A 59,343-nucleotide genomic window follows, 5' to 3' on the forward strand; every position below is an offset into this window, starting at 1 on the left:
CACTGTATTTGGCAAGAGGACTACCAAGTCCAGGTAGACTCTAGAGCAGCCTTTCTCAACTTGTGGATCCCCAGATGTTGTTGAACTACAACTCCCATCACCCCTAGCTAGCAAGGCCAGAGCTCAGCTCAGGGATGATGGGAGTTGTAGTCCAACAACATTTGGGTTGAGATGGTTGAGAACCACTGCTCTAGAGGGTCACACCCTTGAGCAAGTACCCAGATTTAAATATCTAGGATTACCGTACTTATCGATGGGAAGTCACCATGGAAACTCCATCTGGAAGCAATTAAGCTAATATCTGGCCATTCTACTGGGCACCTATATAGGTTCTTCCATTCAAAGGGCAGGCAGTTCATCAACCCAGCTATTAAGATCTTTGTCTCTAAAATCATCGCCAAAACGCTCTACAGAGCTGACATATGAGGAATTGGTGTTAAATCTGAAATAGACACCCCCAAGAATAAATTTATGAGGCAGTTTTTGGGCTTCCTTGCGGTACACCGGCAGCCCACCTTAGAGCTGAGTTGGGCCTCCCCTTGCTAGCAGCCAGAATTGATCTAGCCTATCTGAGATACTGACACAGGCTAAATGCCTTCAAGGATCGTACTCTTATTAAGCTCTGCTGGTTAGAGCAACTAAGGACACGGGGCCGGGCACAAAAGTGCCAAGATTAGTTTAGAGCTTATAATCTTCAAATGGAGAACTACTTAGCCCTTAGCCCACGTGACCTTAGAAATTGGATTTTTGGTCAGGGTGCCAACCAAGACAGCATGCATCCATTGCCACCAGTTACTCTACTTGGTACCCCCAAATTAAGACCAATCACTCAAGGCCCTGTTACCTTGAGACTCTGACCTTCCCACAACTACGCAAGGCCTTTGCAGAATTAAGATTTCAACAGATGCCCTCAGCATATTTAGAGGGGAGATATCAGGAAATTTCTCATGTGGAGAGCAAATGTATATATGCATGCAATCAAGTAGAAGACACCCCACACTATTTACTGATTTGCCCTCTGTATACAACACCCAGAAGAAAATTTATATCACCAATTCTTAATTGGCTTTCAGGTCATCCGCACAGGAAGTGACAGTTCAACGTCTAGCAGATAAACATCTATATATTATACACCAGGTAGCCAAATTTGTGCTGGCAACCAAGAAGCTCCGTTCCAGCTATGTGAATGCACTCCAATCTTCAGTTTTAATGTTGTAAATTTCTTTTTATCTTGTAAACTGCTACAGGTTACATTGTATGATTTTAGATGAAAGTGTCCTTTTATTATCTGTCGTCCATTGTAAAAACCTTTTGCTATACAGTAAGATTGATTGATTGACTAGGGCATGAAAGTTTTTGATGCAGCTTTTGTTCTTCAGCTTTGAAGCGAGTTATCAAACAAATGTTGCCAAAACTCTTTTATGTACTTATTGGTGGAGATTTCAAAAGTTTGAAAAGCAGGCCTATAAATGGCGAATAAGAGATTTTAGTTGACAACAGCAATCCCTCTAAAGATTCCTTATCGATTTAAATAGCAACATGTTATAAAAGAGAAAGGTTGCCTCATTTATTCCTGCTGGAATCAAGCCACCAACACCCTGGTTCCACGCATAGCTACTTTGAAGTACAGTGGTACCTCGCAAGATGAATGCCTCGCAAGACGAAAAACTCGCAAGACGAAAGAGTTTTTCGTTTTTTGAGTCGCTTCGCAAGACGAATTTCCCTATGGGCTTGCTTCGCAAGACGAAAACGTCTTGCAAGTTTGTTTCCTTTTGGATTTTCAATGCATTCCTATGGGAAACCGTGCTTTGCAAGACGAAAAAACTCGCAGAACGAATTAATTTCGTCTTGCGAGGCACCACTGTAACTCATACCAGACTTGCTGGTATGCAGCACAAACCTAAGCAGTGGTGGCTGGTACCCATTGACAATGATACACCAGAAGGTGGGGACACCAACAGTAGGTGGGACCAGAGACAATTGATTCCTCCCTGCTGAGTTCCGCAGGGACGAAGGAGGGGGAAGATGACCCAGTGCAATCTTCTGGACTGGATGTAAAGAAGGCAAGGCAGGTGGGAGCTGGCGGTGGGCCAACTGAGGATGGTGGGGAAGTGCCCCATTTGCCCTAATGGACCAGCCTCGATGAATCCTAAGCATGTTTACTGAGGAACAAGTCCCAATGAATTCAGTGGGATGCCCTGTGAAGTAATCAAGGGTCACACATGTGCTTTGGTTTTACTGGTTCCAAACACAGAACATTCAAATGGAGCTGTACCTTTTCTCTGCAAAGTGAGCAACCTGAAAACAGGTTAATCATACTTGCTACGGTTCAAAGGAAGGTTGTGTACTATGGAAAAGAACATTAATCTACAGTAGGAAGATTATACTAGGACTAACCCAAATCCTGCTATTAATGGGACTGCTCAAAAGAGTTTTTAGAACAAACTAGTGATCTGGTGATCTGTTTTAGAGTATTCACTTTCCTGCTACACATTTTTGCATCCTACTAATAATATAAGGGACATGGGTGGCGCTGTGGGTTAAACCACAGAGCCTAGGACTTGCCGATCAGAAGGTCGGCGGTTCGAATCCCCGCGACGGGGTGAGCTCCCGTTGCTTGGTCCCTGCTCCTGCCAACCTAGCAATTCGAAAGCACGTCAAAGTGCAAAGTAGATAAATAGGAACCGCTCTGGCGGGAAGGTAAACGGCGTTTCCGTGCGCTGCTCTGGTTCGCCAGAAGCGGCTTAGTCATGCTGGCCACATGCCCCGAAGCTCCCTCGGCCAATAAAGCGAGATGAGTGCCGCAACCCCAGTTGGCCACGATTGGATCTAATGGTCAGGGGTCCCTTTACCTTTACTAATAATATATACATAAATGGGAACTATGCATATTTACTTAGAAGCAGATCTCTGTGAGTTCAAATGGATTTACTCCCAAGTGAGCGTGCACTTCTAGGTTGCTTTGTTTGGAGACTGCCTGTTATGCAGATGCTGTGCAACTTCAAAGTTATTTAGAAATGTTGGTCATCTAGTCCAACCCCCTGAAAAGCAGTAATCTCAAATGCTTAAAAACTAAAGCATCCATGACAGACCCAACCTCTATTAAAAAACCTCCAAAGAGAGTCTACCATTTACTGAGATAATTTGTTCCACCATTGAGCAGCTCTTACTCTCAGAGATTTCTTCCTGAAGACATCCTTAGGCTCAAAGCAGACTTGTGGGGGGCAGATGGGTACGCTTGCCGCAGGCCTTGGATGGCTAAGCTGGTCAGGGTCCTCCTTCAAGGACCAGCTGCTTTTTTGTTTGAATTGATAAGTTTATTCTAACAAGACTCCCACCCTGGGCCTCAGATAAGCTCTGCCCTGACCTGGCTCAAAGTCTTCCATACTCCCTTATGCATGGGATGTGAAATAAACAGAGCTTTCTCTCTCAGCCTTAGAATCACTGTTAGTATGAACTTCTGCTATTATCATTGTGCACTGTATTTTCTTACAAAACCAACTATATAGAAATGTAACACATTACATAGAAATATACCCGTAATACAGTAGTTATTAGAATTAAATTCCCATACAAATGGTAGTGCAAACATTGAAGTACTCGGAAAAAGCAGCTCCTAATCTTATATCTAGAGGTAGCCCTGTTATTCTGTTAGCAGTCTCCTGGCACCCGAAAAATCAACAAAGTGGATTGTAACCCATGAAAGCTTATGCATTATAACTTTATTATAACTGATTAGCCACTCAACCTAATTTCCGTTTTCTATAAAACTGTTCTCTGTGTTTTTCCATAAAGACCTGGACACACTCTCTCACACAAGCGTAACTTATTACAGTATTGCTTTTCTCACACTAATCCCATTGGCTGTTTTGCCCTCTGCTTCTTTAACTAGAGACTTCATAATTTGAAAACCGTATGTTAGAATTTTGGTAAGGTTGCATTGGAGAATAAAGGTCTCCCTGAATAAGCAGCTTACTTCTCCAGGAGCAGTTTCTACGCTACTGCCTATTTTTTAAAAAAAATTATTCGAACATCTGACCCGCTGGTATCCATTACTACGGCTGCTGCAATCTGACGCATTCCGGCAGCTTTCAGCCTGACGTTTTCTTTTACATCTGAGGAGGCTCCTCCCCTCCCGCCCTCGGTCACGTGACGGGGAAGCCTCCCCCGCTCCCTCTCCGTCGTCCGCGCTGCCATCTTGGAGCTCCGACGGCCTCTGGGCGCCGCCATCTTGTCTTTCTCTCGGCGTGGAGGGCGCCATCTTGTGCCCGCCAGATGAATGAACCTTGCCGCGAGGGAGGGGAGTCTATCCGGTTCGCTCGGCTGCTCAGTCTCTCGGCGTGGCCAGCCATGGAGAGCCGCGCCGCTCGTCTCTCCCTCCTCCTCCTCTGCTTGGGGGGCGCCCTGGCTGCCCCGGAGCTGGTCAACGAAGAAGTGAAGAGGACTGTGGACCTCGGCACTCACCTGGCCAAAGTGACGACCGAGTTGAGCCTGGCCAACCCCGCGGGGGGCTCCGGGTCGGCCGCCTCCTTCCTGCTGGCTCTGGACCCTGGCCTGGAGAGCCACCTGGCCTACCTGGGGGTGCAGGTGAGCGAGCTACTGGCGGGACGCGCAGCCTCCGCGGCCTTCCGCTTCCGGAGCCCTTCCCGCTGCCGCCGCGCCTCATGTCTCGGAGCCCCGTGAGCCTCGCTCGCCCTCTCCCTCCGGCCTCTCGCAGAGACGGCGCCCTCGGCCAGCCCTGGCGCCTCCCCGCTCGCGCTTCTCCTTTTCCTTCTGCGCGCGGGGCAAGTGTTTCTAGGAGTTGTGCTTCTGCCTTTCTTTCGCCTTCCCTCGCCGCGCCCAGGCTTCGAAAATCATCTTCCCCCCTCCAACCCACTTTGCCTTCGCCTCTTGGTTTTTCCTGGGCATCTGCCTCCATTCCCTGCAGCTTTTCATTCCCTAATAAGTTCGCTTATTGGCATTTGAGCGGATATCATTTCCAAAGCATCCCCTCCCCTCGCCTCAACAACGCTATGGCATTGCATTTCAGGGGTTTGTCTTTCTTAACTGTACTGACTGTGGTGTGTTTGGCTCCTTTCCCCGTATAGTTAGCAGGGATGGAGGCTAAACTGCAAATTTGGGGTGGCTATCTCCTTCTTCCCGTAGAGGAGGCCGTGCTGCAGAGATATATGGGCCACGAAGAAAACCCTACCAATTTTTTGTCCACCCGAAATAAAAGTCTGGGATCTTCTGGGCAGCACACATAGTGGATTGTGATCTGGGAATTCAGTGTTAGTAGAATATGTGATCCACATTGGCGTGGGGGTGGAAAGAGAGGTCTTTTCTAAAGTTACACGTAAGCTGCCCTTTGGGGGTTTGCCAGCTTTTTGACCCAGATAATGTCATGGAAAGGGTTGTCACTTTGCAGCAGTGCTCACCACGTATTTGTTTTATTTCTCCTCTTCCTGACTGCTGACTCCCTTCAGAGCTGCCGCTGTAGTAAATGGCCTGGCATATACTGACACGTAAGCGCAAGTGCTGCAATTGGAGAGCAACCAGTGGCAACCTAGAGGGAAGGAGGCGTGGATCTCAAGGCATGTCTATAAAACCGCATAACGCATGCGTTTGCAGGGCCTGTGGCTAGCTGAACAGCAGAGTGCTGGCATCAGAACATTTTAAGTGGCTTATTATTATTCATTGCTGCCTGTGTTTCCTGCCTGCCTGCAATAATTGGAGGTGTTCGTAAATGTGAGCTTAGGAGAAAGCCTTTCTAGAAGGTGTGTTTTAGCTGCTTCTATCTGTGTGGCAATGTGTTAATGAAAACGGTTAGTTGAAGCTCTGTCCTGAACCATGAATGGCTGCAGATATCATAGTGGAGTGCGCTCTGTTACTAGAAAGTGAGCAGTCACAGCTATTTGGGAAGGACTGTAGCTTGGTGGTAGAGCATCTGATTTGAATATAGAAAGTCCTATGTTCAATCCCTAGTATTCCTAGAGAGGACCAGGAGAAAGCCCAGTCTGAAATCCCGGATAGTGGCTTCCAGTCAGTGAGCTGGATGGACCAGTGGCCTGACTTGATAAAAGGTAGCTTCCTATGTTCCCATTTGCTGCAGAGTATTCATTCCGCAAGGCAACTTGATTTTAAGGAATGTAATAGCAGCTAGAAAGCTGAGCTAAGCTTATTTTGTCTTTGGAAGAAAGGGTTGTAAGTAAGTACAATAAAGTGAAGGCAGTAAGGGTAGTGGACTGAGTCTTTGGCACTGTATCTGATGGCCAAAAGTGAGCTCATTGGAACTTAGACCCTGCTCCCTATGCAATCACAGTTTCTATAGGGGTCTTCCCCAACCTGGTGCCCTTCAGCTGGTTCCCAGTCAACCTGGGTGGTGGTGTCAAAAACAATGGGAGGACACCAGGTTAGGCAAAGCTACCCCCAAGTATGATTTCTCATGTTATTTACAGTCCCATTCTAAATAATGGAACTTGCTTCCTTGTAACTATATGCATAGGATAACTGCCGTTGTCTTCTATTTCATCATTTTGCAAAATGGGAATACTTGCTGGCCTATTGGATAGTGGATAATGCTGAATATGGATAGGCATTGCTCTCTCATACATGAATTTCTTTATAGTCCTTGGACAATCAGATACTGGTTGCTGTATCTGGTAGTTTTGATCCATCTTAGAGTTACCGTGAGAGGCCTGTGAAGCCCTTTGTGGATTAAAAATGGAACTAAATTATTTTTGACCTGGGGGTAGGTGTACATATATATTTGGGTCTGAAAATATGAATTATCAGTAAAATAATTCTACATCCTAGCCATGCCTTTACTTTCTAGTGAACCCCTTCCCAAGGACCTGAAAGAATCACATGTATCTTTTTTAATTTTGGCCAGTTTACTCTCAAATTAAGAAGAAAAGTGCTGTCAGGTGCATTGTCTGTCCTTGTAACATTGGGGAGGCTGTTGGAGAAAGTAAAATCAGGACTGTTTTCAACAAATCATGTCATCCAACACTTGTCTGTCTAGTTGTGGCTATTCAGTGAGTTCTCACAAAAGACTTCTGGTAGAAGAACAGTAAGTCTTTGATCAGAACTTGCATCCCATAAATCACTATTGTATGTCTCTTGTTCTGAAGCTAACACAGTAACAGGGTTCCAGAACTTGCCTACCTGCTTGCCAGCAGTGTGTGTACTCCCTGTCCAGTAAGCAGAAGAAAAATGTGCGTTATCTTTGTAGTGTTGGCTTCTGCAGAAAGCACCAGTAGTGCCTCACTGTTGCTTTAGAATTACAGAAGCCAAATTCAGAGGGAAAGGATTTGCCTCTTCAAAATCACCACAGAGAAAAGGGAGGAATGCTTTCTCATAGTTTGAAATTTGCAGGAGACAGCAGCACATTGTTGCTTGCTCCTTCTGCAGGATCCCTTCAGAAAGGCAAACACCCCTCCATTCTCCAGGTTCTTCAAAATGCCGCAGGACTCCAGGAAGGAAGGGGTGAATGACAGCTGCAGACAATGGGCTTGGCTAGTAATCCAAGCCAGCATTTACGTGTTCTTGTATAAGAGTCTCAAGGGTTTAACAGACCTCTGTGTATGTTGCTTTTAGATAATGCTGCAGGGTTTGTGGAGTTAGCCAACAACTTGTTCATGATTGGATGGCTAATTATTGGTGTGTGTGTGTCAAATTGAAGTGTGTCTTTGCTGACTTGCAGACCCCTGGGAGTAGGAATTAGCACTTGTGATGAATTCAGCTGTCTCAGATGGAAACTGTAAATGGTAACAATGACCAAACTTGAATTTAATCTTTTGTTATAGGTGAAAGGCGAGGAAGAAGAAGAGAGTACTCTTGAGTTGAAGGAGACAAAGGTAAAAGGTAAAAGGTGAGTTTTGCCAAGGGAAACTATATCATATCCAGGTTTGCCACAAAATATACACTGAAGAATTTGCGCCCAGTCTGTATGACGCATATACTTAGCACATTCAGACTTTATATTTTTGTAATTTCCAAAGTGTTTCTTAAAAAATAAATATTGTACTAGGTCAGAGACGTTTGCTTGTAGCCCTGCAGAATCATAGAAAATCTAAGACTTCAGATACTATTTTAATAGTGGCTTTCTTTTTGATTATTGGATTAAAAAATTAAGAAAAACAAATCTAATCTGACAATTCTGATGACATGCAGTTATCACTTGAAATTGGGAGGCATAGTAATTCACAGAGTTGCATTATAATCTGCTTGCTTCTTAGAAGCCTAAACCTGTCTATTGGAAACAAAAATTATCATTATCATTATTTACCTGCCCGCAGAATGGGTTACAACATTACAACACCATACTAGTAAAACAACTTACAATTACAGAAATAAGGTGGGTTCTATCAATGTACACCTCAAGTGTCAAAAGCCAGGGCAAAGAGGTGTGTCTTCAGCGTTCACCATAATGAAAGTGCCAGATGCACCTCTGTGGGGAGGGAGTTCAGAACTTAGGGGCGGCCACAGAAAATACCCTCTCCTAGGCCACCACCACGTAAGCTTTTGAATGCAGAGGAACAACCAAGTGTGCCCGCTCTGGCAATCTTAGCACCGAAGAGAGTGGGGTGGGAAATATAGTCTCCATGTATTGAAGAGCTGTTACAGAGTTGTGAAAAGAATGCTGTTGAAAGAAAGAAAGGATGTCTTTGAATATGTTGCAAAGGAATGTGCTGGCCTTGATAGATGAGCTTTTTAGCCTTGTACTGTCTCTCCTGATAAGACTTCAGTTGCTTAGTTACCTGATAAGACCCATGCTATGTACGGTACTTGGGTATTGTGCATGTGTTAGGAGCTTAGAAACCTTATAAAAAACTCAGGTATTCCTAGGGATGCTGGAATTCACCCTGGTGACTTCCCCCAAATGTTACATTTGACCAAATAAAGCTGCCTTAAACTTTCCTTGATGTACTGCTTGAAGAAATCCACAACAAGGGTCTGTAAGGAAGGAGGTGGCCTTTTAGGTATTTGGGGCCTGAGTCGTTTAGGGCTTTGAACATTAATGTGAGTGGCTTGAACTGGGCCCAGAAATGAACTGGCAACCAGTGCAGCTGTTTTAGCACAGGAGGTTATGTGAGATCTGAACTAAACTGCAACCAGTAATCTAGCTGCTGCATTTTGGACCAATCAAAGTTTCCAAGTCATCTTCAAGGGCAGCCCTGTATAGAGTGCATTGCTGTAATCCAGTCTGGAAGTTACCAGATCAAGGAGTGGCCAAGTGATCTGTATCCAAAATGGGCTGTAGCTGGCGAACCGGCTGGAACTGAAAAAAGGCATTCCTAGCCACCTGATCCTCCAGTGATGCTTTAAATCCAGGAAAACACCTTCCCCAGCTACAAACCTGCTCCTTTCATGGGAGTGCAAGGCAGACTGCCTCCCCACCTCCCAGGTGTGACAATGGGGCACACAACACCTCTGTCTTTTCAGGATTCAGCTTCAGTTTTATTAGCTCGCATCCAACCTATCTGTTGTCAGTCGTTACTGACCAGTCTTTAAAAGCTATTGCAATATATCTTTTGACATTTAAATCAAACTGTTAGCTGTTATAACATTAGTCAATTGAGATCAGGGTTCTCTGAAATAACAAACGTTCCCAAGAGTCCATGTTCTGATTGCTGACAGCAGTGGGCCACATTACTGCCATTTTGATTAAACCCAGGCTAGTATAACTGAGCTAGGAATACAAAGATGGTTTTGGTATCCACAGCATTACATTTATTATTACATTTATATTTCATCTTTTATCCTCACAACAACCTTGTGAAATAGATTAGGTTGAGAAACTCTCACTAGTCCAAGATCATCCAGTGAGTGGGGATTTGAACTTTAGTCTACACTCAAACCACTACGTGGCCCAAAACTGCAGCAGACAAATGAAGGTGGAGATGATATATTCTTCAGTGAGAATCTTTGTTGAGCTTCTTTCCATGCTTATGGGTGTCTGTAAAGCCAGCAGAGCCAGATTGATTTTTCTATCTTTTTTTCTCCTTTACAGTGGCAGATTCTTCACTGTAAAACTGCCATCTCCTTTGGCTCCAGGTGGAAAGATTCGCTTATCTGTTGAAACGGTTTTTACACATGTCCTGCAGCCGTACCCAACTCATATCACCCAAGCAGAGAAACAGTTTGTGGTTTTTGAGGGCAATCATTATTTTTACTCTCCGTATCCAACCAAGACCCAAACTACTCGGATTAAGCTGGCCTCAAGGAACGTGGAAAGCTACACCAAACTAGGCAATCCTAGTCGGTCAGAGGACATGATTGAATATGGACCCTTCAGGGATGTTCCACCATACAGTGAGGTAAACTCTTAATCCCAGTTAACATTCCTAGGGGAGAAGCTGTTTAAAAGGAATTTGTCACTCATGTAGAATTAAAATACATGCATGCCATTCTGCTGTGTCAAATGATTAATATAAATCCAAAAACCAGGAATGTAAGGGGCTTAAAAGGAACTAAAGTAAACTAAATCTGCCTTGTATGTAACAACTCCACCTGTTCATCATGGGTGGACAAAAAATACCACACAGGTGAGTACATGAGGTTATATGCAGGCCAGTGAGTGGACTAGCGAAGAAGAGAGAGATTGCTGTGTTCCTTTGCCTGCCAGCCTTTGGCACAAGACAGTTTTTTTGCAGGCCTGCCAAGAGGCATCTTCTCCTCCCTGGCCAGCACAGAAACATGCTAGTATTTACAAGATTCAGCCAAAGGGCACCAAGCCTTTAATTTTTGAAAACAGACAAGGCACTTTTTGTGTGTGCGCTATTACAGATTTCTAATGGGCTCAGAAAAAGTAATGCAGCCACTGTCTATGGACATTGCTCACATTATTCCACATGTGGTTTCTCAGCATAGACACCTTCCGACTGGGATAGCTCAGTCAGTAGAGCATGAGACTCTTAATCTCAGGGTCATGGGTTCAAGCCCCATGATGGGCAAAATATTCTGGCATTGCAGAGGGTTGGATGAGATGACCCTCATGGTCCCTTTCATCACTCCAGTTCCATGATTCTAAGTGGATATTGGGGGTAGGCAAGGAAATACTGTTTCCTTAATGCACTGTTTATGAGCTTCTCAGAAGCTTACTTGTGTCGGAGGCTGAATGCTGGCCAAGATGGATCCTTGCTAGATCTAGCCAACATTTCTTAATGAGTATTGTGCAATATTTCAATCAATACATAGATTGTGTAATACATCAACAAAATTATTGAGAGTCTGATTTGCAAGTAGGTCTTCTTAATAGGCGTTGCTGTAAATGACGTGGCTTTTTCTACAACACACTCGAGCACAGAAAGTCTTCAGTTTCTACTTTTTCTCCTTAGGATAACCTTAAAGTGCACTATGAAAACAACAGTCCATTCCTGACGATCACTACCATGACACGTGTCATTGAAGTTTCTCACTGGGGCAATATTGCTGTAGAAGAGACGGTTGACTTGAAGCACACAGGAGCTGTGCTCAAAGGGCCTTTCTCCAGATATGACTACCAAAGACAGCCGGACAGTGGAATATCCTCTGTGAAGTCTTTCAAGGTCTGCCCTTGCATATTTCTCTTTGTCTTAAAAGGAGCCTCGGAGGGGGTGTATAAGTAAACAGTTCCTCTTCCCCTTGCCAGAAGGACCAGGCTTTGGGGGTAGGGAAGGGGACAGCAAGGAAGCATTGCTACTGATCTGCTTTTGAGGAGATGGTGCCTTACTGGAAACTTTCTTTCTGTCCCTTTTTTATGTTGCTTCTTGTTTCTGATATGGAAGTACAGGCTTAGGGCGCAATCCTAGCCCTACTTGTCTGAGAACAAGCCCCACTGAAATCAGTAAGACTTAGGTCTGTTTAAATATGGTTAGGATTGCAGCCTTAGGTCGCTTGCCTTCCCCACCATTCTTCTGTTTTGGAACAAAGCTAAAGGAGGCAGTGGGTGAGAAGATTCCCATACTAACTTTTGGAAGAATTGCTCAGACGGCAATTTAAAACTAAAAGGTGTTAAATATTAAAATAATTACAGTGATTGCCTTAGGAAACGCAGTAATAAAAAAAAGGTACATATAGTGGTATCTCGGGTTACAAACTTAATCCGTTCTGGAGGTCTGTTCTTTGACCAAAGCATTCTTAACCCGAGCTGCGTGCTTCCCCTAATGAGGCCTCCCACCCCCAGTGTTCGTCTTCCATTCATCTTCCGGGGCAAAGTGTGCTAACTGGAATACCTATGTCCGGTTTTGCAGAGTCCGTTGTTCAAAGTGTTCGTTAACAGGACTGTTCGTTGACCAAGGTAGCATTGTATTGTACTCTTTAGAAATGTAGGCACTACATTTAGAACCTGAGGACTTTGAAGGAAAGATCAGGCAAGCATTGGTTGGCAATACTTTAGGGCAGAGGGTTGGACTGTATGACCAGAATCTCTTCCAATGTGATTTTTAAAATTCAGTCTGCTGTATATGATTTGCTTATACTGTGGTTGCAACTGCTGTGAGCATGGAGATAACTGTTTGCTTTTAGTGAAAATGCACTCTTAAAAACAGTGACTAACAAGTGCCCCAGTTATCGGTACTGGTGAATTTGACATTAAGTGCTTATCTTGCTTTTGCAGACTATCCTTCCTGCTGCTGCTCAAGATGTGTATTACCGAGATGAAATTGGCAACATATCCACCAGTCATCTCCTCATCCTGGATGACTCTGTGGAAATGGAGATCCGCCCTCGCTTCCCCCTATTTGGTGGTTGGAAGACACATTACATCATTGGTTATAACCTGCCTAGCTATGAATACCTCTTTAATCTTGGTAGGTTTCCTTGTTACGGTAGTGGCATCTGGAATATAATTTGAGCAACTGGAATACAAAGCTATTCACTGTCTGCAGTTCTATGCAGAATGGCATATTTGGAATTCCAAAGATTCTTAGTTTTATTATTTGTGCATGTGTGCTCAGAAACCAGGTGCTGTACTGTTAAAGTGCATCTCAGTACTTGATTATATGAATTTAAATGATCCAGGCATCTCCTGAAAAATGCCATGCATGGTTAGAAGAAGAAGAAGAAGAAGAGTTTGGATTTGATATCCCGCCTTTCACTCCCTTTAAGGAGTCTCAAAGCGGCTAACATTCTCCTTTCCCTTCCTCCCCCACAACAAACACTCTGTGAGGTGAGCGGGGCTGAGAGACTTCAGAGAAGTGTGACTGGCCCAAGGTCACCCAGCAGCTGCATGTGGAGGAGCGGAGACGCGAACCCGGTTCCCCAGATTACGTGACTACCGCTCTTAACCACTACACCATACTGGCTCCTTCAGGTTTGCTCTCAGGCACACCTCCCCCCACTTCCTACTCTCCTGACACCATTCTGTTCCTTTCCCAAAACATACAAAATGATATACAGTGTGGTCAATGGGGGATATCCAGCTAAGCTGTACTAAGCTTTGTGCTCTGCACAGCTTATGCTGGGTGCACAATTCAGTGTGTTATCACAGTAATAGTGTGGATATTGCCTAACCTTACTGCAAGTAAGCAACCTGCAGCTAAAACAAGTTGTTGTGGAGCTTAATTGGGGGGGGGGGGTTAAGCTCACCTTTAAACTTGTGACTGTTTTACCCAACAGGGCTTTCATAGCTGGTATCCTGATGCATAGAAAAAATCATAGTATCCTCTTGGCTTTTGTTTCCCAGGTGATCAGTATGCCCTGAAGATGAGATTTGTTGACCACGTGTTTGATGAGCAAGTTACAGACTCACTAACTGTAAAGATAATCCTTCCAGAAGGTGCCAAGTAAGTAATAATATGGTTGAGATCAAGGCACTTAGGTGTCAGCCATAAAACATAAGGCCTGCTTTGTGTATTATTCCCCTTATGGTGAAGCAAGAATGGGCAGCATTTATGTCCCTGTCGCAATTCCACATACCCCTGCCCTGTATTATGACAGTGTGTGGAGCATGGTTGTCTGCAAAGGAACTCTTATGTTTGAGCAGCTGCTTGTGCACGGGGACACCACTCAATCAGGATACCAACACCGCCAGGCATCCCAATTACATGCAGCCTCTGTGTGTGAGCGGCAGCTCATGTGTACACCTTTACTTGCAAAGGACCATGCCCAAGCCATGGACATCTGAGGGCGGGGACTAATCCAGGGCTAATTTCTCTCCCCCCCCAACCCCCCAACAACAACCAGGTTAGGTTTTTCCTGGGACAGCTAACAGTATTGCATACACCTGTTTGCAGGAATATCCATGTGGATAGTCCATATGACATCAGCCGGGCACCTGATGAACTTCACTACACCTATTTGGACACCTTTGGCCGTCCAGTCATAGTTGCGCACAAGAACAACCTAGTTGAGCAGCACATCCAGGATATTGTGGTAAGCATAAGCCCTTTGCTTAGATAGCTTAAATAATGAGAAGTACCACACTCATCTTTGCAGCCCAGATTGCTCTACAGCAAGTGACATGGCTGCATAAGCAACAGACCACGTTCATAGATCAGTGAAAAGGTGGAGCTTCACTCTTGAGTTCTGATCTGCATCTTAAATGTGCAAGTATCTCATTGTTCTTACGTATAGGAATGTAAGGTGGGTAGCATGTCATCTTGACTAATGGAAGTTTATGCTCTTCTCACTGCTTGCCCTGCTCTTCCTAGGTGCACTATAATTTTAACAAGATCCTGATGCTGCAAGAACCTCTCCTGGTAGTTGGAGCCTTCTACATCCTGTTCTTTACAGTGATCCTCTACGTGAGGCTGGACTTCTCTATCACTAAGGTACTGCAATAGAGGCACGATGAAACAGGGAGGATGTGGCAGGAATACATTACTTGAAATACATTAATTCTTTGAGTCAATAAATGAGCATGTTGTGTTAGGGCTTACCTTTTTCAAAGCACTGCTAAGATCCAAACTGGCCAAAATTCTTCATCTATTAATTTTCACGGAATGAAGTAGATTTTTAAAATGGCGTTTTGGTCCATGTTTTAATTAATTTTGATTCAGTCACGATGGCTTGCACAGTGGATAACATTGTTTTCTTATCGCATACAAGTCTATGCTATGAAGCAAATGGAACTCCTCAGTGTTTCTTGTTTTTGCACTTTGCTGCAAACAATTATTTTGGTAAAGTCTGTCTGATGAATTTAGCCAGTGTAGTGAATAAGCGACAGAATTGTGAACTAGGAACGCCTTTGGTTTAGATCTTGTCTTCTCCCTTTCAACTCTCTAGATAGACTTTAGGTATGCCAGTCTCTCTGCCTCAGTCTTTTATTTCCAAGGTGGAGGTTATGCTGACAGATCTTATAGGGTTGTTGTAAGGACTACTGAGAGAGCACACAAAACACTTTCTGGACACTTAGAATGCACCGTATACTGTAACAAGTATTTAAGCCATTGTGCTTTTGCAGGACCCAGCAGCAGAAGCTAGGATGAAAGTTGCCTGCATCACAGAGCAAGTTCTCACCCTGGTGAATAAGAGACTACGTCTGTACCGCCATTTTGATGAAGCTGTGAATAAATATAAGCAGTCACGGGATATTTCAAACCTAAACAGTGGCAAAAAATCACTGGAGACTGAACATAAGGCCTTAACCAACGAAATAGCTTCATTGCAGTCCAAGCTGAAGACAGAAGGCTCTGACTTGTGTGACAAAGTAAGAATCCGTTGTCCTCCTTAGTGTGTATTGTTACTGTACTGCCTTTATTCTAAACTGCCTTTTCTCTTGTCATTCCCAAGGCAGATATTTTCCGCACACTAAATAAATTCTTTTTTGTTGCCTTCGTTCTGTGTTTACAGTGTATCATGATGATTCCAGAATAATACTGCTAAAGTTGAGATTTCTAGGTTCCTTGATAGTTTTATTTCCAAGCATTCCTCCATAAGGCTGGAGAGCCTTGGGGGAATTTCCCCGTTTTCATTCTGCCATGGCTTTAAATATTGCGCTACCTGTATAAAATATCTAAACCAGGACTGTCGACTATCCCCGCTTGATGAGATGCATTGGCCAGGGTCCTCCACCACATTCAGCCAAGCCCTTCTCTCAGTGAGTAGGCCCTGAAGGTAGCAAGTTTGCTCCAAATGTTTTAACGTTGTGTGGGGAATACATCAAGCCCCTCTGGGTGCATTAAGCCTTCTGGCTACCACTTACCTAACATGCCTACTGCTTTGAAATGGAATGTTTTTTGAAAGCTGCTGCTCAACATTGGTGAGCGAAGCCTAAGGCATCCTGACCTCCCGATTTTAAGTTGTATTAATCCTTAGGCACAAATGTGGTCCACGTGTCATTCTCTTAGCAGACTGCTTCTACTCTGCTTTGAGTGAAACTTTCACCCACAATAGGAGATGCATTCAGTGGATCTCCCTGGAACTGTTGGTGAATATATCTGTCTTGAAGATGGTCACTTTTGCCAGGATGTCAATGCATAATTTGCAACGGAAGGGCTGTTAATGCATTCTGTTCATTAATACTCAGCTGCAGTTAGCTGAAAGCTCCCTTGGTAACTGGGAGGAGGGCTGAGTGGAGGGACTGTGCACACACACTGTAGCTGTTATCTCTACATATTCCACTGCTGATGTTTTGCTATAAAATGGAAGGAAGGTTAGAAGGCATTTCATTTCTCAAAAACAAAGTATGAATGAAATGTAGCATAATCAAGTGCTCTTACTATCATGGAACCAGCACTGACATGTTTGTTGCAGTAAGTGTCCATATTCAGAACCATTAAATGTAAAGTTTAAATGGGTGTAGCTTCTAACATATCATTGTATAGTTTGCCATATACAGTCGTACCTTCGTTTTCGAACAGCTTAGTTCTCGAGCCCTGCAAAAACCTGGAAGTGACCATTCCTGTTTGCAAACTATTTTTGGAAGCCAAACATCTGACGGGGTTTCTGCGGCTTCCACGCATTGGTTTTCAAATGTTTTGAAAGTCAAATGGACTTCCAGAATGGATTCTGTTCAACTTCAAAAGTACGACTGTAATTGTTTGCTTAGACCCTGTAAATCTACTACTTCTAGGGTGACCGTAAAAATAAAATGAAAGCACCCTATTACTGTTGCTTTGTATGGCTATGGTGTTGTCCAGTCACCTAACGTTTTGTCCCAAATTTCTTCCAAGGTTAGCGAAATTCAGAAACTGGACAGCCAAGTAAAGGAGCTGGTCCTGAAATCTTCTGTGGAGGCTGAGCGGCTGGTTGTCGGCAAGCTTAAGAAGGATACATACATCGAGAATGAGAAGATGCATTCTAACAAGCGTCAGGAGCTGATCACCAAAATCGACAACATCCTTGATGCGCTATAAGTTAGAAGTAAAAAGTTTGGGAAAGAGCTAAAAGGGGTGGAAGAAGGTTCAATGAGCATACTGAGCCACACCAAGTTGGGGAATGGGGGGGGGGGGAGAGGTGTGTCTAGCCTACAAAACTGCGGCAAGGAAAAAGTTTTTGGAAATCACCTCCAAAATGTGGTATTAGTCACTTTTAGGACCTGTTTGCTCTGTGATACACCTGCTATACAGAAGAGGTGTATTTATACCATGCCTTGGACTTAAATGAAACCATAGTCCTCAAAGTGTTACTAGCACGACTTCAAAGTCTGCTGAGAGGCCCCCTAATTTTCAGTAGGGAAGCATGCACACAGGTCCTGTACTGGCACTGAATGTCTCAGTCAGAGAATAAATACAACTGTTTTATTCAAAGGTTTGGTAGCAAATCTTTCCTTCTGTCCTCCACCTTTGAATTTATACTTTTTTATATTTTGGAGATGGGGATACAGATAAGTAACTTGAACAAAGGATTTTTTTTTAAACTATTTGTCGCACTAAATGAGATTCTTGTCCCTGAACTTTCTGAGCCTCTTTTGAAATTCAGTGTTGGGGTAGAGTCCAGGGAAAGAGAAGGGAGCGGGTGAGGTTCATTTGCTTAGAAGCCTGTGCTTTTCCTCAGACGGTTTGTTTCTTTAAAAAAAAATTGTAGGGAAGATCAAACTGAAATAAAGATGTATGGATCTTCTGCCTCTATTTTCTTCTTCTTATTATTAGAGTGTCCTGTGCCTTTTGGATTCCTGTAATGAGCACCACATTATGTTTGATCGGCTATCTTTATCTCATGCTTCATCTTGTGTAAGAATTATGAACCTCTAAGCTGTTAAGAGCTTTTAGAATGAGTACTGCAGTCAGTAACAAACTGACTTGCATTAATGCTGATTGTAGCAATAGTTGAATCTTTCTATGAATGTGTGTGATTTTTAGGTGTTGTTTGACCTGGTCAAAACCCTGTAGAATATACTTCAAGATGTAATGCTGAATCACCTAATAATCAACCAGTGCAAAATAGCAGGGAACTAGCAGTTTCTGATGCAGGATGCTATCACTTGGAAGTTTCATAGGCAGAACCATTTTTGTCAAACTATATGACTCCTTTTCCAGAGAGTTTAACACACATTCCCCTGTTCCTTCTCGCTTTTTAGATGGGGAGGAGAGTGCATTTCCCAGGTAAATTATTTCTGAGGTTTTCCCCCCCCCTTCATTTAGCCTTGAACAGCTTCAGTTTTTATTTCATTTTTTAATATAGCATGTAAGTTGCTGCAGGTGAACAAAAATTCCTAAGATTTCTCTTGCCACTGCGCACAACATAGATAAAATCACAGGACAAAACTGGGGGATCTTCTTGTCATTGTAATGCATTGGTTCACAAAAAGTGTGTTATGAGAGGAATGAGCCTTGTGTGAAAAGCCAGTTCCCCCTTGAGGGAGTATCCATTGACTATAAATAGCTTGTGATTTGGTTTGACTTAGTTTACGCACCAGATGGCGCCAAGCTCACTGGAAAGCACGAAGTCAATATTCTGTTAATTTCTTAAGATGAGAAGGTAACTTCCACCACTGATTTTTTTTAATACATGTAGGTAAACACATGTTTATCTTGTAGCGTTGATTCCCCAACCCACATATCTTCATACCATGCAATTAAGCAATCACTTTTAAGTGTCAGCCTCATTCATGTACACTAACTCTTCTTCACACAGTATCTGCATTTGCCCTACAATGAGAATTACAGCAGTAGCCACTGAGTTAACATGATAATAGCTACAAGACTCTGCATAGTGAAGTTCTCTCGGGGTTAAAACTGTCTAGCAATGTGAAAGGGCTCACAAATAATCTGACTGCCAAATACCTAAGCCAGGGATGAGGATCCTGTGGCAGCACTCCCAAAAGTTGAATTCTAACTCCATGATTGGGGATTGTAGGAGTTGTAGTCAAGCAATATTTGCAGGACTGCAGGTTTCTCATCCCTGACCTAAAGCTTAAAATTTAAAAGTGACTTCTGCCTTAAGAACCTTGTTTAGGGAGATACCCTTCTTGCCATCTCTGTGTGGCCTTGTAAGTGAATGTGTCCATCATTTGAATTGTAAGGCTAAATTGAAATATTTGTCCAGTTTATAGAGGATCTTAATATCTTAAGTTTCCATTCATGTACCACTTCCATTGAATGACATTTATGAGATAAGGAGCTTGAAAGCAAGGCACTATTTAGCTTTTAAGGTAAGGAAAGGGTACCCTGGGCTGCGTTACAAGATAGGCAACTCTTAAATGCACAGCTGTCCATCTCTGCTTCCTTACCGTTTGCTTTGCCATAAGGGTACTTTAGTTTTTGTAGCTTCTTTACTCTTTCGGTGCCTGAGGTACAGTGCTCTTATAGTTCTGAATTATCACAGTGCTAATTAGTATGATGCTGTTGCCAGAATGAGGAAGATATGATGGCCTGATTTGACTCAAGCTAGTCTTGAAGTGTCAGCTCCCATCTGCCCTATATCATTCTGGCTCTGAAGTCTTTGTTGATTGACTATAATTACAGCATATTGGTTACTCATGGAACACCGATTTTGTGCCAGAGAATTATCAAGCATAAGCTTCAGGCATCCTAAACTATGAAAGTGCCCCTCAAAGGGACAGGTGTAGTCATGGTATTTGAACCACCTGATGTCTCTAATTTGTTTAACTCGAGCCAATTCTATAGCTGTTGACATTTAATAGTGGGAGGAGTTAGAAGCCGGAGTCTTAAAAACTGAGGGAACAGAATGAAGCAAATCTGGTTCTCATGCTCTTGCAGGTAATCGAGGAAACTGCTCCTACTACTAGTTAACCCCCCTGACTTTGTACCTCTCTGGATTTTAGGCTCGGGTTTACTTACAAATGCAAATATTTTTAATCAAGGCACTTGGTGGGCTATCACTAACACTATTTCATGCCTTTAGAAGCATGTCTAAAGCAGTGATTCCCAAATTGGTTTGGAGCACACTAGGGTGTGCCACTGAAGAACCACAATGTGTCTTGAAGACATTCTGTTGGAGGCAAACACTCCTGCATTTCTTTTAGAGTGCAGTGGCCTTGGACATCACTCATTCCCTAGCCTGCTCCAGGATAACACCCAAAAGGAGTAAGGATGTTGCTGCAGCCCAAACTACAGGTCTTTGCACAAAGGTTATCTGAGTACCTGCTTGGCCTAGATCTGACAACCTTGGGCAGAAAATACAAGAGAACTTTTAACTGCTTGCCAGTGCTCAGGAAAAGCATATTAATCTTCTGGAAGTCACTATATAATTCAAAATGCTGCTTCGGATTTCCTGCAATTTAGCACATCCCCTTTAACTTCTGGCTACCTCTTTAGAAATAGAGCATCGGAAATAACCAGATTATTCAACAAGGCTTTCAGTCCTTTCTGTAGAAATCTGAATGAGGGGTTGAGCTGAAGTAGAATACTTTGGATACATTATTAAGACCTGTTCCCTTTATATGATTCCTCTCCAGATAACTTGCTCACGTGCCCACCGTAAGCCAAAAGAGCAAGCCATGAAACAGGGTGAGGCAAATGTGATGTGTGTCCAAGCTACAAAAGGAAGTTTGTAGCCACTTGCAAAACAAGTTCCCTTGCGGGTGTGTTCTGACCCAAACATGAATTTCACTGTGGAGTAGGAAGAATGGCAGATATAACTCAACACTGCCCAGGAACATGAGATGGGAAAGGAAGGGCAGTGACTGAAGTTGAATGTAGAATCGGGCATTTGTGATTGTTACAAGAGCTGTGGGCAACTTGGTGACTCTGCTCCTATTTATCCTTTGTTTTCAGTGTATTAAGATTCTCCACCCCAAAGTAGGACTTTGTCCTGTTTTGAACTTGCTTTTCCCAAGTCAAATCTCAGTAGCAGGTTATTTTCTTTTAACTTATCTCTGTAATGTCTCCCTGCCGCAAGTCCACATGCATCAGGCATTCTGGTTGTAGGCTCCTCTTAAAAGCCGACGGGCCTTGTTTTCATCTCTGCTTTCTTGAAGGAGTACTTCTGATTGGTCCTTTTGTCAACCAGAATGTACCATGTTCCCCAGTAGATGCCGCTGGTCACCCCCGTGTAGCGTCCGTGGTGGTACTTCCCATTGAGGTTGGCTGCCAGGCAGGAGTCGAACCACCAGCCGGCCCCATAGTACGCACCGCAGTTGCCCATGGGGTAGTTGTCGTTGTCGCTGTCCCAAGTTGTGAAGCACTTGTGATCGTGGTTGTAGTTGCGGCTGTAGCTCAGGGCATTGCCTGCACTGCCTTGATACTCCCGGGCTGTCAGGCGATACTTGTGGGCCTCGCTGGCCACTTTGAATTTGCGGTAAACAGCATGGCGCTTGACGCCATGCCAGTCCTCCAACTCTATGCGCACAACATGCTGGCCCAGGCGGGTTAAGCTGTGGAGGTGCTCATTTCCCAGCCAGTGCTCCCCTTGCAGGCTCCCAAATCCCTGCCTGTACTCCTGCCAAGTGCGGTTGAAATCCACAGAGCCATCCTGCCGGCGCTGGAACACGGTCCACCCGCCACCATCCGTGACCATGTCGCAGTAAGCCTGGCAATACACAAGACGAAGGTTAATCGGCAGAAGCACTGGAGCACCTGAAAAAGAGCCCTTGCTCCAGCCCACGGAATCAGGCTGTGACATCATGCTCTCCTAGGAAATTTTCCACTCTGCAGGCAACATCAAGTGCTTAAACAGGTTTAATGGCCTTTGGCTGCTCTAAGGAACTATTTTCATCAGTGGGGAACAGGGCTAAGGAGCTCCAGAAGTGAATTCTCATTACTCTCACTAAATAACATTTGAAAACCATTCAGATATGATTAATGGTAAGTGGCAGAAACTCACCGCCTGCCTGTTCATGCGCCATTTTGGAAATTTTATTTTCAGCAGTTTAGATTTACTTATTTTTGATTCTGTGGTGTCTGTTCTGTGCAGCATTAGTGCAGGAGTGTCCCATCTGGGCATGTATTTATTTTACTAATTAATCAACTGAGTAGTGGATGTTCCCGTTTTAAGAACCACACACTTAGCATTAGGTTTTTGAATTTTCACTGGCTGCACATAATCTTTCTTGCCATGGGGAACATATCTAACCAGGTTTTTTTTTCTTGATAGGGGACTTTGCAAAGTCCAAGTCTAAAAGGAACTTGGGGACACACTTTGCTCATGGGGAGAGAGGGCCATAAATGCAATGTTAAAAAGGATAATTCTCACCTACTACAGTGGTACATTGGTTCTCGAATGTCTCCGTTGACAAATGCCGAAAACCCCCGAAGTAAATGCTTCCATTTTCAAATGTGCCTCGGAAGTCAAATGGCTTCCGCTGTGTGTTTTTCAATTTTCTCAATTGAATTGAGGCTTCTGTATTGAGTTTTTAGTTCTTGAACATTTTGGAACTTGAACGGTCTTCCAGAACGGATTACGTTCGAGAACCGAGGTCCCACTGTACCACCCTTTCAATATATTTTGATGAGCAGGTGTATGAAGGTTCTAATCTGCATCAATGATGGCAAGGCAGGATATTTACTCCAGATTCATTAATGCAAAGTAAAAGCTGTATGATCTTAACAAGGGAAGCAATCTACAGTGAGTGAGTGGGACTTACTTCTGAGTAAGAATACACAGGATTGCATAGCAGATTATCATTCACAATAGCAATGCAGAGGAGGATGAATAGAGAATGCCCACTTTAGGAGCAAACCAGTGCAAAGTTTATGTATGGATACAACTTTTACATGCAGTAACACAAACCAGTGGAGCAAGGAGCTGAATGCATATTGCAATTGTGCTACCTTTGGCCGAACAGAGACCCAGTTGGCTGCATGCATATCTTATTTACTCCATTAGATAAGACACCTCAAACCTACCTACCTTACCTCAAAGTGTTGACGGAGGGGAATGGGTTGGATGGTGTATATCCCATTGTCTCGGATGCCCTGTTTATGGATCTCTGCACAATCCCGAGGATACGTGTGCTCAGATTTTTCAGAGGGTTCCACTGAAAGTACATGGGAACATAGAAAGCTGACTTAGACTGAATTGGACCATAGGTCCATCTGGAAGGCACAGAAAGATGTAATAAACCACAGGGTCCTGGCAATGGAAACAACAGGTCCTGGACATATGACCTGTCTTGCAGGGATCTTTCTGTGATATGGCACCTAGAAACTGTTACACTTATGCTAAAAAGGGGACAAAGAGTATCCTGCAATATGAAGGCAGGGGCAAGACATACATACTTCTATGAGAGTAGACTTAGATGTTTGGTTGGAAAGCAGAATTGCACCTCCAGAGCAATCTTGGGGCACTGCTGCCTGCTTCAACATGCTATTGGATATGGCAATCAAGGGAGGTCTCCCCAAAGAGTTAAGAAATTATCATGTTGTTCTGGCCAATGTGTATTGGGCTTCACACACTCAGACTGCCTTCAAACATAATGTACAATAGGTGGGTCCTAGGCAGAGGTGGGGAGTTGCATTTGCACACCTGGAGATCCATGTGTGTAAGGCATCATTTTCCTCCTGTGACTTGACCAATTTGAAGTGCGAAGCCATTTCCTGGCTTCCCCCAAAGCCCATATTTTCTCCTCCTTGTTTTGGCTTCATTTTAAATTGTAACCTTCTGCACTAAAGCACCATGTATATTGATGGTGTTATATAAAAAATGTGTCATCTTAAGGAATGAGAGACATTGTATATTTAATTAATCTTCAGCTGTTGTGGTCTAGCATAATTTAATTTGGGTTGCAAGTTGTTTATGTTTATGCTGCCTCTGTTGCAAAGAATATATATATATATATAATCTGTCTTTGTTGTTAAATATTAAAAATTAATTATTATATATTTTATTTGTTTGTAAGCCGCTCAGGGAATGTTTATTGAGTGGCTATATAAATACTAAAGGCACTGGAAGCGGTGAGGAATATCCAAAGGCTCTTTTGCTGGGTGCAAGTGAGGGCATCCCTTTGCCTTTTTTTTCTTTGAAAAGGTCAGTTTATTTTTTAAAATTGTATTTCTCTCTCAATAAATGGGATCAATTTACACCAGTTCTTGGGCTGGAGTAAATTTATTCAAAGTTTTGGCGTGCATCTAGGGTACCAAGAAGGATTCAAATCTTTCAGACCTAAGCCTTGCTGTCACACTCCTTTGGGGTACACACTGCTCTGACACACACCCTTTGTGGCCTTACTGATGATGGAGTCCCAACACCATCAGGGACACAAGATTATGGACCATGATGGAGAGAGGGGACCTGGTCTCCCTCTCAGGTTTCATACGATTGTAGTCTAAGTTACATAATAGATTTATACTAACCTGTAAGTGCTGGTGTCTCCTCAATCTTGTGCTCTTTCCCTATATCTGGGAGATAATTTGGAGTCTGTGAGTGAGATTGCTGCAAAGCTCTTGAGAAAAGCCACTGCCCACTCTATTCTCAATAGTCTGTGACTGAGCTAGTTCAATGCAGTGTTATTATACAGATTTGCTAAGTGTTTGGATAACTTCCCCCAGGCATTAAGGGGGCTTCGACACAAGGGGGCTCTACATTCCAAGTGGAACATTCAGGTCCATTTTTTTCTTGTGAGTGTCATTGGCGCATGGCCCCCTGCAACACACACCATTCTTGTTTTTGTTTCTCTTAGGGTGCCTTGGGACTCCCATTATTTTGTGGGATGGATTCAAGCACATACCAGAACCTGAGGTTTGCACAGTTAAGGTGAACTAAAGGGCTCTGTCACCTTAGGGCAACAAATCTGCTTTTTTTAAAAAAAGAACCAGACTTATAGCAGTTTGAAAAGTGGCAGGGAAGTGCATTGAAAAATATGGGATGAACAAACACCTAACAGGAAACACCCCACAAACAAATCAAGATGAATGCAGGCCCAGTGCTCACAAATGTCATCGATAACCACCCCACAAACCATGCTCAATAAAGACCTGGATATGAGACAGGGATGGGGAACCTGTGGCTTTCTTGGATTCCAACTTCCATCAGCCCCAGCCACCTTGGCCAATGCCCAGGAATGGTGAGAGTTAAAGTCCAATAACACCTGGAGGCCTACAGTAGTTTAAAGTGGGAAACACTGAAAAACACGTTCCTGCATTTCACATCTGAGGACCCAAATGTAAGCCCTAGGCATCTAAGGCTGGGAAGTGGATATTTTCTGTCATCAGCAGCCTTCCCTAAGATTTCACCAGCTCTCCTCCCCTGCCACTAGATAGATCCAGGAGCCACAGAGTTCCCTGTGTGCAGGCGACGAGATGCCCTGATTTCACAGCATCTGGTGCTACCACTAGCTCTGCCTTTTTGACTCTGCTTCTGGCAGCAAAATAACTTGGGCAGGCATTGTGCCGTCTGCTCCCATAACAGCGTCTTTGCATCACTGTCCCTCTTGTTCTTCTCTTGCTCTGGTATAATCAGGGAGGATGTGGAGTGGGAGAGGGCACTATCTGAAGGAAATGATGAACAGGGGGGGGATTGTGTCCAACAGAAAGAATTGCATCATCGGTCAGCCTGATAGCCATAAATGTCAGCCGCAAACTCTTCAAACATATTGCTCATCAATATGCTCATCCATCTGTCCGGAAATTCCTGGCGGAACACGGACTGTTGAGATGTCAGACATCAAAAGAGAAAACGAGTGGAACATCTCAAGCAGAAGAAGTGGGGAGGGGGAAGGAAATAATGAAAAATGGTGGAGGAAAAAGCCAGGCAGAGGCGGAATGAGGACTCTGAGGGTTTGAAGGCTTTGCCTGTCCTCATTGAACCAAAGTGGGAGACAAGACACATTCACAGGACCACTTGAGTGCATGGTGACTTTGATTCAGCAGTGTGGAGCTGGTTAGGTGACTGCTTTGGTGCAAAGCAAGCACTGGAATTTTCTCCATGGTTTATTCTGGCCAGGATGTAGGTTCATGACAATGCCAAGCTCAGCTCACTTGGTATGTGTGCTAAGTTGACCTTGTGAGACTTCAGCATGGGCTTAAATAGGAATATGACCAAGGGTGGAACAAAGGAGCCACAGGAAAACACCCTGGAAGCAAAATAAATTAAAACAATTCTTTTAAAAGATAGTTAAAAAGACTCTTCTTAAAAGCCTAAAAACTCCCTTAAAAGAATCAAATCTTCAAAAAAGTTATATGATCTAAGAAAGTCTTTAAAAGAATCCTTCCGAAAGAATTAAAAACTTACAATGTAGCACCTTAGAGACCAACTGAGCAGTTTTAGGTATAAGCTTTCTTGTGTGTGCATGCTTTTTAAGAAGAGCCTTTTTAACTATCTTTTAAAATAATTGTTTTAATTTATTTTGACTATGGCAGACCAACGCGGCTACCTCCTTGAACCCTGGAAGCAAATCAAGATGAAGAATAAATGTTCATTGTCATAATAACCGCCTCATAAACAGAATGAGCATTCAGAATGAATGCTCAGTAAAGACCCGACATGGTCCAGCCACATCATAAGATTTGCGCAAGGAACCCTGTCTCTTTTTGCCTACCTGAACTCCAGGTGCAGCATGACCAAAGCAAGGCAAGAGGACTGCCTTGGCGGGGCATGGCCTCCTTCCCTCCCTGCTCAGCACTCCAAGCTCTGTGTAGGGGGCTGTATCCCAGCAGACTGCTGTGAACTATTTACAAGGCTTTATTTAGAACTTCATAGAATTGTAGAGTTGGAAGGGACCACGAGGATCATCTAGTCCAACCCTCTGAAATGCAGGAATCTTTTGTCCAATGTGGTGCTCGAACCCACAACCCTGAGATTAGGAGTCTTGTGCTCTACTGACTGAGCTATCCCTCTTTTCTCCCAACGAAAAATAGTAAAAACACAATACAACATCACACACTAAAAACTTCCCTGAACAGGGCTGCCTTCAGATGTCTGTTAAAAATCACACAGCTGATTATGTTTTTGACATCTGCTGGGAGGGCATTCCACAGGGTGGGCACCACTACCGAAAAGGCCCTCTGCCTGGTTCCCTGTAACCTCACCTCTCACAACGAGGGAACTACCAGAAGGCCCTCGGAGCTGGATCTCAGTGTCAGGGTGGGACTATGGGAATACATAGGATTCCCAGGAGATCTCCCCTCCAGGCACTTGCCAGACAGATCTGCTTAGCTTCAGCAAGGCTGCTGCACCATGAACCTTCGGATCACACCCCAGCCCAACCTGGACTGTTTGTGAAGAGAGAGAAGAATCTCACTCTTCACAGTCAGGCAGAATGGGAAGTGGATAACCCCCCCGCTGTACTCACCAAGAATGGATGCCTTCAGGACTGATTCGCTGCAAGGCAGCTTGCAGCCAGAGAGGATCCCCAGCAGCAGGGCCACCAAGGAGCTGAGCTGCTCCTCTAAGCGGTGCAGATTAAGCCGGCTCTCCTCCTGCAACTTCTGTAGGCCCGATGCCATGGAAACCACTCTGGTTTCCACCAAGCTGAGTCGGTCCATCAGGGTCCTGGTCCTGGAAGAGCTTTGTTTGTTGAGCTCTCCAGTGTGCTTCAGGATCTGCTTGAACTCCATCCGCTGCTCGCCAGCAGGGACATCCTGCACCTCCTCAGGTACTGCTGGCTCCTCAGGCCCCAGGACGTGGAGCTTGCAGCTCCCCAACCCATCACAGCCACCTTCCGGAGAAGGGAGAGGCATGGCCACCAGGGACCCTGCGCATGCTGGGTTGTCATCTCTTTGGCTGCACTCGGGGCTGTCTGAGTTCAGGCTTCCTGACTCTCGCAGAACCATAAAGAGGAAGCCAAGGCAACAAAAGCACTTGCTGAAGCGGGGGAAGAGTTTCATTTTCTCTCCTTAATGCCTCCCGAGGGGGTGGGAAAGGCACACGCGACATGCAAGAAGGCACAGGCTGGAAGCTACTGCAACAGAGCTTCTTCTGTCTCCACAGGCAAGCTGCCTCTCTAGGCCGGGAAGGCCACTCCCAGGCTGGGTCAGGGCAAACTGCCTCGCTGAAGAAAAAGTGTGGAGATTGGGGAGCTGCGAGGGAAAGGAGGAGGGAAAGTAGAGCGGCACACAGATAAAGGAGCATTTGAGACTGTCCAGCAGATTAGCATGTCATGGGCAATTAAAGCTAGGCCCCTTGTGGGAGGCAGTGATTAGAGTCTGGCTTGAGTGAGCTTTGCTCTCCAGCAAGAGGGCTTTGACTTGAAAGGCCTGTAATTTGCCTTGACATTAAAGGCACGGAGGAAATCGCCCAAATGCTAGCAAGGGAGCTGAGTAAAAAGAGCGGTAATCTCTCGCAGTGCTTGCTGGCCTTTGGCACGGCGTGGCCACCCACCCACCACCCATTAAGCAAGGCATGTGCTCAGAGGCCTCTTCACGCTCCAAGGCCAGAAGGCGTCATGTGCACAGACCTCCCATGCCAGACTTGACAGGCCACTTCACCACTCCCCAGCTTTCCGCAGTTGCACCAACCAACTCTCCCTCCTTTGGGAACAGCCTGGACCTCAGATCTCTAAGGCCTCAGATCTTTAGAGCGCTTTGATACCACTTTAAACAGTCATGGCTTTTCTCCAAAGAACTTTGGGTGCTGTGGTTTGTTAAAGTGTAAAGGCCCTCACTCGGTCTCCACCCTCATCGTTCAGCCCCGTCACTGAGGTCCAGCTCCTAGGGCCTTCTGGCAGTTTCCTCATTATGAGAAGCAAAGTTGCAGGGAAGCAGGCAGAGGGCCTTCTCGGTAGTGGCACCCTCTCTGTGGAACACCCTTCAGATGTCAAGGAGATAAACAATCATACGAATTTTTGCAGACATCTGAAGGCAGCCCTGTTCTGGGAAGCTTTCACTGTTTGGTGTTTTGTTGTGTTCCTTTATACTTTGTTGGATAAACCCAGTCAGATGTGTGGGGTACAAAAAAATAAAAGCTATCATCATCCTCACCAGTGTGCAGGGGTTCTGGGAAGCAGTTCTGAGCAACCCATCTCCAAAGAAAGTAAGCTACTGCTTTCTGATACCCTCTCATACAATTATCAGTGATATAGTCCACTCTTGGAAGTTACAAAGCAATGAGCTTTGGTTGATGTCTCTTATCGCCTCCCCTTAAGTGGACGACTATGAATCTGAGGACACTAAACAAAAGTAGGATACTGTTTCTCATTTTAATTAGGTTTTACTGAAATCCTTTACATCTCTACTTAGAAGAAATCCCCATTCAATGGAGCTTATCCCCAGGTAAGAGGTTATATAGGATAACAGCTTTAAAACTCTGATGGTGTCTAAAAGAATTAAGCAAATGACTGGTCCACCCCACTCTTTAAAAACGGAGCAGGAAGAACATACCAGGTGTTGGGATGTAGTCTTAGCATCTTCTTAGTTGTGTACCTTAAGAGCTCTGTATAGTTGCCATATTTCAAACAGTGAAAATCTGGACAGAAAAATTGTTGAGTTTTTTGGGAAAAGTTGTGGAGCTTTCATTGACAAAATCACCATTTGTTAAGCTATTTTTATGGAAAATCGGCAAAAACAGCACTGCTGGCATGGGCTGCCATATGTCCAGATTTTCCAATTTCCACCCGGGCTGCAGTATTTAGACTGCAGTATTCTGTATATCCCCTGCAACCCTACTTTTAGGCTTGTGAATCACATAATCCGTGCTCTGAGCTAATGTACAGTCTATATCCTGACTTCTTGCACAAAGCTTTCGGGTTTCCTTGAGCTGAGAGTCCGAGTACTGTGTCCGAGAGTGGGAGCCAGGACACCCACAAGGCTGCAAACGGCATCACCTTTGGGGGTTCGCTTTCTAGCTGCCAAACTAGTGAAGAGAAGTAGTTCTGTGCCATCTAGTGGCCAGAATGCTGCACTGTTCCCCCAGTTTATCTTCAACAAGCTGTTTAATGTACAGAGATTGGAACATGGTCCTCGTGGACCATTTGGCCCACTTAGCTCTGTGTTGTCTAAACACTCTGGCAGTGGCTGTCCAGGGTTTTGAGACAGGGAAATTCCCAGGTCTACCTGGAGATTGAAGCTGGGACTTTCTGCAGACAAAGCACGTCCTCTGTCACTGAGCTACGGCCCTTTCAAAAAGGAATGGATTGAATTATAATGATTATCATGCTTGATTCTTCCATCCAGCTCTCATGTACAGTCTGGCTTTCACGACAACGCCAGTTTCTTTATCACACTCCCAACACGGAAGACCATTTCACGTGTCCATTTCCCCCAACCATGTGCGGTTGGGAAAAGCGTGCATTTTCCTGGGAACCATTAAAATGATGAAGTACCTGGTCTTCCCATTGCAGTAAGATGCAGGCCCCAGAAAGGAAGGAAATGAGCAGAGACGGCAGCAAGAGGTGCTACTGTGTGCACACTCCCATTTACTCCACATCCAGTGTGCTCCCACCTCTGGGTGTATACACCACATTTACTGTGATCCGTTTTTATTCTGTACCTATCCTGTTGTTTCTTATGAAGTTTAGTGCATTGATATGTTTTCCCCCAAACCAGCTTTGATCCGAATTGAGTAGAAGAGCAACCCAGCTGTGTTTTAAGCTAGCAACTTGTGCACAGCCTACAGCTGCCTATTAGCCCGGACCCTTGGCTGTGTGGGCTGGGGCTGATTGTTGTCAGATTGCAATGGCATCTGGAAGTGCCCCATGCCAGCCACCTCTGATTTAACCCAAACAGGTATAGCAGTGAGAGAGCAGGGACATCTTGGGGATAGTCCATCATCTAGTTAGGAAGAGGAACCTAAGAAAAGGAAAAGGGTATAGGAGGTACTATGCAACTCATGCAAACATATGCCAAAGGCTGCTTTACGACTTACAAGCAACAATCTTTTTTATTTATTTATTTAGACAAGAATACATTCACCCAGAAAGGTTCGATTCTAGGCTAGACGAAAAATCCACAGAACAGATCCAAGAAGGGGAGAGGGAAGACCCAAGCTGCAGCTTCTTATTCATTGCTTAAGGAAAAGGATCTAAGCCAGTCTTTATGCTGGGGGGCTTAAAAATTACTCTCTTTTTTGGGGTCTAGTCTCACTACAAAGGTTTTGGCTTGTTCTTCAAAAATGTTGAGATTCACAAGGTGTAGTGGCTTCTGTTTTACCACTAGGGGGACGCACAAATGATCCAATATGGTCATACCAAGTTGGGAAAACATCTAGCCCCCTCTTAGCCAACTTGATCAGATTTCTCCCAAATTTCAGCCCTTGACATAAAGCCGCCTGGGGGACTCGTTGCTTCTTTCCTGCACATACAATAGAAAAACAAGAGTGAATAATGGGCAGTGACAAGGCAGGACATCTTTTTTTTCTCTCTCTCTCCCCACCCCGCCGTCCAATTTGTCTTCGAGGCTGACATAGGAAAAAACCCCAAATTGCCGCTCTCGCCTTGCACAGTTTTACCACAGTATCCTGAGAAGCATCTGGTGTGGAGCTGATAGCACAGGGGGGGTTCAGGCAGGAGCCCCAGCCGGAAGCCGAAGAGTTAGCAGCGGTTGGGGACCCACTGCTTCTGCCAGGACGTCAGACAGGAAACCTTACAATGGCTCTGAAGTGAAGGCTCTCTGGATCCCTGCCACTGTCTGTTCAGAGAGAGGCAGACACACCAGCCTCCCTGCCAGGGACAGCAGAAACCACTCAGAACCATTCCCCGAGGGCCATTTTGTGTGGCTCAACCAGCAAACCATTGCGGCCATAGGAAGGCACTTTGGGTAGCTAGAATAGTAAGAATTACCCTCATTATTCCAGCCCATAATCCTTACCCTTATGTGCATAGTGACAGCCATGTGCCAAGAACCCAAGAGCATCATGTAGCCTCTTCTCCACATGCCTAGGATATGCTCCTAAGCAGCTGCAGGCATGCGTAGCCTCCCGGGAGGCCTTCATCCCATTACGAAAGTCTGTCCAAGTGAAACTTTGAGGAAACAGATCGTTGAAGCAAAATTGCATTCCCTTGAGTTCACCCACCCGCCTCCACTTATTTCTGAGACCAAGCTCCAATGTGCACCAGAGCCTTGAATGAGAGCACCAAATATGTGCCAGCAGAGCTCAGTGGGATACCCCTGTGTTGCCCACATATCTGTGTGGAGGAGGAACATAGATAGATAGATAGATAGATAGATAGATAGATAGATAGATAGACAGACAGACAGAAAGAAAGGATCTCTGAATGGTTTCCTCTTTTTTTTAAAAAAAATGTTAAGGTGGTGCAGAATCCAAAATATCATGATGATGGCAGAGCACCATTGTGATGGATGGAGCCATTGCAATGGTTATTCCAACCTTCAGATCAAAGCACTTCGATGAACATTGTATTCACTTTTATGGAATGGGGCGAGTGTCTAAAACACTGAGAAGAACTGTTCCTTAAAAAGGCTGAAGGCAGGCATCTTGCTGTAGTGTTGCTTTAAGGCACTTACCTTGAATAAACCATTTTGTCAGAATGTCATCCAGGATTCCTACATGGCAAGCTTGCTGTAGCAGCAGCAGCAGCAGCAGCAGCAGCAGCAGCAGCAGCAAAACAGACCATATTATGTTGTGAAGTCTAATACTGGAAAATGTATGAATGATCACCTGTCTCCTAAGTGTCTGTATGCATTTTCATCCATTTCCACCAGAAGTATTTGTCCTCTATTCTGTAAGCCTGAAACTCTATGTTAGGGGGTGTCAATATGGTCTCCTCCAGATGTTGTTGGACTACAGCTGCCATAAGCATACATGACCAACAATCTGAGATAATGGGAGTTGTAACTGAACAACTTCTGGACGGTATCATATTGTCTATCACTGCTCTATATGACAGGGTAGATAGATACAAATCACTAAAAAACATGGGAAGTCAGTTTTTCCAGAGATACCTTTAACTGGTGCTAATCATGTCAAAAAGATTTCCATTAAAACATGTACAACTAAAAAGAACACATACCCCATTTCAGGATTGTTTCTTTTATATCATTTTTAAAGATAACTTTCTTTAAAGTCATTTTAGAAAATGGTTGCATAATTCACAACTTCTTTAATGGCTGATTTTGCTTATTTCCTGTGCATTAGGAATGTTAACTAGAAGTACAACACACACAAAATGGCACATATATTCTTTGCTTTCTTTTTAAAGATGACTAAGGGTTCAGAACTGCCCAGAAGAAAGAGCTGGGATTGTCTGGGTAAAATAATGTATTCCAATGAAATTATAAAGAAATGCCCACATCTAGGTTGAAGGTGAATATTCATAATATGACAAAAGCAAATTGATTCTGAATTTTCACAGAAAAGTAGCCTAGTAGTTCTACAGTTCGACAAGCCCCACTTTCACTGCAAGCAACTGGCTTTAAATTAACCATAGTGGGGCTGCCTCCTAGATTTCAGTGCAACCTATGCCACAACTAACATTAGCTGGGCTGTAGGCAATGTATACAGAGCCATGGTCTCAGTTTGAGAATTTGAATGATAGAATAAACATGCTTTAATTTTAACCAAATTACTTTTCTAAAGAGCCCTGCATTTAAAGGCAGAGAGAGAGAGGGTGGGATCGGTCATGTATCCTGATCATGTAAAAAATTCAGGAGGCAATCAGAAGTCAGAATCATCATCATTTCAGCAGAATAAGTAACATTCATGTAAACAAAGAGTTGCTAGACTAGGCCAACAGTTGTCAACCTTTCTGGGCCTGTGGGCACATTCACAAACTGGAGAAACTGTTGTGAGCACACACATCACAACAACCAAGCACACCGCACAACCTATTCTGTTGACTACAATAAAACGCTTCTTTCAAGCCGAATTTCAGAGGAGGAGACCCTCCTGAAAGACACCAGGGAAGGCTTCTGTGCCACACTGGCAACCCCAGCAGACCCCCCCCCCCCCAAGTGTCCCTATTCTCCAGGGACAGTCACAGATTTACAGAATCCATCCTGGTATCTGATTTGATCCTGGAATTTCCCACTTTTCCTAGGACATCCTTATTTTCATTGGAGAAATATAGGAGGGTATGGAGTTATGCAACTCCTGAGCCAAGGACATAATAAGTAACTATACAACCTTTAGAAGACATTTGAAGGCAGCCCTGTTTTTTAAATGTTTAATTATGTTTTTTGGGCAGGGTATTAATAATAATAAGGCATATGATGTCCTTATTTTCATCAGAGATGAACGTGTTAGTGTATGCCCCAGGCCTAGGAAGTCCACAACAGTAAAGAAATTCAAAGCTTAGCATCGGAACCCTGCTCCTATTTCTGCTCTGATTTCAGAGATCCCTAAAACTACAAGCGCCCACTTGTCCCTTCTCACCACAGTCAGGCGTCTGTGGTGAAAGAAGCCGAAGGGTCTTTCTCCATTTTCTCAGCCAGTGAACCAACTCTGCAGTTCTATGCACATGTACCTTGGGAGCAAGCCCCATTGGACATGGGGACTTTAAAGGTGAAACCTGGATCCAGGAGGGTTTATTTCAGTCATGGATGCACAGGGAGGGCACCTGTCTCTTATCCACATATTCCTCAACTGTCACAAGAAAGCCAAAGTGGAATGGTTACAAAGAGAAGCAACCTAAATGTTCTACGAATCTCCATTTCACACATTCCTCCCTTCCCAGCTAATGGGAAGCTGCATTATAGCAGGTCAACCATTTTGTCCACTCACCACAGTATTGTCTAAATGGTCTGGCTTTCCATGGTCTCAGGCATCACCTACTATCTGAGATCCTTTTAGCTGGAGATGCCAGGGGTTGAACCCAGGACATTCTGCATGCAAAGCAGGCGTCCTACACTCTCTCTTTCACCCTTCCATCTCCTCCATCGAGGCAAGCAAGAGGCATTATCAGAATCGAAGGTCACATTCTACTTAGTCAGTGAGAGTGCATAGCAGGGCTGATGAGGGGCGTGGCCTAGGGAGAGAGGGTGTGGCTTGGGGAAAGATGTGGCCTGAGGGCCAGACAGAGGCCTGGAGGACTGCATCTCCCCTAAATTATTCTATCCTCCTTGGGCTCTTCTCTTTCTTGGACTTTTGTCTTTCTTTCTTTCTTTCTTTCTTTCTTTCTTTCTTTCTTTCTTTCTTTCTTTCTCTCTCTATCTCCCACTGACATTAAGCAGGCTTCAGCTTTTGTTTTTTTTCCAGAGGTGAATCCCAAAACTAAATTCAGTATCCTGACTAGTGATGGAAGGATCTGTCAGTTTCAATTCTCTTAGTTTCTCTTTTTCCCAATCTTAAATTCAGTTCTCCACATTTTGCAGCAATTTGGCATAAAAAAATCCCCATGAAAAAGTCAGCAGCATTTTAGTGCAAATTTCTCCCAATAAGCACATTTTTAAATGCAATTTTGACTAAAGTCCTTTTTTTTTTTTTGCAAGGAATTTCCACTAATACAATGCAATTTTGTAGGTTATTTTCACTAGTATCTTCATTTTAGGCACACTTCCCCCCAATACATGTATGGTTTAGAGAACGGAGACACAAAATTCAGAAGGATAGCTGTATTTTGGTTTGCACGTTGTCTTAAAAAGTGTGGATTTGATAGATTCAGCTTTAAATGCATACTGAATGAAAATTCTCTTCCATCCCTAGTCCTGACTTCTCACCTTCTTTGCAAAACCCCATCTCAAACCCTCTTTTCTTGTGTTTGTTTCCCCTGTGTGCCCCACAAATATCTCGCTCTGAAAATGGTAAAGGCAGAGCTCTTAATTGCCCAAACCTGCCGACTCCCACATTTCTGTCACCTTCAGAAACAGAAATAGTTATTTCTCCACAACAAGGAACCTTTGTCAATCTTTCAAGGTTGGAGACATATCTAGAAAACTGATACTTTCAATAATGGGAAAGCAACCATTGTACACTACTTCATTCCAGCATCCTTTGTTGTAACCTGAATACATAGAACTAGGAGAGGCTTCATAGTTTAATACCAACAAGCCAGCTCCCCCCCTCTCTGTCTCCTCACCCTGCTTTGCTTACCATCTAACTTTGGATCCACAAACTTTTGTCTGGGAGTAGAGAGAAGAATGATTGGGTTCCAATGCTGCCCTCATAGCTACAGAATCAAACCGAATTTTTGTACTTTGTTTCTCCCTCGCCTGCTTTGTCCTCAGATCCTTGATGGAGAGTTCTGGAAAACCTGAAAACTAGTAGAAACATCTCACTGAGTGAGGCAATGGGGAGGCCAGCATAGTTTGCCACATTTCAGCTTGCATTAAAAAAGAAAGGAAGGAAGGAATGTTATCAGCATTTTAGTGTGAATTTTTCATAATATACACATTTTTTTAATGCAGTTTTGCCCAACCAATAGTTGGTTGCAAAGCAATTTTCCTGACTGTAATGCATTTTTGTATGCTACTTTCACTAAAGCATTTTTTCACCCTAGCCTGTGCATTTTTGTACACATAACATGGCGGGAGGACTGCATCGCAAACTTTGGAGAAGTGGGGATTTCGAAGGGTGGCTGCCTTTTGGTTCACGTATCATTTCAGAAAGTGTTGATTTGGTGAAATTGCCTTTAAATGTGAACTGACTCAAATTTCTCCCCCATCCCTAAGAGATTTCCTTCCCTTTCCTTTATTGTATTTCAATGCCACTTTTCATTCACGTGAGTCACAAAGCTGCTTACATAAAATAAATAACAACACAGTAGATCATCAATTACAACATAAATAATATAAAATAATTAACAAATCATCAGTAAAACAAATCCTTAATAAAACAACCACCTTCTATAAAACACTGTTTTTTTAAAAACATAACATTAAAAAGAGTTTAAACAGCACAACCACAAGAAAAGTCATGTTATAAAATTCACAAAGCACTCATAATCCACAAAAAAATATTAACAACATTAATAAGCTAACGACTAAAAACAAACTAACTACAAATATGTCTTAACATATCTGCATTTTTAGTCTGCATGCTATTTTTTATGGAAGTGTGGTTTATCAGTATTTAAATAAGCAAACAAAAACGTATTCTCTAGGAACTATCTTCACGGAGGAAAAAGAAACCAACCCAATAACAGGAGAAACAAAGTACTAGAAGACATTAATTATCCTGGGTGTCTTGCTGGGACTTCTGGCTTACATGCAGCCCTGGCTGATAGAGCCAAGATGAAATTTACAATGTTTCATGTTTAAAGACACATATTCCGACACCCCCAATTCCCAAATACAGTAAATGTTTCTATACAGTGTGTTCTTACAGAGCCTCATTGTGAAGGAAAGAAGAATCATAGCCAGGATGTGTTAAATACACTTTCAAAAGCACCATCAGCCTCCTGCAGTGAGCCTTCACCTGCCCCCATTGCCATTACACCTTCAGTGAACTCTTCCCTTAACTTGGCGGCTCTGACTTGTGTTTCCAGCCTATGTTCTAAACCCTTCAGGTTCTGTAGAATGCTTACTACATCACTGCCACTGCATTTCACCATCTCTATAGTGATAACTAGGGAGGGGGAGAAATTTGGTTCAGATTGCATCAAGAAGTGAACCTACCTAATTCATGCATTCCAAAACAATACAAGAGCCAAAAGGCAGCACCATCCTTAGACATTCGCACTGCTCTGAATGTTGCAATGTGGCCTTCCGGCCATGTATTGCGTGGATTGGGCAAAGTGTGCATAAAGATGCATGTATTAGTGGAATGATAACTTACACAGATGCACTATTCAGTGAAAATTGCTTTTTAGAAGTGCATCTATGAATCAAAACTGTATATAAATGTGAAGAGGATTACTAATTCGCAATAAGATGTTGCTGAATTTTTGGGAAGACATATATATATATATATATATATATATATATATATATATATAGATATCACAAACTGATATGGAGCTGTGGAGAACTGAACTGAAGAAAGAGACACTGACAGATCCACCCATCCCTTGTAATGACTTCACAAGGGGGAGCTGCAACAAAATGTTATGGCATGGAGGGCTTCAGGAACATAGGAAGTTGCCATTGGTCAGTACTGTCTACACTGGCAGTGGCTCTTCAGGGTTTCAGACAAAGGACATTCCTAGCCCTGCCTGAAAATGAAAGGGGTTGCATCTGACCTTCTACATGCTAGGCAGATGTTCTGCCACTGAGTTTCCATTTGGCCAGCCATGTTCTTTTTGTGGATACTTCATCCCCCTGTTTCCTACCCCATGTCAGTTAACATTCCATGCCCACTGTCCTTAGTGGGGTGTTTTTGGGTTGTCCTCCTGCTCCAAATGCCTCTTAATCTCATTTTCTGGGACTCACAAGCAGGGAGAGGGTTGTTGCTCTAAGGTCCCTCTTGCAGGCTTCCTATAGGTAGCTGGTTTGTCACTTTGAGAAATGGATGCTGAAATAGACATGCCTCTGGCCTGATCTAGCAGGGCTTTTCTTATGTTCTTATGCCCCCTTAGGGATTATTCTTTCTCCTAAAGTCGGTGTGTGCACGCGCTTCTGCACATCTACGCTCTCACACCAAGCCTGCTGATACTTCCCTCTGATATGTGGATGTTTCTGTTTTGACTCAGTGAACGAGTTTTCTATATAGCTTCTCCCTTGGATTGTGGTTTGAACTTGGGTATCACACAGATCCTCGCATCTGGATAATTATCAGAACAGTTGCTGATGCTTCGTTTGTTGCATCTGGCGAACTAGGCTCCAGCCTACGAAATCTCATGTTGCAATAAACTCTCTATTCTTTAAGGATAACACCTTGCCCCAAAGTGTGCCTGCTATTTCCTACTCGGTTGGTGTGTCTGCCCTACTCCCAATGTGTCTTGCTGCCCACATGGGGCTGCGGCATTACAATACAGCCTATATGCATAAAAGACGGCTGTGTGCAGGGCAGTTGCTTGCGGGGTCAACGCAAGGCCTGCAGCTCAATGGTAGAGCATCTGCTTTGCACACAGAAGCCCCCAAGTTAAACCCCTGGCATCTCCAGCTAGGGCTGGGAAAGAATTCTGCCATGAAGCCCTGGAGAGCTGGTGGCATTCAGGGTAGGCAATACTGAAGAAGGTAGATCAATGTTCTGCTTTGGTATCATGGGCGTAGTCAAGGGGGGCAGGAAGGGGCAGCTGTCCCTATCAATAAAAATCAATAACAAATACATAGCTAACTGAGGTTCTGCCCCCCCCAACAAAAGGCCTGCCCCCCCCCCAAATACTGGTTATGGCCATGCTTGGTATGTCAGCTTCCTATTAAATCCAGTAACTGGCTCTGCAGTTTGGTCCTGTTTCAGTTGGATTTTATGCGTGTAGGCTGCATTCCAATGCTACGTCCCTTGCATGGACTTTGAGACACATTGGAAGTGGCACAAGCATATCAGGTGGGAATGGGAGACAGGTGTTCTCTTGGCTACCTCACATGTACGGGCTGAACCTGGGGAGAGGAATCATCTGATCTACCTTTTAAAAATGCATGGAATCGATCCTAATGAATACCCTGCTTACTCCTTCCTCCCTCCCCCCCCAAAAAAGCCTTATGGGCAGATGTTTTGTATTAAGTAAATTCTGCCTCACTGTCCTGTTTCTGCGATTTCACTCTCATAAGAAGGCTAGCTTTTGCCGTGAGGCCTGGCAGCCACTAGATGGCCATCTAAGACAGTCGGTGGGAAAGGCAGAGCTGCACAGAGTTGTCTGTTTCACTGGAGTAAAAGTGTGAACGTGCAAGTGATTCAAACTACTGCAACAAATGTGGGTGGCTCATTAAAATGGATTGGCTGAGGGCTGAGAATGGAAAGTGTTTGTTCACCCGCCCCATTATTAACTTGCAGAACTCCTTGCCGTGGTGGTGATGGCCAATGGCTTAGGCAGCTTCGAAAGGGAATTGGACAATTCAGTGGGGCCTTCATGGTCAGAAGCAGTGTTTCTCTGAATATCAGATGTTGGAAATAACAGAGCCCTGTTCGTAAATGTCGCACCATCTTCAGCTCTGGAAAAGGCAGTTTCTAGATAACAGCTGGCCAAGAAAATGTGATGACAGACTTAGCATGGCAGCCAGTTGTAAATCTGGTCTCTCCTTGATCCTCCACTAGATCATCAGACTAAGCTGCTACTGGAACTGTACTTGTGTGCCCTGAACGAGGAAGAGGGAGAGTTTAGAGACAAAATAACCTTCCAGGCAAGTACATGCAGATGGGGAAAAGTGCAGGAGTGCTCCTGCTTTTTTTTTTTTTTAAAGGGAGGAGGATGAAACCCAACTGTTATCCAAGGACTGCTGCCTATTCCAGAACCACTCAGCAAGTGTGGATATAGGATGCAGCTTTGGAACATGGAACAACAACAACAAAAAAAGGTTATATGTAACCGATGCATTAGACGCAAATGCTGTTCAGTGTGAAAGCCCACTGGCAATTGATGCTTCCACTGGTTGTGTGAACACTTGAATGATGCAGTTGCTGAAGGTTTCGCCAACCTAGCACCCACCAGGCCCCATGGCTGATGGGAGTTGTAGTCTCAAAACATATGGAGGGTAGCAAGTTAGTGAAGGCTGAGCTATGTCAAGTTACTGAAGGCTGCCATGACTTTAGGCCTGCCTTACGAGTTGAGATAGCTCTCCTCTTCTTGTTTCATACTCATTTCTGTGACGATTGAAAAGACCTCACTTTTGGCCTAATTTCCTGCAGGCTTTGAACACATGCTTTATTTTTATGCTGCTGTAACACTGCGTAGTGCCCTTTGTTTGCCTGGAGGCCTCCCACTTCTGCGATTTGTGTTTCCCCGTCTCCTTTGCCCTTACTGTCCTTGGCCTCTCTCACCTACATTGTTTTCCTTTCTTTGTTTGCTTGCTTGCTTGCTTGTGCGTGCCTATGCTGCTGCTGTTTTATCTGATTTGATATTAATTGTATTATTTGATCACTGCTGTATGGGACTAGGCTAATCGGTGACGAATACATGCAAATAATAGACCATGACATCATGGGAGCAGCATTCTTATTCAATCTTTTCTTAATTAGAAGAGAGGCTGCTGAGGCCTGGATAGTCTTATGTGGGTGGAAAACTTCTCAGCCAGTATCATGGAAGAGGTACAATCAGAAAATTGGCGAGAGAGGCTATCACAAAGCTCAGAACGAGAGCAGTGGGGGGTGGTGGCGGCAGTTGCTGAGATGTATCACTGAAACACCAGCGTTTGGTGGGATTACAGATGAGAAAACCCACGGAGAGACTTGAGTGAGATTGATCTGGTAGCCAGGAGATCAAAAACGAGCAGAAGCAGATATTTAGCAGGCAAGGAGGGTGGGTGAAGCAAATCTCCCTGAGGAGATTCCAGATTCTTCCACTCTCTTCCTTCAGGCAACTGACAGAGCCCAGGGATACTGTGGAGTTAGATCTGTGGTCTCCGTTGGACGGTTCACATCCTTCTCCAAGTGTCTGTTTGAGTCCCACCACTCCTTTGTTTCCTTCATTTTGTGACATCCCCTCCACACACCCACACCCCACCACCACTCTCTCCTTTGTTGACAATTTGGACATTAATCTTTCTGGTTCCAGTGTCAGGTTCATTTTTATCACAGTTCCGTTAGGGTCAGGTCGCTCCTTCCGGAGCTTCGGAGGCCCTCAGAGCAAAAGCCTCCCCTCGGGTTCCTTGGCAGAGGCCTTTCTCAGCCTCTTTGCTGCCTCTCACAGCCTTGGTTATTCCCCCACCTCAGCCTCCTGCATATGGGCCTGAGCTTTCTTACCACATCAGGATACAGAGCAGTGCATGAATTCCGGCCTCAGACTCTGGTCAACCGCAAGCTCAGTGTATTTCACAAACTGTACCTCCTCGTCGTGGGGGGAGGGCTGTGCCCTAAGCACCGGCACATAACAGACTCTCAGAGGCACTAACTACCAACTGGATTTCCAACCAAAGGAAACAAAACACAGATAGCCAGCCTCCTCCTCCTGCACCAACCCAAACCCACCTGATTTCACCATGGGAAGGGTCTTCCTGCTTCTCCTAGCCCAGGGACTCCTGAGGGCTTCTAACAAAAAATGGAGGTGGGTGCATCGGCTCTCCTGCTCAGGCACCTAGCATTTGTGACCTCTCTCCCCTCCCAACTCAGATTTGAGGATGTGCTGCATAAACATGGACAGTATATATATATATATATATATATATATATATATATATATATATCCAGAATCTAACCACATGTTCCTCATCCTGAAGACTTCCTGTGCTCCCAGGTATAGTGTTTGGTACAGCTAGTGAAGAACGGAGGACTGCTTGCCAAATGACAACCAGTGCTTTCCCCCCTAAAAAAATGTTTAGGGGTACTCTCATTTTCCTACTCATATTGAAATACTTCCCCCCAATGAGGCCAAACTTAGATTCACAAAATGTTTAGTGGTATGTGTACCCCTGCGTCCCCCCCCCCAGAAAAAAAGCACTGATGACAACACCTGGCTTTGCCAAGATATGCTCTTTGTGCAGTGGATTTAATCAAATAAGCACCTGAAAGGAGTTGTGCCTTAGTCCTTCCTGATCTCTTCTGCGGCTCCAGACCAGCAGCAGCAGATTGGCTTTGGTACTTTGCTTTCCTTTTGAAACAAATGCTGGACCACACTGTGCTCCGTCACGTCATTTGATATGCCCATAAGCAACAGCCTATACTTATAGGCCTAACATAGGAAGCAGTCTGGCCCATCTAACTTAGTATCGACTACACTGTGACTGGCAGCAGTTCCCTGGGGCTTCAGAACAGGGTCATTCAGATTCCGGGGTTGGAACCTTGGAACTTCCGGGTGCACACCAGATGTTCTGCTACTGCTGAGCTATGGCCTTCACATAACCCAGATTAGTTCTGCCTTAACTGTTAAGAGAACCCTTATATTTAGAATACATTGGTGGGCAATGAGAAATCTAGTTTTTGTTTTTAAAGTGGACCAGGCAAGACTAGAGTCAGCCTGATCCTGTTGTGCAGGAGCCACATAGCACCGTTTGGGCTTTAGCCCATCGCAACCTCACTTGTGTATAGATTGAGCTAGGAGACAGAATCAGAACTCTTTTTGGCTTTAAATTGGGAGCTCCTGAGGCAGAATCACATACATATGGTATGTAAATAGTGCCTCTGGATGGCCGACGGAGCAAACAGCCATTTCACCATTTTGCAGGGGACGTTCTAGTCATAACACAAAGGAATGGATGGCTTGATTAACCATAAAGTGGGTGGAATTACCCTTTCTTTTATACCAAGTATCTGCATTGTGGATAGACTAAGTCAGTGGTGGGCAGAAGTTAGATCAGGGCCGACTGCATAATTTGCAGTAGATCAGCAATTTTTTTTTAATCTCCTGGCTGCTTTACAATAGCAGTGACAACGAAAGGTTCTCCTAAATTACACTGCTGAAATGAAGGAAGCTTATGGTAGTGGGGGTTTGTAAGGAAGGGCCTTGTGCTCCATTTTGTTCTGGTACCCAAACCAATTTCCTGGGCTGAAAATTACTTAACTCTAAATGTATTTCTTTCACACCAGGCATTGGTTGCCATACCTCAGGGTTCTAGCAAAAAATGAAGTAGACCCCCCCCCCAACAAGCCTGAGGTTTGCCTAGTCCTGGACACATTAGGCTGCGACCCCAAACAAATGGCTAGGATTGAACACGCCTAGGATCACACTATTAGGATCCTACTTGCAGGCAAGAACTAAAGCACTCAGATTTCATGGAGACCACTTTGCTGCCATTACCGCAAGGCTGTATTCTTCCTCTTCTTCAGTGAGATGCAGATTTTGCAAGTTGAGTAAGAAGAGGCCATGTTTGCACAACTGCTCTCAATGTTATAGCAGCCTACCATCACAGCGAGCAAACTCTTAACCACTTTGGTGCCCTCAATGACTGTAGCCGCGCCCCAGATGTGCAGCTAAGGATGCACTGCGTTTTTTCCTTATGGAGGCATGCGCAACTTGGAGCCTGCAAACTTAAGGGAGAGAGGGGGCAAAGAGGTTGATGAAGGAGGCCTACTCTTCTGGGACACGTCCTGTCTGTCATCGCTGCAGCTTCTCCTCTTTGAGGTCCTACTGTCTCTGTCAGGAGAGCACAATGAAAGGGGCAGGGGAGAGAGACTCCACCTGCCTAATCCGGCCAAGTATTCCTCTTCCTAGGATCTTGCAAATGACAATAAAAGCCATTAATCACTTAATCTCCAAAGCTGTGGAGGGGAGACCCTTGCTTTGATATCATCTCTGTCTCAGCTCATCAGAGAATCTCTCTGGGAGCCAAGCTAAGAGCCTTCATCTTCCTGTTGTCATGTTCATCTCCTGGGAACCTTTGTCTCTACCCATCTCTCATCTGCAGAGAGTTCTACTGGAGGTTAAATTGCATTTATTTATTTCCACCCCATTTTTAGTAGTCTTTTTGCCTGGCTCCCTTGGATAAGACTTGGACCATGTCCGAGAGTCAGGAAAGATGGTCAGAGAGGCCCATTCCCAAATCAAAAGATGATATAGGTAAGGCTCAGGTCTCATGATGTGTGGCTGCATAATAACTATGATTCTCTGGAAAGAAGAAAGTGGCTTCAACATGGAAAGCAGACCCAGTGCACACACTTCAGGAGTTATGGGTTGTTCATTTCCCCCCTGTGTGTTTGTTTATTACCACATAGATTTATATCCCGCTTTTCAGTTCACAACATTTATAATATGTATGGCTACATGAAAAACCATATCCTTACACCAAACAAAGCCATCTGGGCCATGGGTCCAATGTTAGCTTCACCTGATTCCTTCTTTCTCTCAATTTTCTTCCATAAGGCTGTCAGTGTTAGATGGCAAAGTTTCAATATGCTGATTTCCGGATGGACTGAGCCAACGTGTGTTCTCAACATGCCAACAGGATCAATCACCAGTTCTCCCCTGCAACTCTGCACTCCCAGGCCATTTCAATAACCTCACTACGCTAGAGGACTTATGCCTGGTCTCTGAATAGTGGAAAGCCATCAGGAAAGAGAGAGGGAGAGAATCATCAGGGAGGAAGAGGATTAAGCAACCCTTTCTTGCCCACTGATTTCCCCCTGCAAATTCCAACCTGGTTTAGAATTAGCGTTATGAGGTAAACATGGATATGGGAAGCCCACAAATACTTAGCAACACATAGTTCCACCCTCGGAAGGAAACTTTTGAGGCTGGTTATAACAGTAATACTGTATATGATGTCGTAACCTATGTCAGCTCCCCACCCAAAAGTTGGTTAAGGACCCATACATTGCATTGCTAAGAATTTTACACGTAATCTGTAGAACCTCAACTGGAACCTTCTTGGCAATTGTAATCATGACCCTTCTTCCAACTGCAGTAAGCAGGGAGTCTTCCAGATATCACCCATAGCTTTCGGTATTCCTGGGCAGGTCATCCTCACTGGAGAGAGACTTTTCGTTTTGGAATTTGTTTCTCCTTTGGTTTGATGGAGCTCAAATTTGCAGAGTTCAAAGGAATGGAACAACAAGGCTTTTGATGTTTGCATGGAACAAAGCTTTGGGGTGTGGAGGGGAATGATTGTTAGCCTTGGATCATCTTGGTGAATTGACTCCATGTTCAGAAGAACAGGGCATTCTTCTGGGATTGACTTAATCCAGGCTTCATTGTTGCCATTGTCCCCTGGGGGAACAATATCACCCAAAGGACGCCATCCATCTAGAATGCATTTTGGCAAAGTCAAGCAATGAGCCTGACAGCACACGTCTCTCATGTGCAGGCGTTGCATTATTGCACGTCTGACCTGGATCTGTGTGACCTAATAGCAAGGCCATTGTGGAGACAATATTCAGGAGCAAGGAGAGAGAAGCAGGTGGAACAGAACCAACGTTCAACGCCCCTTGATGCTTCCAAGAGAGAAAGCCTGGCAACAAAAGGAACTTCCTCTTCATACACTACTCTTTTGGTATGTAGGTTGAAGATGGTGGGAACAATTAAGACAAGGAAACCTCAGTGTCCTAGAAATAGCACCCTTGCATATTATGATGGCATCAAAAGCCTATTTTCCCAGTTCAGTCTGTCTGATAACACATTCCTTTCGCACATTAAGCCAGAGGAGAATGCCACTGTGTGCTCTGAAAATACGCGCCTTTATAGCATTTTGAGATTCCTCCTATCGCTCCATAAGTAGTGGTCATGTTATAGGGGAAGGGGGGCAGCTTAGTGAAGCTCGCAAGCCCTGTCCTGTTCTTTCCTCCCAACTTAGCCAAATCATGCCCACCATAGGCATCTTAAAATAACAGCTAGGGGACATTTCAGAAGGTAAGAGGGATGGGTCTCCTTTGCCCCTTCCCCCCTAATTTGAGAAGTGCAAAAATGCTCCCACACAAAGTAGAGGGGCATGCAGCAGAGTGAAGAATGAAGAGGTGATGACAACGACAACAATGATACCAAGATGCCAGAGATCGCCAGATCTGCCCAGAACAGTGTCAAAGTTTCATAGCTAAACCACTCAGATTCTCATTAAGCAGGTCTTCAAGGTCACTGGAAAAAGAAGCATTGCTATGGGTATGGGAGCATGTGGGTATTAGAAGTTAGATAAAACAGCTTTTATTATGTGGCAGAGGGAAGGCTAGCTTCATTGGCTCTTAGCGCTTGACACGGTGCATTGCGTGTACTTTTCAGCATAACAGCATGCTAGGAGTCTATTGTAGTGGGTCAGAGGGCCAACTTCTAAAGCCTGGAGTCCTCCTTTATTATGGTTCTTATGCATTTAATTCATGTTTATAGCACTAGACATGAGAAATGCAAGGTGAAATCTTTTCAAGAAAGCCCAAAATACCTATCCGTTTCCTTAATAAGTTTACAGTCTCAGAGAAGGATCCGGAAACAACTGGGATTCCAGAAGTAAGTAAACAAGATTGACTGAGAACGGGTTTGCACAGTTGAAGTGGAAAGCACTTTTTGAGAACAGTCTGTCTTTTGCTGGTGCAGACACTGTGATTTACCACATGGGGGTGCAATTGCCTAAATTATTTTGGCTTTCTTAGCCGACCAGGCTCATGGACAGATGTTCTTGAATGTTTGTCCTGTTGAAGGGGAGGCAGTGTTGCAAGCAGCTTCCCTCCATCATCTTCACTTCAAAGGCGTTTTAATGAGCAAGAAAAAATAAGTGTATTAGGTGATCTCATAAACAGCATGTCTGGGGGGTGATCCACAAAGCAGCTCTAAAGTATTTAGATGAAGATAAAGTGGTTTCTGGGACTTTGCTTGGAAGAGATTCCTAGCATCCTTACAACAAAAGTGATCCTCAAAGGGTGGCAGGGAAACATGAAGGGCACTGGTGCAACATGAAGATTCCTTTTAAGCCATTCCAGGGATGTGTTGATGGGCTCAGCACCAACTGAGCACCACACACGGTTGCATCTCCCACTTAGTGCAACTCAGGAGATGATGGGACCCTGCAGACACCCTTTTTTGAATTATGTGACTCACAAGAATTTGTGCTCATGACGATATTGGGGTGGTTATGTGTGATTCTGCTTTCAAAATGGTTCACGCCTTGAGATGCTTCAGGACGAACATACTGTTTCAGTGCCAATCAGCGCATGTCCTGTAACTTCCTGCTGAAATCCTGTAGCTTTTCATACCACAAATGTTCTGTGTTACTTTCTGCTCTGCTTTCATTGCACTCAGGGCCGGATTTAGGTTTGATGAGGCTCTAAGCTACTGAAGGTAATGGGGCCTTTTATATGTCCAGCTGTCCTCTGTCAATAACAAATTGTTGCTGTTTTTTTGTTGAATATATGCTATATGGTAATTTATGGACCTAATAGGTATCTAAAGCCATTTGCACATAACAAAATAAGTATTTTATCAAAGTAATTGTTGAACTGAAATACAATTAAGAAGAAGTATATTAATAGTGAAATAATTATTAAACTCTAACTTAAAATGATTTTTTATTCATAACAAACTTAATAATGCAAACACATTGGCATTTGGCAATAACAAAAGTTCCTTTAGAAACACAGTTTACAAAGATTCATAATCTAGTCTCTAGAAACTTGCTATAACATGAAATAATAATAGCAAACCAGTGATATTTTAGGGAGCAGGCTAGCAGGCGTGGCCCATTACTTACATCATAGGAGCCTACACAAAACAAAACACTGTTGCTGTATGTAGGTTTTATTTGTTTTTTATCTTATATTTTGGAAATGTACATCCAGTTGTTTTTTTATTTAATTTTTTTTGGGGGCCCCAAGAGAGTGGGGCCCTAAGCTATAGCTTGTTTAGCTTATACATAAATCTGGCACTGGTTGCACTGTAGTGCAAGCTTTTGCCTGCACATGGCAGTAATGCAGCGACACTGGGGAAACATTGCAGAACAGCTAATAATTTGGAATGAGGTGTGGATAGTCCAGTATAAATCCAGCACTAATGTACTGTCTGACACATGTGGCAGAATATACACACACGCACCAGTCTCAAGGGGACCCTCTATATGCCTTCTTCTGTGTTGACCACCAGTGCTGAGGTTAGTGAGGCAGCCATCTATTTTGTTTGCTTCCATAGACCCCACCAGAAGAACAAAGAGATACGTTGGGTTCATTGTGGCTTCACTTTCTTTTTGCTGTGTCACCTGGTGGTCTACGAACACCAGTGAATGTTGTAAGGCCGGTGGTACAGAGAAATGGGGTAGAATGGTGCTAGTCTGTACTGATTTCATTCTATAACACCGTGAGGAGAAGGGGACATAGATTTTTTCAAAGAAAACTGAATTATCAGCAAATTAGTCTGGAATATTCCTGTCTGGGCCAGGAGTTGAATGGCTTTAAATGCATCAGCTTTCTTTTTTAAAAAAAATAAAAAATAAACATTACACTTTACAGCACCATAGCATGGATTACTGGCGACTCTCCTAGCATTTTGGGGGGTTTTAAAAAGAAATTGTTTGAAATCTAGAGACAAGCTTCAGAATGACAGCACTGCAAACTGAACCCAGCTCACCCTTGTCGTCACTTCCAAACAGGAAATCCTGAGGAAAGTTCTTATGTTCCCACCACCACTACCTAAAAAACCCAAAACACTCTGGGAAAAGAAGTTTTGCAAGGTGTTAGTTCAGATTTCATGGAGAATTTTCAGCCTGGGTTCCTTGAGAGATCCATTAAAAAAACCAAAAAATTGTGTATATGTATGACGATGGTATCTATGTGGTCACAGTGTGCATAATAGACAAGCCTTGTCCAACCAGTGCAGTCTTTGGGAAAGCATCCAGGACAGATACTTGTGGTTTATGACAGCTTGCAGAGTCTTGCACTCTGGATTAGACTCCCTTGTGATGTCAGGCTTCACCAGCATAAGAACAGTACTGTCTTCCCTCCATGCTCACTCTGTACTTTGGCCCACGACCGTCCACCCACCCCCAGGGTGAAGAACTTTCCCAATGCCAAAAATGAGGACACCCCCAGAGGTCTCTGTGTGAGGATGCAAAAGCCTCTAGGGCATCCTTGCATTTAATTTCACATTTGCCATCACTAATGTGGGTTCACCATGCTGAACAGAAACATGTGATATTGTGTGAGTTAGGGAAATACTCACTCCCCCCCCCCTTCATACTCATTTACACTGAGGGCTACTTTGGGGAAGGACTGCAGCTCAGATGTAGAGCATTGCATGAAGAAGGTCAAACCCTGGCATACCCAGGTAGGGTTGGAAATGCCCCCTGTCATTTTCAGTTTTGCTCAGTACCTTACCCCCACCCCAGTCTTAAGTTGCGTTCTCTACATTTCCACATCGATTTACAATTTTACAAAAAAAACACCTCATGAAAATTTGTCATCCTTTTAGTGCAATATTCTCCTAATATACATGCATTTTTGCCTGATATACACATTTTATAAGCAACTCTCCCTAAGACAATGCATTTTATATTATTTTCACTAATATATGCAGTACAGCTTGATGCAATTTCTTCAGCAATGAAACAATTTTTGTTGGAGAACTGCACTGTAAAATTTGCAGAAGTGTGAATTTTGAAGGGTGACTGGGTTCACATGCTTATTTATTTATGGTACAGTCAAACCTTGGCTGTCAAACATAATCCGTTCCAGAAGACTGTTCGACTTCCAAAATGTTCAACAACTGAAAACTGAAAGCGGAAGTCTCAATGCAATAGGGAAACTCAAAACAGAAGCCTCATAGCAATTACTTCCGGGTTTTCGACATTCAGGAGCCGAAACATTCCAAAATGGAGGCATTTGGGAACCAAGGTTTGACTGTATGATATACTGCTTAATCATTAGCATTTCCAAGTGGTATACAAAGGACAAAACAAGAAAAAATAACCCAAAAATCAACCAGAAACATGAAACCACCTTAAAACACCTGCTGGAATAAGAAAGCCTATGCCATCTGTATGAAACTCAGCAAAGGGGCTGCCTGTCTAATCTCAGCTGGGTGGGAGTTATGCCTGGATAGCTCAGTTAGAGCGAGCATGGTGCTGATAACGCCAAAGTTGCAGGTTAGAGCCCCATATGGGACAGCTGCATAATCCCGCATTGGAGGGGGTTGGACTACATGATCCTCAGGGTCCCTTCCAACTCTACAGTTTTATGATTTCATGACTCCACAGGCGTGGGCCCACAATGCTGACTATTCCTTTGGAAAGTGTATACTGAGGATCCATACATGTATGGAAGTGGCTTCCTTAACTCTAATGGGAATTATTCGTGGAAATAGTCCTTGGGCATGTGATTCCTAAACCCATTCCATTAGCTGGATCTGCACATACGTAGCCCCAATTAGAAGGTCCTTCAGCTGTTGTGGAATAAGAAAGCCCATCATTCCCAACAATTGGCCATGGTGGTTTGGCTGGATTTAGTCCCTGCCATTCTCCCTTCCTTGCCAAATAGCCGATAGGCACATTCAGCTACATAAATTCCCAAATGCATCCAAGCATCATGAAGAGGAGCCTGAACTGGGAATCTCCATGTTTATAAACAAGGGCTGCAATGTACAGGCCTTTCCTCAATGCAATTTGAAGGTGTGTGTGTGTGTGTGTGTGTGTGTGAGAGAGAGAGAGAGAGAGAGAGAGAGAGAGAGAGAGAGAGAGACGAATGGGATGTGCTTATGTGTGAATAGACTGAAGGAGGGGAGGTGTGGGGGAAAGGGAAGGGATGGGGGTGGAGAGGGTGGTCTCCACCCACTTTTGGTTCTGGCCCAGCCCACAACTGGCATGTGACCCCCTGAGGGAATGTGGCCATTTTGGATGGAGAAAGCTTTCCCACTTCTGATGTGTGCACACCTACTGCATGTAAATCTCATCAGACATAACAGGACTCACTTCCAAGTATAGGATTGTGCTGCAGTTGATATGATGACTTGGCCACTGCTGAATCTCTAAAAAGCAGGGGTGGAGGTGGTAAGGGAAGGAGAAGAGTTAAATATACCATATCTCCTAACCTTGTAGGAGAGGGGAGTGAATCCTTTCCTTCCCCACATTAATCTTTACAGGCATGGTCCCCCTGGTAGGACCCCGTGAATAGAAATAACTTATCTTCAAAGGGTGGTGATGGAGAATTCAGCTCCCCATCCCATCCACTCTGCTGCACTTTAAAAGTACATACACACACACACAAAACTTGGTCTTGCCCTGCTGAGTTGCACTGCATGTGCTGAGTGTGGTGTTGTGCTTGGAGTCCTGGACCTGGGGGGACCCATTTTCGAATCCCCACCCCACTGGGTGACGTTGGGTCACTCGCTATCTCCCTCGGCCTACTTCACGGGGTCGTTGTGAGGAGAAAAACAAAAGGCGGCAGAACTTTTGGGTTTGTTAGACTTGTGCTTGAAAGGCTGGACTAATGGAACTTAAGAAGGGGAACGTAGCGCTGGCCTCACGCCTCCAGATGCCCTGGCCTGCCTTCATGAGAAGGAAGCATGCCCAGCTCCCGGCCTGCTTGTTTTTGCCCAGTGTTGGGAAAGCGGAGAGCGAAGTGACTGGGCCAATCAAAGAACAAAGCGTCCCGTGCCAAGCCGGCTTTCAGGCCGGCTATCGTTGCACAAGGGCTTTCAACTGCGTGTCACTGGGAGTCGCCTTTGATGCGACTCAAATAGCCTTCTCTCTCTCTCTCTCTCTGCTCTCCATCCCCCCGCATGCCGTCGCCCCCGGCCCCTCCCCGATGTCTCTCTGGCACTCACAGCCCTGCAGCACATTTGAGGCAAAGAATGTATCCTGTCACCACGGCTGCTTCCCTTTATTTGAAGTGTCTCACGGAGCTATCTCCCAATGACATGCTTCTTTCAGTGAGAATTATTTCCCCCCTGCTTCTATCTGTCAGTGTGGGTGCGTGTCCCCCCCTCCCCACAACTGTACGCCTTGGGCCTCCGTGCTCCCTGGATGTCCGAGCAGGTGTGAAGACAGGCTGGCCCTTTGTGCAGAAGACTCTTCCTCAAACCTCCCCCCCCCTTCCACTGGACTCCTTCCAAGGCTGTCACTTTTCTCTCTCTCTCGCCTCCGTCTTGTTTTTCAACGGAGCGCGGGGCTCGCTTCTCCTGTCACCTGGGCCGAGGCTGTGCAGCCGTGTGCTGCCTCTAATCTTGCCTTCCACAAAGGGCATTCCTGTCACTCCAGGGAATTGGAGGCATACCTGAGCCCAGGCCTTGGCAGATAGCGCAGTGCCCTCGGCCGCAGCTAGGGGGACCCTGCCAATAGCCTGGGGAAGAGGCTGGAATTCGGAACCATGTCAAACCCAAGAGGAGTCTCCGGTCTGGGTGGTGGTGGGACATCTTCAGTGAGCAGAGAACAGATACTTTTCTTTTCCCCCCTTTTTAATCTTTGGCTTCTGATTGCTTTATGAGCCTGTGGGAGGTTTGCGGTTTCTTTTTGGGGCCTACAAAATTCATTCATGTGAATCTATTGGCTTCTGTGCATGTACATGCTTTACATGCAGAAGATTGCTGGCTCCACCTTCGGCATCTCCAAGAAGGGCTGTCAAAGGCCCCTATCTGAAACCCTGGAGAGCCGCAGTCAATTGGGGTGCAGACTAGGGGTGGGGGACTCAGTAGAGCAGGTGATAATGCCCGTTCCCCTTCTCTCACTCTACTGCATCCTGATAGACCGACTGCTGTGAGATGGCACTTGAGGGAGAAGGAAATGTACATTGCATAGAGCAGAGTTACTCAAACTTGGGTCACCAGCTGTTGTTAGACTACAACTCCCATCATCCCTGACCACTGGTCCTGCTAGCTAACGATGATGGGAGTCAGGGGTGCCAACTTGAATAAAATATTGGGGGATCCCAGGTAAGCCCTACCTTGCATTATCAATCACAAGACACAGCACATGCACACTATTTGAACGGCAATGCCCATCAACTGGGGGGCCCCTCAAATGTTTTATTGAGGGGACTGAAGGCACCTCGGCCCCTGGGGTTGGCTCCTATGATGAGAGTTTTGTTCCTAAAACAGCTGGAGACCCAAGTTTGAGAAACACTGACATAGAGGATATGCAAGCCTTTGAACTACACAGTGTGGTATTCAACTAAGTTTTAATCAGAGTAGACCCATTGAACACAATGGACATGACTAAGTTAGGGCCATGAATTCCAATAACTTTGTTGCCCACCACCCAGAACCCCCTGTTCTCCTCAATGAACAATCCAATATAACTCAGAACTTGCTGTACCCTTACCACAACAGAAGTTGGTCCAGTACATCACTTCATATTTATGTTTTATGGATTTATACTCTGCCGCTAAAACGACAACAACAAATCATATATTTTGTATTTCCTCCTGTCTTGGACCAGTGCAGCAAAACAAACGGCTTTCTTTGCCCATTTCATGTTACAGCAGAAGAGTTGAAAGGAGTAGCTCACCCACACAATCTCTGTTTGTGCCTCGTCTTGAGAACAGGGGATCTATTTGCCAGGTAGAAGACTGGTACCAGACAGCTCTCCCCACTGAGAGCCCTGTCGATGTCAATGAGCTCAGGAAGGAGATTCTCTCAGTTAAAAGGCTGGGATATTGTCAATGGATCCTCTCATTACCTTCAAGTCAGGACCCAGGATGTCCCCTCTAGCAATCTGCTTTTAACAGCCTGCATACTTGGCACAGGAAAAATAACAGGCCAGGAGATGCCAACTGCGAGCGCTAGTGGCATTTTGAGGACAGCTTCTTTATCAGAATTCCCTTTGTGGCTTGTCTTTTCGTCTGCCCAGGATGGGATTATTTGAAAGTGTTGATCTTGCTTGATGAGTTCTTCTGATGTCTCTTCTCCGCTAGTGGTGGTTTCATCCCTCCTTGGCGAAGGCTTCTCACCCGCAACCCTGGCACTGGAGAAGGTTCTCAGTCTGGCAACTTCACTTGCAGGGGCCTAGCTGCTTATATCCTGAAAGGTTAGCGATCTGAGAATGTCACAGATGCAACACAGAAACACGACTCTCAGCTTAAGACTAAGCAACAAAGTGCACACCTGTTGAGAGTAAGGCGGCAACACTTGTAATAAGTTACCTGAACCAACGAGGGGAGGCAACAGACAGAAAGCATACCCTCCAAGTGCCCCAATTTTACAGGGACAGTCTCAGAATTATGAAAGGCATCCAGGTTTCTGATTTGATCTCAGAATGTCCCAATTTCTCCCCGCCCCTGAGCTCAGGGAGGAGGGTGAGCCGGCACTTGTCCTGAGGAGCGGTGGCAGCAGCAGCAGCAGCGAGGGAGCATCCCATGGCCTCTCCATGGCCGCTGCTGCCAGCCTCCTCCCTTGAGCAGCTCATAGCAGCTGCTGGAGAAAGGGTGAATAGGAAGAGACTGCTGCCACCAAGGCCCAGCCCTACGTGATGCACCAGCTCTGAGGGGCAGGCAGAGGACCACCCTGTGCAGGAAGAAAGGGGGAGCAGAGCAGAGCACAAGGAGTCTTGATGTTTTTTAAAATGCTTTTTGAGCCCACGTGTAACCTTGCCTCTTTGCGTTTTTCTTTTTGCAAATCTACCAAAGAATAAAATAAAATGGGGAGAAAGGGTGGTGTAAAACAGGCATAGGCAAACTCGGCCCTCCAGATGTTTTGGGACTACAACTCCCATCATCCCTGACCACTGGTCCTGTTAGCTAGGGATGACGGGAGTTGTAGTCCCAAAACACCTGGAGGGCCGAGTTTGCCTATGCCTGGTATAAAACCTACACTTAGAATGGCTTTGTTTGCCATTCTGATAGTCTTACTGGAGGGTTGCAGTATATTTACCAAACTCCAACAACGCCAACAGTGACTCCAGTTTCACAAACTATACAACAAGGGTGGAGAACCCTTTTCAGCTTGAGGGCCGCATTATCTTTTGGCAACCCTCTGTGGACCAGATTCCAGTGGTGGGCTGAGCAGAGGGCTTTCTCGGTAGTTGCACCCGCCCTGTGGAACGCCCTCCCACCAGATGTCAAAGAGAAAAACAGCTACCAGACTTTTAGAAGACATCTGAAGGCAGCCCTGTTTAGGGAAGCTTTTAATGTTTAATAGACTATTGTATTTTAATATTTTGTTGGAAGCCACCCAGAGTGGCTGGGGAAACCCAGCCAGATGTGCGAGGTATGTATAAATAAATAAATAAATAAATAAATAAATAAATAAATAAATAAATAGAATTGTGCATTTGAACAATAGGCTAGTTTCTGCATGCATACTCCTCTCTGGCCTCCATTCAGACAAGCAAGAGGCATTATCAGTCAGGCAAGAACATGCAAGGAAGGTGTAAAGCAGGGCCACTGAGGGGTGTGGCTGAGGAAGGGGACTCTCCCCAGGCCAGATAGAAGGCCCTGAGAGCCACATTTGACCCCTAGACCTCACATTCCCAATGCATGTCATGTAGTCAGTTCTCACAGAAAGAGGACCAAAGGTGAGAAACAAGCAGAGGTACCATTATTATTACAATTTATTGTTGTCTTTTGTTATTGTAAAAAGAGACCTATCTCCCTGCTCCTGAGCTGTTGCTCGTGCAAATGCCACCATTCCTCCTGAGCCACTTCTTCTGCTCTGAAGAAGAGCTAACCATACTAGGCCAGCCTTTCTAGGAGGGATGGTCAACCACAACCTCAGTTTCCTGTATGACTTCCAAACACCCATCAGGACGACAAGGACTTGACTCCTCAGCAGCCCGAGAGCTTCCCCTCCTTGACCACTGAATCTTCTTTGCTTCTTTGTCTGTCCCCAGTGGCCATTCACCCCCCCCCCCACTTCCACTTTTTGGCCTTTCTCAGTCACTGCAGGCCTGCTTCTGGCCAGCAACCTTGCCTCCAGACCCATCAGAGAATTAGAGAGCATCCTTTCCCTTCTTTTAAATGCTTTAAGTGGCTTCTTATTTGCATAGATGGGACTCCTCAGCTGCCAGTGCCTGATTCCCTACACAGACCCACTTCATGCCTTTCTGCAGTCCCTCTGAACCCCACCGAGAGATGCTCGCTTGAGGTCCATGCTAGCTTATTAGCGTGCATGTGCGGACACAGAGTGAGAACATTTTGCCAGGTGACAGAGACTTGGTTCCGGGCTTTTAATGAAACTTCTCACCACAGATGTACAGAACAGTAAGTGCCCCAAAGATGACAAAAAGCCAGATGTTTCCTCTTAATGGCTTTGGCTTCAGTTTCTCAAAAGGTTCATGTACCACTTGGGAGTCTGTCCCCTTAAACCAAAATGGTGGGTTGAAGGATGAGGTGAAGGAGTAGGTGAGGAGGCTGACAGCTTCTGAGCACAATGCAAAGTGTTGGTGCTGACCTTTAAAGCCCTAAATGGCCTTGGCCCTGTAAACCTGAAGGAGCGTCTCCATCCCCATCGTTCAGCCTGGACACTGTGGTCCAGCTCCGAGGGCCTTCTGGTGTTTCCCTCACTGCAAAAGTGAGGTTACAGGAAACCAGGCAGAGGGCCTTCTCGGTAGTGGTGCCAGCCCTGTGGAACGCCCTTCCATCAGATGTCAAGGAAATAAACAACAACCTGACTTTTAGAAGGGTGGCACCCCTGTTTAGGGAAGTTTTTAATGTGTGATCTTTTGTCATGTTTTTAATATTCTGTTGGGAGCCGCCCAGAGTCGCTGAGGAAACCCAGCCAGATGGGTGGGGTATAAATAATATATTATTATAATATTATTATTAAGGGCTGTCAGCTGGGTCTCATATGGGCTGCAGTGACAAGAGAAGCCTGAGTAAAGCCCTAAGTGGAAGGAAGAAACAAACACCTCCTAAGCAATTGTCAGCATAAAAACATGCGCTGTCCGTTACCATATGCTCAACTCTGCAATGTACTTCACTGGAAAAGGCCAGAAGCTGACCATCCTGGCTGGTAAGTAGAAGTCAGAAGTGCTGCTCCAACCAAAGCTATCTGCCCTGAGATGTGATGAAGAGGGGGCACACCAAGCCTTTACAAAATGACTGCTGAACGCTGCCAGTCAGCTAATCTGATTCTGAGTGGGGAGGAAATGGAGGCAAGGCAAGTGTCTGCTGAATTGTCTTCCAGCTTCTTGTCTCCCTCTGGATTCTCTGGGAAAATATCTCAGAGCAAATCCTCATGACCCAAGCTAGTGCCAGTTGATCTGTGCTGGATTTGATGTGCCGCTGTTTGTCTTTGGAAGCTGTTTGCAGTGCTTCCGGAAGTACATCAGGAGCAGGGACGCGGGTGGTGCTGTGGTCTAAACCACAGAGCCTAGGGCTTGCCGATCAGAAGGTCGGCAGTTCTAATCCCTGTGACGGGGTGAGCTCCCGTTGTTCGGTCCCAGCTCCTGCCAACCTAGTAGTTCAAAAGCACGTCAAAGTGCAAGTAGATAAATAGGTACTGCTCCGGCGGGAAGGTAAACGGCATTTCCATGCGCTGCTCTGGTTTGCCAGAAGCGGCTTAGTCATGCTGGCCACATGACCCGGGAGCTGTACGCTGGCTCCCTTGGCCAATAAAGCGAGATGAGCGCTGCAACCCTAGAGTCGTCTGCGACTAGACCTAACAGTCAGGGGCACCTTTACCTTTTACCTTTACCTTTGTACATCAGGAAAGGGGAGACTGTGCCCCCCCCCCAAATGTCAGACTCCAACTCTCAGGAGCCCCAGCCAGCTTGCTCAGTGATCAACGATGATGAGAGTTTTCGCCCAGCTCCTCATCCTGTGTCACATAGACACTGAAACTGTTCTGTGATTTCTACCTGTTTCAGATTATGGGTTAGTTTACAGTTAGTTTTTTTTTGACATCCCTTTCTTCCCAGGCAAATTAAATATTTCTGAGGCCCAGCAAAACTGTGATTGTCATTATAAATATTATAACATTGTTATCAGCTAGAATGTGGGGAAAATCTGACTTTGCAAGTTGCATTCTACAGGCATGCAGATAACAAAGTTGTAAGTCAGGGATGACTCAGCTGTAGTCATTATCATAAAAAGGTTTGATTAGTGAATTAAAATGTAGGCTCACTCCGCCCTAAGAAGTCACAACTTCCTCACAAAGAGCCCTAGGAATTGTAGGTCTACATCTTCAGGGAAGCTATGATTGTTAAACCAGTTTGAAAACTTGTTTATATTTGTGCATTACACAATTTTTAAATTGTGGTTCCTGTTTTCAAAAGGAAACATTTCCTCTAATTCCCATTCTGTCTCCTCAGATGGTCTGATGCAGAATTGTCTTTCAGTACATGATGCACACATCCTAACCTCTCTATGTATCTAGACGATAACTGCATTCCTTTTAAATATCTTCGCAATAGATTCTCCCAAAGCAAAATGAGAGCCCGGGATGGGTTAGATCAATTTCATGACAAGCAAACATGTCCACAGGGGGCGCCAGTACCTAAACTGAGGATCTGTAGGAAAGGGGAAATGCCAGGATTTTGCATGCATGGAAGCAGAAGAAAAGGGATGATGTACAATAAATTTACTGAGAGATTTCCTGCATTTTTCATACCGCTAGAGAAAAATGCTCCTTGAGCCACGTCTTGGCAAGAGGACAACTGGAGGATTTCTGCAACAGCCTTGGGAAATTGTAGATGGTGCATGAGATCCAGGAGGCTAGATGGCGGTTAAAAAATGGGCAGCCATCAGTGGGGGAAAGGTATTCCAACCTCTCTGTCATGTTCCAATATGGGGATTTCTGAAGACTGAGAAGCGCCATCTCTTTGTGAGGAAAGCTGTAGGCAGGTATTAACCAGCATAGAGTCTCTCGCTCTTGTCTTGGCATCTAAGCCACATTCATTTGAGCTATTCAACTCGATGTAGAAAAAGCACTTCCTGCTCCAGTGACGACAATGGGTAATAAAGTGGGCCAAA

General features: G+C 44.7%; 2 protein-coding genes and 1 long non-coding RNA gene across 4 annotated transcripts; 1 reads left to right on the forward strand and 2 right to left on the reverse strand.

The window, feature by feature from the left end:
- Nucleotides 1–4,245: 4,245 nt before the first annotated feature.
- RPN1 (ribophorin I) lies at nt 4,246–17,975 on the forward strand. The gene is made up of 10 exons (XM_080996918.1): nt 4,246–4,587; nt 7,788–7,852; nt 9,995–10,301; nt 11,322–11,531; nt 12,581–12,773; nt 13,649–13,748; nt 14,199–14,337; nt 14,616–14,735; nt 15,368–15,613; nt 17,079–17,975. Exons 1-10 carry the CDS (start codon nt 4,276–4,278, stop codon nt 17,259–17,261), a joined length of 1,875 nt encoding a protein of 624 aa, XP_080853044.1. The 5' UTR covers nt 4,246–4,275; the 3' UTR covers nt 17,262–17,975.
- Nucleotides 17,650–28,208, reverse strand: LOC308472249 (fibroleukin-like). 2 transcript variants are annotated; one of them, XM_080996944.1, is made up of 4 exons: nt 27,536–28,208; nt 24,600–24,644; nt 23,163–23,284; nt 17,650–21,837 (listed from the first exon to the last, which is right to left on the reverse strand). In XM_080996944.1, the coding sequence occupies exons 1-4, from the start codon at nt 28,068–28,070 to the stop codon at nt 21,244–21,246; spliced, it is 1,296 nt and encodes a 431-aa protein (XP_080853070.1). In that variant the 5' UTR covers nt 28,071–28,208; the 3' UTR covers nt 17,650–21,243. The 2 variants fall into 2 exon arrangements, with proteins under 2 accessions (XP_080853070.1, XP_080853071.1); XM_080996945.1 differs by lacking the exon at nt 24,600–24,644.
- Nucleotides 28,209–31,032: 2,824 nt separating this feature from the next.
- On the reverse strand, nt 31,033–42,058 carry LOC308469266. Its single transcript, XR_013982071.1, has 3 exons — nt 41,851–42,058; nt 36,166–36,332; nt 31,033–31,469 (listed from the first exon to the last, which is right to left on the reverse strand). It is a non-coding gene; the product is annotated as an uncharacterized lncRNA (long non-coding RNA).
- Between the last annotated feature and the right edge of the window lie 17,285 nt (nt 42,059–59,343).

This window comes from Podarcis pityusensis (assembly GCF_964106645.2).
Source record: "Podarcis pityusensis genome assembly, chromosome: 2".
NCBI lineage: Eukaryota > Metazoa > Chordata > Lepidosauria > Squamata > Lacertidae > Podarcis > Podarcis pityusensis.

Excerpts from the sequence above, each read along its gene's own strand:
- RPN1 (XM_080996918.1), top strand. The coding sequence starts at position 4,276 with ATGAATGAACCTTGCCGCGAGGGAGGGGAGTCTATCCGGTTCGCTCGG. Across the intron at positions 13,749-14,198 it reads ATCCTTCCAGAAGGTGCCAA|GAATATCCATGTGGATAGTC; the intron begins GTAAGTAATAAT and ends ACCTGTTTGCAG. Across the intron at positions 14,338-14,615 it reads AGCACATCCAGGATATTGTG|GTGCACTATAATTTTAACAA; the intron begins GTAAGCATAAGC and ends TGCTCTTCCTAG.
- LOC308472249 (XM_080996944.1), bottom strand. The coding sequence starts at position 28,070 with ATGAAACTCTTCCCCCGCTTCAGCAAGTGCTTTTGTTGCCTTGGCTTC. Across the intron at positions 24,645-27,535 it reads CCTGAAGGCATCCATTCTTG|ATATAGGGAAAGAGCACAAG; the intron begins GTGAGTACAGCG and ends ATTATCTCCCAG. Across the intron at positions 23,285-24,599 it reads GGAGACACCAGCACTTACAG|TGGAACCCTCTGAAAAATCT; the intron begins GTTAGTATAAAT and ends ATGTACTTTCAG.